Below are 70,757 nucleotides of genomic sequence, written 5' to 3'. Positions count from 1 at the left end.
GCTGCTAGGGGTCCTGCTTACACCATTGTTTCTCGGATGGAGTCATGCCTTGAGAAGGATCTGAAGGCCCATTGGGACCAGGGAGCCCAATCATGAATGTAATAACCTTATACCTGCATAAGATTGTTTTGTATAAATTTACTGCGTATGTTGCACACTATGTTAGTTTGATTGATATTTTTATTGTCGAAGGCGGCTGAGTGATCAGTTCAACCTGCTCTCTCGACGGCTTCGTTGAATTGTGCAATGTTATTGCGAAGCCTATATGTGGGTTTTGTACGGGCGTGACCCATTGACTTAGCTTCGTCACGCGGTGCACCGGTTTGAGCCTTATTTTGTGTTAATGTAACCATCGACTGCAGCACTCGCGTATGTTCTTCGAGGCTTGGATTGGTTGTTTTTTGTGTGTCACTAATCTTAGCTCCCGTTGAGAGTATTTAATTAATGACACTGCATGTTTTTTGGGCCAGTGCTCCCGATGGGAGTAAGAGCCGAATGTAAGGGCCGCAGTCGACCTGTTCGGGTGGTAGGGCCTGAATTGAGGAAAAAAGGCAAAAACATGATTAAAATTTTATTCATAACTCGAAAACAACCTTAAGGGCTTGTTTGAACAATAAAAAGCAATAATATCCTATGTATAGAACCGTCGCAAGTGTGCGATGTTCCATGGGTTCCCGACATCTTTTCCTGAAGCTGGATTTTTGAGCCTGTATGCTCCTCCTGGTATCACTTTAGTGACAATGTAAGGTCCTTCCCATGGAGACTCGAGTTTCGAGGGTCTCTTTTGCTTCAGCCGAAGTACCATGTCTCCAACATTAAAGCATCGGTTGCGTATTCGTCGGCTGTGATAATTCCTCAGCGCCTGCTGATACACCGTGGTTCTGGCCAAAGCGATGTCTCGCGCTTCGTCGAGGAGGTCTACAGCATCCTGCAATGCGATGTTGGAGGAAGATTCTGTGTATGCCGTCACTCTTGGTGCTTCGAATCGAACGTCGGCTGGCAGAACTGCTTCGCCTCCGTGTACCAGAAAGAATGGGGTGTATTGAGTCGACCTGTTGGGTGTAGTACGCAAGCTCCAAAGTACCAATGGTAATTCCTCGACCCAAGCTCCTTCCGCGCCCGTAAGACGTTTCTTGAGGCCATTCCCTATTAGACCGTTGATCCTTTCCACCTGACCGTTGGTCTGTGGGTGGGCCACTGATGCAAATTTCAGCTTAATTCCCCCGCCATCACAGAATTCTCGGAATTCTTTGGAGTCGAAGTTAGTTCTATTATCTGTGACGATACTGTGAGGCATGCCAAATCGACATGTTATTTCCTTGAAGAATTGGACGGCTGTTTTTGCTTTCTCGGTTTCGTACCGGTATCGCCTCGATCCACTTTGTGAACTTGTCGACTGCGACTAGTAAGTACGTGTGTCCTCCAGGCGATGATCTCGGCAGCGGTCCAACTTGGTCGAGTCCCCATTGAGCGAACGGCCAAGCCAAAGGTATTGTCATCAGGTCTGTTGCAGGGGCGTGCGGTTTTGGTGAAAATCGCTGGCAAGGATCGCACTTCAGGACCAGATCTCTAGCGTCTGATGCCACCGTTGGCCAGTAAAATCCTGCCCTGAAGGCTTTTGCTACAAGAGCCCTACTTCCTGCGTGATGTCCACAAGTCCCCTCGTGTATCTCGCGTAGCAGTGCTCTTCCATCGTCAATGGCAATGCACCTTTGGAGAATACCTGAAATGCTGCGCTTGTAAAGTTCGCCGTTTACTATGGTGAAGGCTTTTGACCGTCTTACGATTCGTTTTGCCTCTACTGGGTCCGCCGGTAATTCCTGCTTCGTTAGATATGCTAGGAACGGCTTGGTCCATAGTGGCTCAAGGAGGAGGATTTGTTCAGCAGGGGGGGTTGGTTTTTCTTCGGCAGCTTGCCGCGAGCTCGCCTTTAATTCGTCAGCCGACGGTTCTGGAGGTGCCGACGCTTTCTCCTTTATTGATCGCTGAGTGATCACTTCGTAAAACACTCCGTCCGGAATAGGGGAACACATGGACCCGATGTTTGCCAAGGTGTCGGCTTCCTCGTTGCTGGCCCTACGATATGCTTGAGCTCACATCCTTCGAATTTAGCTTCCATGTTTTGATACAGCTGCCGATAGGCGATCATGTTGTCGCTAACCGCGTCGCACAAGTTCATCGACTGCTGCACCACCAGGTTTGAATCGCCATAGATTTCCAGACGAGCCGCCCCGCATGCTTTTGCCATCTTCATTCCGTGCAGTAGTGCTTCGTATTCTGCTTCATTGTTTGTCGGCAGCGGGAAATTCATACGCAGTATGTACTTCATCTTATCTCCTTGTGGTGATATCAACACCACTCCTCGCTCCCGCACTCGTGCTCGTTTCGACCCGTCGAAGTACATTATCCATGACTCCGACATGTCGGGTGCTACTGGTGTTTGCGATTGGATCCAATCCGCCACGAAATCTGGGAGGATTTGGGATTTTATCGCCGTTCGATTGACGTAAGTTATGTCGTGTGGTGCTATCTCGATGGCCCATTGTGACACTCGACCCGTGGCTTCTGGGTTAGTCATTATGCTCTTCAATGGTGCTTCGCTCACGACGACAATCGGGTGCTCTATAAAGTAGTGCCGCAGCTCGCGCGCTGACCTCCATACTGCATATGCCAGCTTCTGATGATGGGGATACCTCTGTCTTGCTGGTGTGAGCACTTCACTAAGATAATAGACAGGCCTTTGAACGCCATGAACTTTCCCTGCTTCTTCCGGTTCAACGACCAAGACGCTGCTGAAGACTTGGGCTGTTGCGGCTATATACATGAGCAGTGTTTCTTTCTCACGGGGGGTCACAAGGACTGGGGATGTCGATAAAATTTTCTTCAGATTGTCGAAGGATTCCTGCGCTTCCTTTGTCCACTCGAATTTTCCTGACTTTTTCATCAAATTATAGAAGGGTAAAGCTTTTTCCCCTAGCTTGGCGATGAATCTGCTGAGCGCCGCCAGCCGTCCTGCCAACTACTGCACTTAGTGCAGATTCTTTGGCGGTTCCATGTCGAGGATAGCCTTGATCTTCAGAGGGTTAGCTTCTATTCCCCTTGCTGAGATGAAGTAGCCGAGCACTTGTCCCCCTGGCACCCCGAAGAAGCATTTCTTCGGGTTCAACTTGATCTTGTATTTGTCTAGATTGTCGAAGGTCTCGCGCAAATCATCGATGAGGGTGGCCGCGTGCTTTGTTTTTACCACGATGTCGTCGATGTAGACCTCGATGTTTCTTCCGATCTGCTCCCCAAGGCAAGCCTGCATGCAACGTTGATAAGTTGCTCCCGCGTTTTTCAACCCAAAAGTCATGACGTTGTAACAGAAAACGCCGTGTGGGGTGATGAACGCGGTTAGCTCCTGGTCTTCTTTCTTCAGCTTGATCTGGTTATACCCGGAGTATGCATCAAGGAAGGAGAGGCGATCGCATCCAGCCGTAGAGTCGACTATCTGATCAATGCGAGGTAGCGGGAAGTGATCCTTTGGACAGTGCTTGTTGAGGCCGGTGTAATCGATACACATGCGCAGAGCAGTGGTGTCCTTTTTGGGCACCATAACAGGGTTGGCTACCCATTCGGCTTCCTTGAGCTCCCGAATGAATCCCGCTTTACGGAGCCGATTGACTTCCTCGCCAATTGCTTTCCTCTTTGGTTCGGAGAACCGGCGCATTGACTGTTGCACTGGTTTAGCTGTCGGGTCAACATTAAGGGCGTGCTCAGCGAGTTCCCTGGGGATACCTGGCATGTCGGATGGTTCCCATGCAAATATCTCCCAGCGCTCACGGAGGAACTCGATGAGTGCGCTCTTCCTATGCGACCGTGAGGTCGGCCGATGTATTGACCGTTTTCTTCGGATCGCTGGGATGCACCTGCAGCTTCTTGGCTTCCTTTGCAGCGTCGAACTCATCGGATCTTACGTTTTGATTATCGGCTGGTGGCTGCGTATGATCTGTGGTGGCGTCGATCGCGTTGAGTTCCTCCTTGGCTCCGAACTTCGAGGCAATCTTCTGGAACTCCCTGTCGCAAGTGTCTGATCGAGCAAAGCTCCCGTGGACAGTTATTGGGGTCCCGTTGTTGCCAGGCATCTTCAATTTTAGGTACGCATAATGAGGTACGGCCATAAATTTGGCAAAGGCGGGTCTGCCGAGTATTGCATGGTATTGAGATTCCCAGTCGACTACTTCAAACTCGATTTTCTCCCTCCTGAAATTGCTGGGTGTGCCGAAAACTACGTCCAGCGTTGTTTTGCCTAGGGAGTAGGCGGGCCGAGTCGGTATGATGCCGTGGAATCCTGTATCGGACTCTCTCATCATGTCGACCGTTAAGCCCATCGCCTTCATCGTGTTTGCAAACAGCAAGTTTAAGCCACTTCCTCCATCCATGAATACCTTGCTCATGTTGTATCCTCCGATTTGAGCCTCGAGAACAAGGGCTGCATGACCTGGTCTAGGGACGGCCTTTGGGTGATCTGCCCTGTCGAATGAAATGCCTTGCTCTGACCAGTCGATTAATTCGGGAGTGTCAACCATGGCGACTTCTGCATATTTCACCTCCCGCGAGAATTTCTTGATTTCCCTCTTTGAAAACCTGGTTTTATGGATCATGTTGACCTGCCCACATGGCTCTGGGAATGTTTCGGATGGTACATACTTTTCCATTGGTTCATATGGCTCGGTACATATGGTTCTCGGCGGATAGCTGTAAGACCCCGTTCTCTTCTCCATTATGTGAACCCTTGATAAGGCTTCGGCTCTAAGATCGTCGCAGAACTGTCGAATCTCCAAGAAATGTCGGCAATTTTTTAGCAGATGGCTGGATTTCTCTCGCCCGTCCTTCGGATCAATGTAGGAGTGAAAGTAGCATGGTGCCTCGAGTTGCTCTGTAGCCGATAAATACGGTGAACGGGCGCGGCCATGGATCGGTCGCATGTCTTCATGCTCTCGTTCGGACCGGCGAAGGTGAGATGTCGTACATTCTTCCTCTCCATGATGCGCGTCCCTTCGCCTTTTCTTTCGCCCTGTCGTGATGTTGAAGCTTCCTCGGCTGCCTCCTTGCGCACTACCGGGCAGGATTTCTGAAGTTGCTGCCGGCGCGTCGTCTGTCGAAGCCGAGGTTCTCGAAATAGATGTACCTGTCCTAGGGAGGCGAAGGAAGCCTCCGGAATCGATGATGAAGTGAACGCCTCCAAAAGTGGTGGTCATGCCGTCGCGCGATTCTCCCGGAGTCGAGTATGGCGGCTCAAGATGTGGCATGAACTCGAAGGATCCGCAGCGGATCGGGTCTCTCGGATCTGACGGTGTCGGCGACTCGAGTACGAACGCTGCAGATGTGACCGGAACTGCCGATGTCCTGCCTTGTGCCGACAGGGTTCCCACAGACGACGCCAATTGTCGAGGGAGCTCCTCGGCAATGCCCTCCGTTAGGGGCTTAGGGTTGATGGAATCCTGCAAGCTGACACGAGACATCGGTTCACAGACAAACGGGGGGAGCGATTTACCTGTGTTCGGGGCCCTCGATGAGGTAAAACCCTTACGTCCTGCTTGTCTGTTCTTGATTATGATGAAAAATAGGTTACAATGGGGTGCCGAATAGTTCGACTAAGATCTCGTCGAGAGGCTAAGCTTAACGATGACCTAGCTCTAAGCTTTTGGTGGCTAAGACTGTTAAGATTGATTGTGTCCCTCAAGCATCCCCTCTCCCGGCCCTTATAAAGGAGGCCGGGTCCCAAGAGATCCGCACGAGTACGACTAGGTTTACAAGAGTCCTAGTTCTAAATTTTCCTTGTTCGGTTCCTCTCCGTCTTGTTCTTCAAGGAATCTCCGTCGGCACCGACCTAGTGTCCCACCCTGCCATAGGCTGTCTTCATGGGCCTCCAGTTGGGCCGTATAGGATAGGGCAATAACAGTTACCCGAAGGGTAATGCCCACGTCAGTCTTCCTTGTTGTTCAAACACTTTTACCAGAAAATATCTAGACCATAGAGAGACCAATCATGCAAACCAAATTTCAACAAGCTCTATTGTAGTTCTTCATTAATAGATTTAAACTACATGATGCAAGAGCTTAAACATGATCTATGAGAGTTCAAAACAATTGCCAAGTATCAAATTATTCAAGACCATATGAAGCATTTTCTGATTCCAACCAAATAGCAATTAACGTAGCAGTTTTCAGCCTTCGCCATGAACATTAAAGCAAAACTAAGAACACAAGTATTCAAATGAAAAAGCAGAGCGTGTTTCTCTCCAATACAAGGATAGCTGGGATCCGAATTTATTCAAACCAAAATAAAAACAAAAGCAAACAGACGCTCCAAGTAAAGAACATAAGATGTGGCGGAATAAAAATATAGTTTCACTAGAAGTGACCTGATAAGTTGTCGATGAAGAAGGGGATGCCTTGGGCATCCCCAAGCTTAGATGCTTGAGTATTCTTAAAATATGCAGGGGTGAACCACGGGGGCATCCCCAAGCTTAGACTTTTCACTCTTCTTGATCATATTGTATCATCCTCTTCTCTTGACCCTTGAAAACTTCCTCCACACTAAACTTTAAGCAAACTCATTAGAGGATTAGTGCATAATCAAAATTCACATGTTCAGAAAGGACACAATCATTCTTAACACTTCTGAACATTACCCAAGGCTACTGAAAGTTAATGGAACAAAGAAATCCATTCAACATAGAAAAAGAGGCAATGCGAAATAAAAAGGCAGAATCTGTCAAAACAGAACAGTCCGTAAAGACGAATTTTTCTGAGGCACTTAACTTGCTCAGATGGAAAAACTCAAAACTAATGAAAGTTACGTACATATCTGAGGATCACGCACGTAAATTGGCATATTTTTTTGATTCTTCTACAGAGAGAAGGACGCGAATTCGTGACAGACAGCAAATATGTTTCTGCGCAGAAATCCAAATCTAGTATCAACCTTCTATCAGAGACTTTACTTGGCACAACAATACAAGAAAATAAAGATAAGTAGAGGTTGCTACAGTAGTAACAACTTCCAAGACACAACAAAGCAGTAGCAAAATAAAAACATGGGTTATCTCCCAAGAAGTGCTTTCTTTATAGCCATTAAGATGGGCTCAGTAATTTTAATGATGCTTTCGCAAGAAATAAGAGTTGAAGCAAAAGAGAGCATCAAAAAGCAAATTCAAAACACATTTAAGCCTAACCCACTTCCTATGAAAAGGAATCTTGTACACAAATAAATTCATGAAGAACAAAGTGACAAGCATAGGAAGATAAAACACGAGTAACTTCAAAATTTTCGGCATGTAGAGAGGTGTTTTAGTACCATGAAAATTTCTACAACCATATTTTCCTCTCTCATAATAATTTCCAGTAGCATCATGAACAAACTCAACAATATAACTATCACATAAAGCATTCTTATCCACATGCATAAAAGTATCATTACTCTCCACATAAGCATAATCAATTTTATTAGTAATAGTGGGAGTAAAACTATCACATCCATCATTATAATCATCATAAATTGGAGGCATAGAATAATCATAATGAATTTTATCCTCATTAGTAGATGGACTGAAAATATCATATTCATCATTGCAAACATCATATATAGGAGGCATATCATAATCAACATAAACTTTCTCTTCCATACCCGGAGGACTAAAGAGATCATTTTCATCAAAACCGACCTCCCAAGCTTAAATTCTTCCATAGCCTTAGCAATAATAGTGTTCAAAGAGTTCATGCTAAAAACATTGCTACAACTATTTTGCAAACAAAGTTCCATGGGTTTTTTAATTTTCTCTTCAAACACCTCATGTCCTAACTCAAGATAAATACTATAAAGATCTCTATTTTTTTCCATTAAGCCTAACTAGTGAAAAATAAAAACAAGAAACAAAAAGATATAATTGCAGAATCTAAAGGAGATACCTTCGAGCACTCACACACCGGCAACAGTGCTAGGAAATAGCTTAGTAGTCGGAGGATGTGAATACCTTTTACCTTACCTCCCCGAGCAACGGCGCCGTAAAAATAGCTTGATTTCTACGTGTGCTTCTATTCTTGTAGACGAGTGTTGGGCCTCCAAGAGCAGAGGTTTGTAGAACGAGCAGCAAGTTTCCCTTAAGTGAATCACCCAAGGTTTATCGAACTCAGGGAGGTAGAGGTCAAAGATATTCCTCTCAAGCAACCCTGCAATTAAGATACAAGAAGTCTCTTGTGTCCCCAACACACCTAATACACATGTCAGATGTATAGGCGCACTAGTTCGGCGAAGAGATAGTAAAACACAGGTGGTATAGATGGTGGTAATATTGCAGGAAGTAAAGATGCAGTAAAACAGTAAACAAGCGATGTTTGCGTATTTGGAAACAAGGCCTAGGGATCATACTTTCACTAGTGGACACTCTCAACATTGATCACATAATAAATAAATAACTTCTCCTCACTTGTGCTACATACACTCTCTTGTTGGATAACAAACACCATTCATTGTGTAGGGCTACAAGAGCTCCCTCAAGCCGGAGTAAACAAGCTCCACAACATTCGGAGTTCATATTTAAGTAACCTCTAGAGTGCATAATAGACCGTTGCAATTTAGACCGAGTACTAACATAGCATACACACTCGTCACCTTTAAGCTATGAAAGGGGGAATAGATCACATCAATACTATCATAGTAATAGTTAACTCCATAATCTACAAGAGATTACAATCATAACCTACGCCAAGTACTACATGATGCACACACCGTCTCCTTTACATCATGGAGGAGGAATAGACTACTTTAATATCATCACTTGAGTAGCACATAGATTAATAGTGATACAAAGCTCATCATATGGATCTCAATCATGTAAGGCAGCTCATGAGATCATTGTATTGAGGTACATGAGAGAGAGATTAACCACATAGCTACCGGTAGAGTCCTCAGCCTCGAGGGAGAACTACTCCCTCCTCATCATGGGAGACAACAACGACGATGAAGATGGCGGTGGTGTCGATGGAGATGGCTTCCGGGGGCAATTCCCCGGGGTCCCGGCGGCGTGCCGGAACAGAGACTTCTGTCCCCCGAACTTGACTTCGCGATGGCGGCGGCTGCGTAACTTTTCTCGTCCCGTGGCTTATTCATCTAGGGTTTTTGCCCCTGGAAGACTTTATAGGCGGAAGGGCAGCCTCGGAGGGGGCACGGGGGCCCCACACCATAGGCCGGCGCGGGCCCCATGCTGGCCGCGCCGCCCTATGGGGTCCCCACCTCGTGGCCCCACTCCGTCTCCTCTTCGGTTTTCTGGAAGCTCCGTGGAAAAATAAGACCGTGGGATTTTATTTCGTCCAATTCCGAGAATATTTCCTGTGTAGGATTTCTGAAACCAAAAACAGCAGAAAACAGGAACTGGCGCTTCGGCATCTTGTTAATAGGTTAGTGCCGGAAAATGCATCAAAACATCATAAAGTGTGAGCAAAACATGTAGGTATTCTCATAAAACTAGCATGGAACATCAAAAATTATAGATACGTTGGAGACGTATCAGTGTACCTGATGATCCATAAGTTAAGACAATCATACTCAAGGAAGCTCACGAGACACCTTATTCGATACATCCGGGAAGTACCAAGATGTATATGGATCTTAGAAATGTTCTGGTGGAACAACATGAAAAGAGACATAGCCAAGTATGTTTCGGTTGCCACACATGTCAAAGAGTGAAGGCAGGACATCAGAGTCCTGCTGGACTACTTAAACCCTTGGATATTCCAGAATGGAAATGGGATGAGATTGGGATGGATTTTGTTACCGGTCTACCAATGACCAGTAAAAGAAAGGATATGATATGGGTGATCGTTGATAGACTTACCAAAAGTGCACATTTCTTAGCAGTGAATCAGAAGGATACTTCAGAAAAGCTGTGGATATCTATATTAAGGAAATAGTTAGCAAAAATGGAGTACCAAAGAAGATCGTCTCAGATAGAGGTTCAATCTTCACATCAGCATTTTGGAAACAACTCCAAGAAGCACTAGGATCTAAGTTGGATTTTAGTACGGCGTATCATCCACAAACCGGAGGTCAGACGGGGAGGACAAATCAAATACTTGAAGATATTCTTAGAGCTTCTGCTCTAGACTTCGGAGGTTCATGTGAAGATCATTTACCACTTGCAGAGTTTTCATATAATAATAGTTATCAAAGTAGTATTTAAATGTCACCATATGAAGCACTCTATGAAAAGAAAGTGCAGATCCCTAATCTGTTGGTTTGAGACAGGAGAAAATAAAGAGTTCGCACCGGATTATATCAAGGAAAGACAAGGAGTCATAGAGGTTATCAGGGATAGACTGAAAATAGCTCAGAGTCGACATAAGAGGTATGCCGACCAGAAAAGAAGGTTGTGGGAACCTAAGGTTGGAGACATGGTTTAGTTGAAGGTTAGTTCGATGAAAGGATTAAAGAGGTTCGGGGTGAAAGGAAAATTAAGTCCCCGGTATATAAGACCATTCAAGATACTCAGTCCGAACAGAGAGACAACTTTTGAGTTAGAGTTACCAGAGAAGTTGAGTTTGGTTCACAATGTATTTCATGTATCTCAACTCAGGAAGTGTTTAAAAGCACCAGATGACCCAGTTTCACATGAAGAGCTAGAGCTGCAGTCAGATTTGACTTATGTTGAAAGACCAGCTAAGATAGTGGAGGAAAATTGGAAGAAACTTAAGAATCGAGCAATCAAATATTGTAAAGTACAATGGAAGCATAATCCCGAGCAAGAAGCAACTTGGGAAAAGGAAGAAGATCTTAGAAAATCCTACCTCGAGCTGTTCAGGTACCTCAACCACAACTTCATGACGAAGTTTATGTTAAGGGGGAGGGGCTGTAACATCCCAGAACTTAGGACAAACGAGGTTTAGATTTAGAAATGGGTTGTGCATTTCATCGCAAAACAGGGGAAATTTTCGCGCTTAATTGCATAAAACCTAAGAGTGATCGAGGTTTCTCTCTCGTTGCTATTAGGGTTAGAGTAATGTGAGTGCTATAAACTTCGACATGACCTCTTTAGAAAGTTAGGGTTTTGGAGGAGAATTTGAATTGGCATTTCAAATTTGAATTTCAAACAAAAAATATAATAAGTGAAAAATATTCAAATGAATTTGCAATACACAATCCAAATTCATATAACACTTATACAAAATAATCCACAAATGAATTTCAAATAAAAATAAAAAGCTCTTAAGGAAAACCTTGAGCTTTATTGATCATAACACACACATACATTGTCTTTACTATATCTTTTATATACAAGGATTGGCAATATAATAAAAGAAGTAAAAGAAGATTACAATTTTGATCTATAACTAAAATCCTAAACTATTAATGGATCTTCTTGTCCCTGGAACATTTGAAGCCTTGAACCTGCATACATCAAAGAAACAAACCATAATTTGATAAAAACAAGTGGCAATGCCACAGGTCAGTTTCCAAACCAATGCCCAAAGGGAGATAAGCATCAACCAGACCATGGTGGAGCCAATGATGGGCTCAAGTTTCAACCCAAGCACACACACATCTCATAAGGAGCTCTGCATGCTCAACAACCACACATCACAGGCTTAGTCACCAAGGTGGCACATGCTTGTGTGTCAAGCATTGGCAGCAACACAAGCTGCTACAAATAGGCAGAGCCAGCTTGAGAGGCCACACAAATCGACCAGACCACATTCAACGAGAAGCAGAGGAGTAACAGTTGCTGTTCATAGCTGTTATACATCAAGAACACAGCCAAATCACTGAAACCACCAGTTTATCCAAACAAAACCAAGCCAAACCAACCAGTGACCATGGCAACATAAGCAAGAATCTCCAGGAGCTAGGAGGAGAAGGACAAGGCAATCAAATCCATCAAGCAAAGCTCAACACCAACCAAAAATTATCATCTAGGAGCTGGAGCAAGGTATAACTTGTACCTGGAGTGGATCCAGAGGATCCAATCCATCCTCAAGCATGCTCACACAACATATTCCCGAGTAGATGCTCATGAGAGGGTTAACATCACTTGGTGTTGACCAAGAGGTGCTGCCAGAAAGAGAGCAACTATAGCAATATACTATCCAGAGGCTACTCATATGCAAATAGAAGATTATAGATGCACAGAGAGCAAACCAATAGATTAGTACATAGTCACTAGGAGCTATAGAGACCACCTAGCTATCCTAGCCAATTAAACCATCAGTTCATATATAGTGTATGGGAAGGGAAATAGTGGGATACCCTGGTGTATAGCTGTGCACCCCCTTCTAACCATTAGATCAACCTATAGTGTATTTTTGACCCTAGATCTAACTAACGCCGTTAAGAGGCCACTGTCCACCCACCGAACCGAACTCCCATCACTTTGATCCTTTTCTCTCTCCCAGTCCCAGCACGCGTCCACCTACCCCACACCTCAAATCCTCTCTCGAGCTCCACCGGCGCTGCTCCTATGGCACCGCGCGCCTCCGCGAATCCTGCTCCGGAGAACCACCGCGTGTGGCCCCCGCCAAGCTTCTCCCTGCCGCCGCATGGTGTCCGGTAACCAAGCCATCCCTGCGCAGGCCCACCCGCATCATGGCGAGCTCCCGCGTCGTCGGCGCACTCCGCGCCCGCCCCATCTCCGCCCGCCAAGGGCCTCCATCGCCGCTGCCCCAGGGAAGATGGTGGATGCAGAGCGGCTCGTGGTGCATGGAGCGGACACGGGACAGCCTTTTTATATTTTTTGCATCACGGGCGAATTGGGCAATTGCTCCACTGACCGACGCTCGCCGCCCTTCCTTTTTCTAGACGAGTTCTTTTTCTAATTAGATTTCCTTCTCTGCAATTTCTGTTCTCTCTCATTTTCGTGATTGGAGTAGAGAACGAGTTATTTCACATGAGCTCCAATCGTTCATTGTTTCAATATCTGTGATTTGGGGATGGCATTTTCAAGATCTAGATTTGTTTCAGCGGAAGTTTTTTCTCTTTCTCTCTCTTGGATAAGTTTCCCTGAAGGCGGATCGAGCGGGTTGGGCGCGAAGATCTCTATGGCCATGGTCGCGTCCAGTCCCCGTGCGTCCTGTCGACGGCCATTCGGCGCTGCCCCTACCCCTCCACGGTGTGGCTGCCCTGGTTCCCATCCCGCGCAGCCCGGGCTGCGTCGCTCGGCCTCGGCCGTCGGGCGCCCAAGCTCGATGGAGGACCAGCAGCGAGCGCAGGCATAGGCTCGGTTGCCTAGAGGCTGCCCAAAGGTCTATGCGGATGAGCGAGCTGGCAATGCAGAATCCATATTGATTCTTACTTTTTTTTTTCTTGAGTCTCTTGTTTTACCAAGATCAGATCCTTTTCCCAATGATTTGATTTTGTACGAATCAATCATCCAGATCCGTGCTTGTTTTTTCCCCTTGAGTCTCTTGATTTGTTTTGTTGGAATCAAGATTTTCCAATATGCTGATCCTTTTCCGAAGGATTTATTTGTAGGGATCCCTTATTTGTACGAGTACAACATGCAGATTCTAATTGTTCTGGCTTTAAATTTGTAGTGATATAGATCCATTTTTTTAGTGTGATTAACAGTAGTGCCGGATGCATGGATAAATTTAGCGTGACTTCTTTTGCTATGCTTAGCTTGGGGCGGCCTCAGGAAGATTTCTCTATCATATCCAATCTTGACGATGCCGTTCCTCCCCCATCCCTCCCTCCTCTGTAACGATGCAAATCGCTAGTTTTTTTTTTCGTTGATTCATGTGGGGGTTAGTATTTGTTTATTTCTTGATTAGCGTGAATGGTTGTCGTGCGGGTCTCAGGCCGGGGCGCGAGGTCGTCCGTGTTTTTTTTCTTGATTTGGATTTGCATCACCCTTTTCTCCGATCTTGATTTTTCTGTGTTCCTGATCCAGAGTCCAAGAGATTTTTTGTACACGGTGTTTACGGATTCACATCCCATGGTCACTGAAGTAAATGGTAGAAATTTTGATCAGTATGTGTGATTTTGATTTTGTTTGTGCAGAGTGTGTTTTCAATCCAGATCCCATCTTACGAAGAAAAAGTTATGTTAATTATCTTCTAATTTTTTCGATCCAGATCCCACGTTAATCTAAGTTTTTCTTAGAAAAAAACATGAGGAGCCGCTTTTGTGATCGGTTGATTTTCTAGGTTGCTGGTAAAACTTAGAAAGTATTTTTGGCATCATTTTGTTTTACAGACCAACAATCATTTTTGCAAACCATTTTTTTTGGCATCAGCTTGAGTCAAACATGGTGGAGACTATGAGCATCTGGAGAGTAGTGCTGTAAAATTAGCATCCAAAGAGTGAGGGACCCACGCCTAGTTTCAAAAAGTGGCAAAGACATTTCTTTGTCAGAGGCTCACAGAGGTACCGTGAAGTGCCCGTCTATCAAAACGTTAACATAGGGAGAATCCAACGGCTGTAACCCTGTGCGTAGCTATCACCCTAGTTAGAAATTAATTTACTAATAAATTCGAAATTAAAATAGGCTGATTAAAAATTATTAAATTTTAAGATTATTTTATGGATTTTTGCAGGATCTTGGAGGCTGGCGAGGCCGACGGTACTTTCAGCGGTGTGCGCAGTGGTGTATAAGTCCTACTCAGTACTCCCCGTATTTATCATTGTATTGCTTCAGAAGCAGCTAAGTTTCTTTCCCTAGATGTTTTTAGTCAAGTTTATATGGGTTGATTTTTATCGTCTTCCCAGGCAGTTCCACCGAAGGAAACACTTCTCTACGGTTACAGTTCTCGTTCTAACGCCACATGCAGGGCTTAACAGAGAAACACACGCAGAGATTTCTCCTATAGGATCCTTAGCATAAAAACCTATCCCATATAAATATGATAAAAAGATCAAGGGAAACGCACAGAACTACTTTATTTCCACAATATAATTTACATACGGGTTTCCCTTTCGGGAACCCCTGAAGGGTTTACACACAGATGGAGGAATTACCTTACAACTTTCCCAGATATATCTTACAAGCGCCTTCTTCTATGGAGGCTTCTTATTTTAGGGAAGAACTACTACTACTAATACGTGCTCTCCAGTAGCACCAATAATATGGCCGGTACTGTACCGCACAGTATCACCAATTATATGGCTGGTACTGTATTACACAGTATCACCAATTATATGGCCAATACTGTATCACACAGTATGACCAATAATATGACGAGTACTGTGACACCAACCGTGTCCACGTGGTGCCACGAAGAGAAGCGTCGAGAAGGGCCACGAAGGGGTGCTGGAGGCCTCTCTCCTCCCTATAAAAGGGGAGCCATGCCTCAGAAGATGGACACGAACCAGAGGAGCAAGCATCCAGAGCACATCCAGAGCACACTCTCCGCTCAGTAATAGTAGTAGTAGTTCTTCCCTAAAATAAGAAGCCTCCATAGAAGAAGGCGCTTGTAAGATATATCTGGGGAAGTTGTAAGGTAATTCCTCCATCTGTGTGTAAACCCTTCAGGGTTCCCGAAAGGGAAACCCGTATGTAAATTATATTGTGGAAATGAAGTAGTTCATATGCGTTTCCTTGATCTTTTTATCATATTTATATGGGATAGGTTTTTATGCTAAGGATCCTATAGGAGAAATCTCTGCGTGTGTTTCTCTGTTAAGCTCCGCATGTGGCGTTAGAACGAGAACCGTAACCGTAGAGAAGTGTTCCCTTCGGTGGAACCGCCCGGGAAGACGATAAAAATCAACCCATATAAACTTGACTAAAAACATCTAGGGAAAGAAACTTAGCACGTTCGAAGCAATACAATGATAAATACGGGGAGTACTGAGTAGGACTTATACACCACTACGCACACCGCTGAAAGTACCGTCGGCCTCGCCAGCCTCCAAGATCCTGCAAAAATCCATAAAATAATCTTAAAATTTAATAATTTTTAATCAGCCTATTTTAATTTCGAATTTATTAGTAAATTAATTTCTAAGCATATCACGTAAATTTGTGTAATATCGTAATCTGTGTAATATGAAGGACATGACCCCCCCAATTAATATAAGGTATATTGATAACGTGTTATCAATAAATTGGGCGGGGAAGACCCCCCTTTTAAATAAAAATAAAAAATAAAAATAAAATGATAAATGCTACTGTAGCAACAGTAAAAATTTCCACTGTAGTTAAAAAAAAAAAATCCTGCTGTGCCTGCTTAGAAGAACAAGCATGAAGACTTCAAGCATGCAAGGCGTGCCCGAGAAGATTACCACGAATACGTGCTCTCCAGTAGCACCAATAATATGGCCGGTACTGTACCGCACAGTATCACCAATTATATGGCTGGTACTGTATTACACAGTATCACCAATTATATGGCCAATACTGTATCACACAGTATGACCAATAATATGACGAGTACTGTGACACCAACCGTGTCCACGTGGTGCCACGAAGAGAAGCGTCGAGAAGGGCCACGAAGGGGTGCTGGAGGCCTCTCTCCTCCCTATAAAAGGGGATCCATGCCTCAGAAGATGGACACGAACCAGAGGAGCAAGCATCCAGAGCACATCCAGAGCACACTCTCCGCTCAGTAATAGTAGTAGTAGTTCTTCCCTAAAATAAGAAGCCTCCATAGAAGAAGGCGCTTGTAAGATATATCTGGGGAAGTTGTAAGGTAATTCCTCCATCTGTGTGTAAACCCTTCAGGGGTTCCCGAAAGGGAAACCCGTATGTAAATTATATTGTGGAAATGAAGTAGTTCTGTGCGTTTCCCTTGATCTTTTTATCATATTTATATGGGATAGGTTTTTATGCTAAGGATCCTATAGGAGAAATCTCTGCGTGTGTTTCTCTGTTAAGCCCTGCATGTGGCGTTAGAACGAGAACTGTAACCGTAGAGAAGTGTTCCCTTCGGGTGGAACTGCCTGGGAAGACGATAAAAATCAACCCATATAAACTTGACTAAAAACATCTAGGGAAAGAAACTTAGCTGCTTCTGAAGCAATACAATGATAAATACGGGGGTACCGAGTAGGACTTATACACCACTGCGCACACCGCTGAAAGTACCGTCGGCCTCGCCAGCCTCCAAGATCCTGCAAAAATCCATAAAATAATCTTAAAATTTAATAATTTTTAATCAGCCTATTTTAATTTCGAATTTATTAGTAAATTAATTTCTAAGCATATCACGTAAATTTGTGTAATATCGTAATCTGTGTAATATGAAGGACATGACCCCCCCAATTAATATAAGGTATATTGATAACGTGTTATCAATAAATTGGGCGGGAAGACCCCCTTTTAAATAAAAATAAAAAATAAAAATAAAATGATAAATGCTACTGTAGCAACAGTAAAAATTTCCACTCGTAGTTAAAAAAAAAAATCCTGCTGTGCTTGCCAAGAAGAACAAGCATGAAGACTTCAAGCATGCAAGGCGTGCCCGAGAAGATTACCACGAATACGTGCTCTCCGAGTAGCACCAATAATATGGCCGGTGCTTGTACCGCACGGTATCACCAATTATATGGCTGGTAGTGTATTACACGAGTATCACCAATTATATGGCCAATACTGTATCACACGGTATGACCAATAATATGACGAGTATCGTGACACCAACCGTGTCCACGTGGTGCCACGAAGAGAAGCGTCGAGAAGGGCCACGAAGGAGTGCGTCGGAGGCCTCTCTCCTCCCTATAAAAGGGGAGCCATGCCTCGGAAGATGGACACGAACCAGAGGAGCAAGCATCCGGAGCACATCCAGAGCACACTCTCCGCTCAGTAATAGTAGTAGTAGTTCTTCCCTAAAATAAGAAGCCTCCATAGAAGAAGGCGCTTGTAAGATATATCTGGGGAAGTTGTAAGGTAATTCCTCCATCTGTGTGTAAACCCTTCAGGGGTTCCCGAAAGGGAACCCGTATGTAAATTATATTGTGGAAATGAAGTAGTTACAGTGCGTTTCCCTTGATCTTTTTATCATATTTATATGGGATAGGTTTTTATGCTAAGGATCCTATAGGAGAAATCTCTGCGTGTGTTTCTCTCGTTAAGCCCCGCATGTGGCGTTAGAACGAGAACTGTAACCGTAGAGAAGTGTTCCCTTCGGGTGGAACCGCCTCGGGAAGACGATAAAAATCAACCCATATAAACTTGACTAAAAACATCTAGGGAAAGAAACTTAGTCGCTTACGAAGCAATACAATGATAAATACGGGAGTACCGAGTAGGACTTATACACCACTGCGCACACCGCTGAAAGTATCGTCGGCCTCGCCTGACCTCCAAGATCCTGCAAAAATCCATAAAATAATCTTAAAATTTAATAATTTTTAATCAGCCTATTTTAATTTCGAATTTATTAGTAAATTAATTTCTAAGCATATCACGTAAATTTTTGTAATATTATCAATAAATTGGGCGGGGAAGACCCCCCTTTTAAATAAAAATAAAAAATAAAATGATAAATGCTACTGTAGCAACAGTAAAAATTTCCACTGTAGTAAAAAAAAAAAAAAAAATTCCTGCTGTGCCTGCCAAGAAGAACAAGCATGAAGACTTCAAGCATGCAAGGCGTGCCCGAGAAGATTACCACGAATACGTGCTCTCCAGTAGCACCAATAATATGGCCGTATCGTACCGCACAGGTATCACCAATTATATGGCTGGTACTCGTATTACACGGTATCACCAATTATATGGCCAATACCGTATCACACGGCATGACCAATAATATGACGAGTATCGTGACACCAACCGTGTCCACGTGGTGCCACGAAGAGAAGCGTCGAGAAGGGCCACGAAGGGGTGCTGGAGGCCCTCTCCTCCCTATAAAAGGGGAGCCATGCCTCGGAAGATGGACACGAACCGCGAGGAGCAAGCATCCAGAGCACATCCGGAGCACACTCTCCGCTCGGTAATAGTAGTAGTAGTTCTTCCCTAAAATAAGAAGCCTCCATAGAAGAAGGCGCTTGTAAGATATATCCGGGGAAGTTGTAAGGTAATTCCTCCATCCGTGTGTAAACCCTTCGGGGGTTCCCGAAAGGGAAACCCGTATGTAAATTATATTGTGGAAATGAAGTAGTTCTGTGCGTTTCCCTTGATCTTTTTATCATATTTATATGGGATAGGTTTTTATGCTAAGGATCCTATAGGAGAAATCTCTGCGTGTGTTTCTCTGTTAAGCCCTGCATGTGGCGTTAGAACGAGAACTGTAACCGTAGAGAAGTGTTCCCTTCGGGTGGAACTGCCTGGGAAGACGATAAAAATCAACCCATATAAACTTGACTAAAAACATCTAGGGAAAGAAACTTAGTCGCTTACGAAGCAATACAATGATAAATACGGGGAGTACTGAGTAGGACTTATACACCACTGCGCACACCGCTAAAAGTACCGTCGGCCTCGCCAGCCTCCAAGATCCTGCAAAAATCCATAAAATAATCTTAAAATTTAATAATTTTTAATCAGCCTATTTTAATTTCGAATTTATTAGTAAATTAATTTCTAAGCATATCATCCAACAGTGAGAGCAACCTAAGCTGTCGCAAGTGCTACTGTGGTCACATCAACCACAAGACATCCAGTATCAATAAATCATAAGTCATCATTACCCAAGAGGGGTTCAGACTATTTTTATCTTCCAATTGATCTTGGAGATATCACACAACACAAATTAATGCATATAGTCAATACTGCATAAGCAGTTCATATACATATAAGTGACCACTGCATGAATTAATTCAATTTAATTCATTGCTCAATAAGCAACAAGCAACACAGTGAGGCAACCAGTAGGATACCCAAAGGCATCCTAGCCATTGATTCATGATCAATGTGCTATGAGAGGCAACAACGGTTAACCAGTACATGGTAAGCAGCTATAGCAAGCTAAGATAATTGCAGTAGCCTAGGAAAAGCATCAAGATCATCTAAGCAAGGAGCCACTAACCTAGCCACTAGCATAGAATGATCCAAATGGAGCATTTGTATCAAATACAAACCATAGGAGAGCATCATAGTCACCACAAGCATCGGACAATTAGCCACTGCTAACTTAAATGCAACCAATAAGCAATCATTTGATCAAGCACATAAGCATGGGCAAGTAGAGCAAGGCTAGCACAGCAATCCAACAAGCATAAGCAAGCAATTAGAATAACAACAGTAGGATTAGAGGCAGAATCAGCACATCATAGCATGCGTAATAGGCGGCAACAACACAAGCTATAGATCGACCAGTAGCCAGAGCTCAGGGTAGATGGAGTAGAGAGGAGAGAAAAAGAGGATAACCGTGCGTACCTGGTGGAGTTCCTGGCAGCACGGTGGCACAGGCCAGCCACGGCGGCGCCAAACCGCGGCCAGGCCGGTGCCAGCCACGCACCACCACCAGAGAGGGTGACGAGCAGCACCAGCATGTCCGGGGAGTCCAGATCGATGGAGATCGACGCTGAACCTGCAAACCCTAGGCACGGTACGGCTTGTGCACGAGCAGGAGAGGCGAGGAGCTTCAGATTGACGTGGACAGATCGACGCGTCATCGAGTTCCGCTTTGAACGCGACCTACGGCGATCTCTAGGACCGCCGAAGTTGGCCGGAGCATGGCGGCGACCGTGGCGGCGACGCCATCGCCACGGGAATCACCAGAGAGATTAGGGTTAGGGTTCGGAGTGGGTGAGAGAGAGGGGAAATGAGGCCGGTGGGCCGACCGACCTGGGCCGGTCCGGTTCAACCCGTGGGTTGAGCTGGCAGGTGGGCAATTGATAGGATCTGAGATCCTACCAGGCCGGTTACGTAGATTGTAGGGGTGGAAGTGTGCTGGACGAGGGAGAGGAAGGCGGCGCCGGCGGCTGGCCGCCGTCGCGAGGTTGGAGGAAGGCGGCGCAAGGGAAGGAGCGGCGGCTAGGGCAGGGAAGACCGACTCCTCAAGGAGTCGGCAATAACGATCTATAAGATCTGTTTATTGCTTGATCGATATGGTCTATTACAACTTGTATTTATAAGAGAATCGCGAAACCCCGATCCGCTAACTTGGGCTAAGCCCCTAACTTAGGCCTGGCCGGTTGGGCCACCGGGCCGGTCATAACATCTCTCCCCGCCTTCTCAAACAGCTCGTCCTCGAGCTCGGATAGGCTGAAGCTCGTCGGTGGAACTCATCCGGGAACGGTGTCGGCACGGGAGACGGCCGCGTCGGCCCAGCCCAGTCTGCGACGACATCAGCCGCAATGTCGTCTACGGTCTCCAAGTAGAACAGGCGTGGACAAACGTGGCCCGGTACATAGAGCTCGTCGCAGTTGAAGCACAACCCTTTACGACAGCACTCGAGCTGTTCAGCCGTGGTCAGCCGACGGAAAGGCCGCGTCGCGGCTGGATCGGAGTGCCCCGCATGAGTCACGGCCGTGAGCGCCTGGCCTGGTGGTGTCGGGGGAGGGCGGTCGGCTGGCCGAACGTCGCTGGCCGGGAAGGCCTGCTGCATGGCCCGCGCGCGCTGCTCGAAGGCGCGAGCGTAGTACATGGCCGACTGCAGGTCCTGGGGATCCCGCATCTCCACGTCGACGCGAATGTGGTCCGGCAGTCCGCCAATGAAGAGTAATTTTGTCTTTTCACAAATTCAAATAACCCTTCCACTTTAAAAATTCCAAATAAATTATGAACAACTCCAAAAATTCAAGAAAATTGGAATAATACATTAAAAATATTTCTCAACCAGAATAAAATAAGAAAGGAAATAAACAATACAAGTTCAAATTTTGGAAATTTTGAAATGAATTCCAAACTTGGAATTTAAAATTTGCAATTTTCCTTTGATATAAAAATCAAGGAAAATTCCAAATGATTTTAAATATTTGTTAATCAAATATTTTCAAAAGAAAATTCTATTATTCCAAGTCTTTTCTTTTAAAGCAAATATTATCCCAAAAGGAAAATTCTAATATTCCAAATCCTTTCTTTTGGGATAAATATTTTTAAAAAGGAAAATTCTATTATTTCAAATCTTTTCCTTTAAAACAAATATTTTCCGAAGGGAAATATTCTAATATCCCGAATCCTTTCTTTAGGGATAAATATTTCAAAAAGAGAAATTCTATTATTTCAAATCCTTTTATTTGAAATAAATATTCTCCAAAGGAAAATTCTATTAGTCCTAAATCTTTTCCTTTTCAAGAAAAACCATATCAAAATAATCTTAAGATTATAAATTAGTGCCTAAGGCATAAATATCCAAAATAAAGATTTAATCCCACAAATCTTAATAAATACTCCGGGGAAAGGGATTCAACATAAAATAAATCACTCATGTATATATCATTTGGATTTTATAACATTGTCCTTATCGGACAATGATGCTTCTTTTCAGAACCCGAGGTCCAGGTTCCATCCAAACCTCCGAACTGCACTATCTCATAGTTTCCAGGCAAGTTCACTCTTGCTCATGCCATATTGATTATTTTCTATCAATTTATTCGCAAAGCAATATACTACTTATCACTCCTGCATTGAAAATACAATGTTACTTTTCCAATTATGAACATGACTATGTGGTGGGCAATGGAACCATGTTGGTGTTGGAGGTTCCATTGCAAGGGTTCTACTCATCTAGGATTAATCACCAATGCCGTCTAGTGATTCTAGCGCCATACATTTTGCGTTAGCCATGAGATCTATAATGGCTATGGGGAAGTCAGTTGTATCTTCTTCCTTTCGCATATCAACGGATGCCTATTTGCCGACGCTGTGGTGTGCTGCTGATCCCACAGTAAGGTTGAGAGGCCATAAAGCTCTCTGGTACCAGGTGGACGTCATTGTACAATAGGGTCTATGATGGATTGTATCATGGCCGAGGATCAAGCGCTCTATATAAGTAACCGATCGAGGGCCCTCTGAATACAAAAGGGTGGGTATGCGGGGTCGCGGAGAAGGCAGTGATTGGCTTGGTTCTTATACTGGGTGTAGGGGTACATTGCCCCTATGTGTGGTTTTGGTAATTAATGACAACCCCTATGGACTAATGTTTTCATTGAGTTTATATGAAGGAATATTCCATAGGAACTACTTGTAGTCCATGTGTTGGATTCAAGTATGGATGTCATGAAGATAAAGATATACCTTGAGTATTGGCATCAAGATCATCGATTTGAAGACATATATGCACTGGCGGACCCTCTTGGGGACCAAACCAGGCTATGGCCCGGTCTTTCCAAACTGAAAAACGGTAGTATTAGCAAGGTATTTTCAGCTATCAGCTTAATTAAGTATTGATTTGTCAACAACATTTGGTCCAGTGGCTTAACTTGGCCCAATCTACCTCAACCGGCCATGCCTTAAGTGGCAGCCACGGTCCGCCAGTGCATATATGTGATATGATCAAGAAGAAGAAATGAAGATGGAGTTCCTATGTGGAACTCAATATTAGCCATGCTCTAGCTTATGTGATAAGCAATGGATGATCAAGATCTTGAGTGATTGATTCCAAGTGAAGAATTCAAGTTATGGCTCTAAGTCGGTGTCATGATAGTCTCATAAGTTGAGCTATGGTTGACTAAGATTTAGAGCATGCAAACAAATGAAGAATTCTTTATACACCTCAAGATAGTATTATAGAGCATGAGAAGATACAAGGTTGACCAATACAAAGAGTGAAGAATAGATTCAAGTTTGGTCAACACATGAAGCATGAAGAATGTGCCACGTGAAGTCATGTGGTATGGTAAGCCTTGTCAATTATGCTTTATGAAGTAACCCATCATATATGTGCCCTTGTGTTGTCTATGTGGGTTAGGTATCTTTCCATGGGCATGCATCAAACGGGAGATCTCATATAGCCCATGAGAGGATGACATCAAGTGGTGATCGTCATCAAGGTTGAGTTGGGCAAGTTCAAGTTGAGCATCTCAAGAGGATCATATGCTTGAAGCTTGCCGTCCATTTGGTGATAATGGACATGTGAAGATGTGCATCAATGGAGCTTTCCCATCATGGTGTATGGGGGAGCATTTGTGAGTCTTCACGAAGCAACAATGATCAAGTGAGGCATTCCGGATTGAGTGGGGCTTGAAGAGTTATCATCAAGATCAAGCGGGATGCGCAAGGCAAAGGTATGGCCTTGATAGGTTTTCCTTTTAACGGTCTCAAGGTGGATGTTGGGAGACTGGATTATAGGATAGATAGGCGCACTATCAAGAGGGGTTTTCGGTTGGGTAACTTGATCGCGTCGTCTTAGGGAGCTCAATCCTTTGCATACTTTGCATATCCCTATTGCTTGTTGGTGTTTCTCTGTGAGAGGTTCTTGAGCTCGTTGCTAGCTTTACAACAAGCCCAAGTTCATCGAAAACGGAATCCACATCTATTGCGTTTTTGAGTTTGGACGTCTTCACCGTTTCTTGACGGTGGGAGACTCCCTCTCTAAAATCATCTAAAAATATCCTGTGAAGAGTCTCCATATTTCCAGTTTTTGTTGGGGTTCTATTCGTCGTTATCATCTAAAAATTGGTTTCATGTCAATCGGAGCCCGGACACAAAAGTTATCACAGTTTTTGTATCACATGTTTTCGTGCTGCCCCGGTGTCTCGCCCGGCGTGACCGGCCGTCCCACCGGATGGCCCGATTTCAACCGGCCCCTGGACCGGTGCCAACCGGGCACCATCCAGGGGGGTTTTCCCCTTAGCCCGGCGTGTGGCCCGGTTTGGACCGGCTGGTCCGGTCTGTGATCCGGTCTGACTGGCCCCCGCACTGGACAGCCCGGTCCCAGGCACGGTTGACTGGGCCCCTCGACGGTCGCTGAGTTGGACCTTCCCCAACGGTTAGATCTCGTCTTGGGCTATAAATAGCCCTTCTTCCACCTTGGGCTAAATAAGTTCTTCCACTCTCTCTCCTCTATTGTTGACTTTGAAGAACTTGCCCTATCTCTTGATTCCCCCCATGATTCTTGCTCATTCTTGAGGGATCTAAGAGAGGAGATCTAGATCTACAATCCCCACCAATCCATCTCTCCTCTAAGTGAGGGGAACTCTTTAGATCTAGATCTTGGAGTCATTTGTTGATTTCTTCTTTGTTCTTCCTCTCTAATCTCATCCTAGCATTTGTTGCTTTGGTGGGATTTGAGTGTGAAGGATTTGAACACCTCTAGTGTTCTTGCTTTGCATCATTGCATAGTGTTGAGCTCTCCACCACGATTAGTTTGAGTGAGAGACTATGAGCTTGTTACTCTTGGAGGGAGACCTCCTAGTTGGCTTGGCGGTTGGTGCTCCGGTGATCTCTTCAAGGAAGATTGTGAAGAGGCCCGGGCTTCTCCTTCGTGGAGCTTGTGAAGTGGTTTTGGAGCTAGCCATCTCCGGAGTGGAGGAAAAGCTAACCATAAGGAAAGGGCCATTATCCTTCGTGGGTTTGGCTCGGAGAATAGGGTGAGCCTTTGTGGCGTTGGGAAATCCTTCGTGGGACATCCACCCCTCCAAACGTGACGTACCTTCTTGCAAAGGAAGGGAACACGGGAATACATCCTCGTCTCCACGTGCCTCGGTTATTTCTATACCCGAGCTTACTTTCCTTGTGATAGCCATCGTGCTTGCAGTACATATATCTTGCTATCACTTGTGCTACATATATCTTGTGCCTATCTTGCTTAGCTCTAGTTGTTGTTGCTGCACTTAGGTGAGCCTAGCATATTTAGGATTTGTGCTTGTAAAATAAACGTTAGTTTAATTCCGCATTCTTACAAGCCAAATCCGTAAGAGTTTTCTAAACGCCTATTCACCCCCTCTAGGCGACATCTCGTCCTTTCACTGGGCCTCATACCAAGGAAGTGTGGATGGGAAAGTACGCCCGGTTGGCAACAAGGATAAGTTCTCTTATGGGAAAAGTAACGCACATCTGCAGAGTGTATCAAATTGTGGCTTGTCACTCCCAGTTCCGGGAAGGGAACTACGAACGCGGCAGGAAAAGAACTCCGTGAAGTTCTGGTCAACCTGTGAACACTGGCGGGCATAGTTTTTAGAATAAAATAAACCTTTGAAGAAACGTTTGCGAAACATGCATTGACCTGAGATTTGCTAATCAATGGTTGTAGCTAGTGCATCAAACACCTTTTCTCTTTTGAACTTGCTGAGTACCTCTGTACTCACTTTCTTTCGACACCCTTGCTAGACTGTGAACATGAAGAGGAGCCATGCACCGGAGCATACGAAGGCGACTATGAGGTGGTCTATGAAGAGCCAGACCTTTCAGGAGGAGTTGAAGGTGTGGACTATGGGATAGTCTGCGGAGTTGATGATGCAGAGGCGGAGGAGTAGAGTCTTACCCTAGACATCTCGGAGCCGAGCAGCGTAGTGACTTACCTAAATAAGTTGCTGAGCTCGTCATGTCTGTTTACTTTGAGTTGTAATGATACTTAAGTAATATCGTAGGGTGTTCTCATCGGACCTGTGAGAATACCAACTTGTTAAGACCATGCTTGTAATATAATCTGGAGTGTTATGACCTGCAATGTTTCTGTTGTACCACTATGAGTGATGTGATATTTGTGAAGAAGTCCCTTCATGAATGTCATATCAACGACTTACACCATCCCTGAATGTTAATATCTGTTTAGACCAACAAAGTATGAGGCATATGCTATCTAGTTGATACTACTTGGCTCTTATTTGAGTTGGCATTCTTCATTAACTTTGGTCTTTCTTCTATTTTATTGTCGATGATTAAAATGCTTGGTCACTCATACACTGTGGGGTGGAGCCGGTGAGTCTGGTGTGATGGCACAGATATCAATCTCTTGTGTATCCTACCTGGCATCACTGGCTCCATCCCTGAATGTTAATATTTGTTTCGACCAACAATGTATGAGGCATTTATTTATTCGATCCTAGTTGGCCTTCTTCATTTATTTTGGTCTTTCTCCGAGATAGGGTCGATGATTAGAATGTTTGGTCACCGTACACTCCGGGGTGGCGTAAGTGAGCCTGGTAAGATGACACAAATATCAAACTCTTGTGTATCGGATTTGGCCTCACTTATGCCATCCTTGAATGTTAATATTTGTTTTGATCAACAATTATGAGGCATTTAATTATTCGATCATAGTTGGCTCTTATTTGTGTTGACCTTCTTCGTTTATTTTGGTCTTTCTTCCATTTTAGTCACTACACACTCGTGGGCGGTGCAAGCGAGCCTGTCGGGAGAGAGGAGGGAGCAGAGGAGGAACCAGATGAAGACCACTTTCACCGCGATGATGCTCGTAGTGACTCTCATCTATTTTTATCTCGAGATGATGAACTTTGTATGAATTAAGACTTGTATGTAAAAATTTGTATAAATCGAGACTATATGTGTATCTCGATCAGGTTCTTAGTAATGTGATGATGATGTTTATATTATATATGTGTAATGTACATGCTACTTATATTATATATGTTTACTGTTGTATATAACCACATGTGTAATATCTGTATATAACATGTATGTGTATAACAAGGAGTATAAAATCGTGTATACATGTAACTAATTCTGTGGCACACCTAGAACTCATTTTGTGGCACACCTATTTTTGTGGCGCACCGAGACAACAGTGCGCCACAGTTGCGCATGAGCGGTGCGCCACAGAAATCCAAATTTTATGGCAAGGATTATGTGCGCACTACCCGTGCGCCACAGAATAGGCATTTAGGTGCGCCACAGATGAGCCTTTCCCTACTAGTGATACCCGTGACACGGGCCACGACAACGTCGTGCGCGAGGACGGCGGTCGCCACGACCATCAAACTCCACGTGCAGCGGTGCAGGGTGTTGAGATGTATAAGTGGATTGCTTAGCCTTTTCATCAGTTTGGACTTTTGGTTGCGTTGGCTAGTGCAAGAAGCTTGACATGATATCAGAGCGCAAGGTCTCAAGTTCGATTCTTTTCACGTGTTGACCTTCTCTTTTCTTCTTCCTCTCACACGTGGGAGGGATGTTGAGATGACTAGTGCAAGAAGCTTGACACAGGGGACATTGGGGATCACGGGGAAGCTCTCCATGTGCATCGTGAATCTCCTCGCTGCCACCGTTCTTGCCGATCTGGTAGCTGCTGGAAGCTCACTCGCGCCTTTTCTCATGCAAACAAAGTCCAAGCACAAAGCTGAGACAAACAAAACGGTAGAAGCAATGTAGGGCCCGCGACAACAACATGCAAAGCGCCCACAGAGGTAGATCTCTTTAGAGATAGAAAAAAACGCAGACAAAGCAGCAAACTACTCTAGTAGACATTTTCATCCTCTTCGGTCTCAAGCCTCAACGAATCTGATGGGCAGAGAAAAGGAATTACAGCGGATTCCTGCTACTGTCTCGGTGCTCGGCCACCCCACGCCCGACCTGCGCGACCTGTACGCGCTGGGCCGCAAGCTCGGGCAGGGCCAGTTCGGCACCACCTACCTCTGCACCGACCTCGCCACGGGCGCCAACTACGCCTGCAAGTCCATCTCCAAGCGCAAGCTCATCACCCAGGAGGATATCGACGACGTGCGCCGCGAGATCGAGATCATGCACCACCTCTCCGGCCACAAGAACATCGTCACCATCAAAGGCGCCTACGAGGACCAGCTCTACGTGCACATCGTCATGGAGCTCTGCGCGGGCGGCGAGCTCTTCGACCAAATCATACAGCGCGGACACTACGGGGAGCGCAAGGCCGCCGAGCTCACCCGGATCATCGTCGGGGTCGTGGAGGCCTGCCACTCGCTCGGGGTCATGCACCGCGACCTCAAGCCCGAGAACTTCCTCCTCGCCAACAAGGACGACGACCTCTCGATTAAGGCCATCGATTTCGGGCTCTCCGTCTTCTTCAAGCCCGGTGAGCTGCTGCTGCCGCTTACATTAATCATGCTTGGTCAACGGTTGCGACTCGGGTGTTTAATTAATAGACCTTAACTAATTGCTACTCCAGCGAAACTAGTACTAACTAATTCCAGCATAATTGTGCTTGCATCGGTTCTGTTTTGTTCTTGTAGTTCTGTTTTTATCCGCCCTCGTGGGATTGCATAGTACTAGGTGCTTGAACAGAACCTTTTCTGGAATCATGGGACTCAACTATGCCAGGAATGGTAAACACTCAGTAGCAACTCCTACGTGATGACACATTCCCCTAATTGGCAGGGGTGAAGTGAAACTAATGCTTGCCTAATTGTGCTTGTTTTTGCGTTAGTCTGTTTTATTCGCGGGTGTACGATTGAATAGCATATGGATGGTCACTACTCACTAGACAACCTTGCCCTAGTGTAATTTCACATTAGACTTCCCCTAATGCATGCAGTGTTAAGTCACCTGAGAGTCTGAAACTGACGGAAGCTGGTTCATATTCTCTAGTACCAAGTATCAGTCATCTGCTATTGCTGTATTTTGGGAAAGAATATTCCATGGCAGTCTATTCTAGAGTCTACATCGGCCTTTTTTCGTTTCATATGGTTACCGCAGACATTTCTGATGCTCTCTGCACTCATGCCCCCATTTCTCATTCTTTTTATTCTATTCCTTTCAGGTCAAATTTTCACCGATGTTGTCGGAAGCCCATATTATGTTGCCCCAGAAGTGCTGTGCGAGAAATATGGACCAGAAGCTGATGTATGGACCGCTGGTGTAATTCTCTACATTCTACTGAGTGGTGTACCCCCATTTTGGGCAGGTAATTGTTTTGCTTAGCCTTCAGTTACCTTGGGAGACTGTCTTCTAACGAATGCAGGCTGATCTTTTAAATGTATGTAATGCAGAGACACAGCAAGGAATATTTGATGCTGTATTGAAAGGTGTCATTGATTTTGACTCTGAGCCATGGCCTGTGATTTCTGATAGCGCAAAAGATCTGATAACAAGAATGCTCAATCCTTGCCCTGCGGAACGCTTGTCAGCACATGAAGCTCTATGTTAGTTTCTTTCACTACTGTATATTCCTGGTTTCAATGCATTCAATTCACTTGACATATTCGCAAAAATTGGGCAAAAAATAACACTTGAGCTTCCATTCAGGCCATCCATGGATTCGTGATCATGGAGTTGCTCCTGACCACCCTCTTGACACAGCTGAGCTGGAGAAGATGGCCTTGCGGGTGAGTTTCACTCTTTAGGCTAAGTTCTTAATTGCCAGTTTTGGATCCATGATCTCACGAGAGGCTATTTTTTTAAACCTTTTGCTCTTAAAGAGCCGCTTGCCTGCTGTCAGAGTTGATTTACACATGCTTTCACTTCCAGTTGGTTCTGTTTATTTTACACATGCTGCCTGATCTTCTCGATAATCTTTATTCATTCTACGCAAAATAGTACTCATTGTTTTATTGGTTCTGTTTGGGCTATCCAATGATTTTTATTGAGATTTGACATATTCATTAAAGTGCTTATCTGACCGGATTCTCATTATCTAGTTTTAATAGGAGTGATATGCTTGAGCTTATGCTTTCAATCTTCCCTTGTATGAGATATCAAAATGAACTGTATAGAGCCCGCAAAAGAAAAAAAACTGTATAGAGTTCTGAAATATGTCTTTGTGTGAAGCATTCCTTGTGGAGTTATGCATTAATTGACATCTGGTGCTAATTGTTCCAGATAATAGCTGAGAGCCTGTCAGAGGAGGAAACTGAAGGGTTGAAGGAAATGTTCCAGACTATGGACGCTGATAACAGTGGTGCAATTACGTATGACGAGCTCAAAGAAGGCTTGCGAAAATACGGCTCCACACTGAAGGATACCGAGATACGTGATCTTATGGAAGCGGTGAGTTAGTTGAACATAATACTGGGTTGGATTTCTGTATCTTACATCAAGTCGCCCTAGGCTTTAATCTCTCTGAAGAAAATGCCTGTTGGTTCAGTCTTACAAAACCTTAAGTCTCTGAGAAACTTGGGCTGCCTCTCTCTATCTCATAGACTACAAGATTTTATGGAACAATTGAAACTAGGTCTCTTAAAATGAATTCCGTTCATGTTCCTGTTGCAATTTTTGCTGGTGGTGTACTTTAAAGAAGTACAGAATTTTACATTTCTGGTTTGCAAGGCACACATGATTAGGAAGCATGCAATAGAAGTACAGAACTGTACATTTCTTATACGCAGAACTGCATTATCGAGAGTAGCTAGCTAAAGCACCTATCTGTTGACGTCTCATACTTCCATGGATCTGTGCTTATGCACCAGCAAATCCGTATCTGTCAAAGTAATTTTTTTGAGTGATTGGTGTACCAAGTCTACAGAAATTTACTTTATTGTTTGATAAATTCAACTTGGTTTTATGCTGGACAGCTGGAGGCTTTGAGAACATTTTATAACATGGTAAACAAAGAAGCTTACATGTTCCTTTTCTATTATTGATTCATAGGCGGATGTGGACAACAGCGGAACGATTGACTATATAGAGCACGAGGAACATCTAAAGGCAGCCTTTTCATATTTTGACAAAGATGGAAGTGGCTACATCACAGTGGATGAACTGCAGAAGGCTTGCCTGCAGCATAACATGCCAGATGCTTTTCTTGACGACGTCATTAAAGAAGCCGGCCAGGACAATGTAAGTCTCATGTTAAACTTAATTCTACATATTTGAACTCTAAATATTGTACGTATCTTGGTTACCTGTTGTCTATTACTGTCTCCATAGCTGGGATATGTACAATCAATGCTGGTGGGATGCAATTAAGCTTCCAAGACAACAAAATCAGTTGTATTAAGGTTTCCAGTATTTGGAAAAGGAACATACTATCTCAACCACATTACCACATAGGTTTAACCTCTCAAGACTTATAATTATGATAAAATACTTTTTGGGACTGGGAGATATATATTGTCTGAAACACTTGCCTAATGAATTTTCCTTGAAGCTACACACTTATTTAAGCAAGGTTAGGAATTCATTTTTGGAAATTACAGTGGACATGCCATAAACTGCTGCTCCAAAAGAAAATTTGGCCCAGAGAGGCTGTCTTTATTAACTAACATACTAGCTCATTTGCTTCACTCATTGATGAATGCTTATGGTTCTGTTAGTAACAAAAATAAGTTAGTTGCATGATTTACTTGTCCTGATTTCACCCTCTTTTATCAGGATGGCCGCATAGACTATGGAGAATTTGTTGCCATGATGACCAAAGGCAATATGGGGGTGGGGCGAAGAACAATGAGAAACAGCCCGAATATCAGCATGAGGGACGCACCTGGTGCAATCTAGACTTCCACGATGTACAGCCTTTAGCTTCTTCCTGCCTTCCGGCTCTGTGTGGATGTGTGTTTCTGGGGATTCTGATTTAGCTCGTCAATTGATTGGATGAAATGCATACTAAGCTGGGTTGATACGATCTCACACGTTGCTGCTGCTTAATCCCTGCAATTGTTCAGTGAATTACCTTGCACTATACATCTACCTGGAATCGTTAACTCTTGAAATGCCTTATCCCAATGCAATGTGTCCATTTGATTAGCCGTCCTGGACGTGATATTACTCCCTTTTTTCTCTATTGCTTTTGCTGTGATATTCTCTGGTATCCCTGCTGCATTCTTTACACTTAGTTAACTTTCACATCGGTTTTAACTTTTAACTCAGCGCTTTCAAGGTTCCAGGAAACGAAGTGTGGTGAACCTCAGGGACATAGTAGAGAGAAATAAAAAGCAGAGCAAGCAAACTACTGTAGTAAACATACTATTCCTCTTTGGTCTCAATGATTCTGATGGGCTACAGAGAAAAAAAAAACTGCTTTCACATGAGTTTTAACTCAGCTTTCAAGGTTCCAGGAAACGAAGTGCGGTGAACCTCCGGGTCAGGGAGAATGGGAGATAGCAGAGAGAGAAAAATGCAGACCAAGCCAATTAGTAGACATTTTTATTCCTCTTCGGTCTGAATGAATCTGATGGGCAGAGAAAAAGAATTACAGGTGATTCCTGCCGTCTCACCAGTAGTCCCCACAAGAGCAGGAACCACCTTTGAAGTGGTGAAATCGGGCAGCATCTCGAATCACAAACTCCCGACCAGTCACCGTTGATATCAACTTGATCACCGTGTGGCAGTCACTGCAAATGCGCAGGTTTTTCATGATGTGGATAGGCATCCAAGCAGGCAAGTTCATGATCCCAAAAGCCACAGCCAGCTTCTCGCTGTGATGAATCTCAGACCTCAGGGACTCGGTCCTCACATATCCAAGGCGTGTGATCTTCTCCATCAGCTCTTCCAGCTTCTCCCGAATCGCGATCACTTGAGGGTGGCTCACATCTTCTGCTTTGAAGACATGAACTTTGTTATTAACTTCCATCCAGCTATAGCCGGGATTTTTCTTTATCCCTTTATCACGCATTAGTTTCCTGACTTGTGCGGAATCATCTGATTTCCCAGCGTCAGCATAGATCTTCGCCAGAAGCATGTAACCTCCAGAATCAGGCGAGTTCAGGTCGAACAAGTTCTTAGCTGCCAATTCTGCGAGGTCGTTGTTGCCATGCGTCTTGCAGGCACTAAGAAGAGCCCCCCACACTTCAGCGGTTGGTTTCATGGGCATCTCGTCGATGAGATTCTTGGCTTCTATCAAAAGCCCTGCACGGGCAAGAAGGTCCACCATGCACGAGAAATGCTCCAACCCTGGACATACGTTCTGGTCTCTCTTCAGCATATCGAAATAAAATTTCCCCTCCTGCACGAGTCCAGAGTGACTACAGCTTGACAGAACTGCAACGTAGCTTATGTAGTCAGGTCTTGCCCCTTTCTTCAGCATATCATCAAAGATCTCTATAGCTTGCTTCCCCATGCCATGCTGCGAATAACCGGTGACCATAGCATTCCAAGAAACCAAATCCTTCCTAGTTAGGACCTCAAATATTTTTCGAGCTTCTGATATCCTCCCGCATTTGGAGTACATTGTGATAACCGCATTCACAACTGAGGTGTCTAAGATGAGTCCAACCTTTACAGTATGGCCAACAATCTGATCTCCAAGTTTATTTGCACCTATATCTGCACACCCTCTGAACAATGTAACATAAGTAACCCAGTCAGGTTTGACATCCTTCTCGGTTAGCATAGCACTATACATCTTGAGACCATCTTCCTCAGCTCCATGTTGTATATATGCCCCCAACATTGCATTCCATGTAATGACATTCCTTGTGGACATACCATCAAAGAACTGGCGAGCCTTCTCTATATTCCCCGCTTGAGAATATGCAGTAAGCATGCCAGTCCATGATACAATGTCCTTTTCGGCCATCCAACTGAATACAGATTCAGCGTTCTGGACATTGCCACACTTTGCATACATGGAGATAAGGGAATTGGAGATTACAACAGCTCGAGTGTGCGCACTTTTAAGGCAAAGAGCATGCAGCTGCCTCCCAAGGCACATATCCATCCTGTTAGAGCAGCCACTTATTATAGTTGCCAGTGCAAACTGATCAACTTTCATCAGCTCAGCTCTCATCTGATTGAACAACTCTACAGATTCACTGAAACAGCCATACTGCAAGAATCCCCCAATAAGAACTGTCCAGGCCACATTGTTCCGGTCGGGTAACGAACTGAACACGCTCTTAGCTTCGTTAAAACAGCCACATTTCGCATACAGTTCAACCATAGCACTGGCGACATATGGGTCAATACGTGGCAGGCTCCGAATCACCTGAGCATGGAGTTGCTTACCCCATCCCAGTGAAGACAATTTCGCACATGCAGTGAGAGAACTAGTGTATGTTGTCGAATCAAGACGCACACCTTTACTGTGCATCTCCACAGCCATACGGAGCGCTTCTCTGGCTCGCCCACTCTGAGACAATGCGGATACCATCATGTTCCACGAAACCACGTCCCTTTCAGGCATGCTGTCGAAAAGCTCAAGAGCATGATCAACACCGTATGACTTGGCATACCCAGCTAGCATACTGTTCCGGCAGAAAATAGTAGGGTTTTTGATTCGGCTGAACAGCTTCGAAGCGAAACCCACATCCCCACACCTCACAAACATGTCAACGAGGGCGGTCGCAACCTCAGGGTCATCCTGGAAATCAAACTGGGTAAACAAGCCAAGCAGCTGCCGTGCCACTCCATGGCACCCGAGAGCGCCGCAGGACTTCATGACGCAGCCGAAAGTGAACGCGTTCGGCAAGGAGTCCCCACTTCTGCGCATGGACAGGAACGTATCCAGAGCGTTTGAGAACTGGCTGCTCTGGTAGTAGCCGGACATGAGGGTGTTCCAGGAGGCGACATCCCTCCTAGGCATTCTACCGAACAGCTCCGCCGCGTCGCTCAGGCTGCCCAGCTTCGCGTACCCGTTCATCATGATGTTGTGGGTGATGACGTTGGGCTGCGCGATCTCGTCGCGCAGGAGGCTTCGGGCGTCGGCGAGGGACCCGCAGGAGAGGTAGGCGTGGAGGAGCGTGTTCTGGAGGAAGAGCGCGGACGCGAGGCCGACGCTGACGAGGCGGCCGTGCAGCGCGCGCGCGCCGGCCAGCCCGCCGCGGCCGCCGCACGAGCGCAGCGCGTCCGCGAGCGCCTGCGTGATGGCCATGTGGGAGGCGGCGGCGGGAGGAGGAGACGGCGGTGGCGGCCATGGGGGCGCCACCATTCAAACGCAGGCGGGCCGCAGTGGAAGTGTGAGGAAGACGATGACAGGTGGGACCGAAGCTGTGCAAGCCTGGCCAAAAGGTTCTTGTTTCAACTTGGACTACGTCTCCTAGAGGGGAAAGCGTAAAGTGTTCGTTTCGTTGCCTGCTTACCGCCTTCTTCTCCGTCTTCCTCCGCTCTGACTCTCTCCTTGCTTCCTGGTCGCCCAGCGAGGAAGAGCAGCGTTAGGGTACAGGGTTCGGTGCTAGGTAGGGGCATGGAGGAGAGCGGAGCCGGATCTCTGGAGGCGCGTCCCGGCGTCCTCCTCGTCGGCGCCCCAGGCGTGGGCAAGCGGACTATCCTCTCACGTGAGATCTCTCTCCCTCTCGCGGTTCTGTGTCTTGCTCTTGATTAGGATATGAGATATCGAGCCTGTAGAGTAGCAGACGTTGTTTAGGGTTCGAATCTGCCGTTTTCCTATTGTATTGTGCTGTTAAAGAGGAGAGACTCCGTGATCTGCTGGTGACTATGGATTTCAAAGGGAGGAGTTAATTTGGAGTTGATGGGGAAGGAGGGAATATAGTGCTGTAGCTGATAAATTAGAACTGTCATTTCCAGTTTCATCAATGGCTCGACAATTTCCTTGTCCTGTTGAGATTTAGGTTTATATGCCCCGACACATGGTGTATGTTCTACTATTCTGTGATCGGTTGTGCACCTTTTGAACTCTGATAATTTTGTATCTTCATGATCCGCAGGGCTGCTTGCGGCTGAGGTACCGGACACACATGACTTGTCGTCAGGTGTGCTGTGCCAGGGGTATGTGACAGAACGCCTGAATGGCGAAATAACTTGTGTATGAGTGACGCAGTGTGTATATAGAACCTAGTTCTCACTTAATCCGATACCTGACAGAGTTTCGCTTGCTGTTGATTGGTATCCAGGTGGAAAATTGACACCAAGTATTACTCTGCTGATCTTTCCGTTTGGACAGCGCATCTTGAGGAAGGGTTTTCTGTTAGCTCGCTCCCTCATCTGGACCAGTTGGCTGCACTTATCATGGTCTTTGATATGAATGATGTAAGAACAGTGACCCCATCACACTTTCTTTGATTCTTACTGCCATTTCTAGTTCCATTTTCAATTTCTAATTAATTAACCCTTTTAAAACTTGTAATTGACAGTGTTCAATTATTTGATCCTCAATTCTGTAGTACCGCTTATCATCTTAGCAATTATGCAGGAATCTTCCTTTCTTGCCCTCCGAAACTGGGTTGAGAGTATTGATATTCAGAGGTTTGAAGTTCTCCTGTGCGTAGGAAACAAAGCAGATCTTGTACCTGGCCATGCTGCGCATGTAGAGTATAGGAGGCGTATGCAAAGGATTGGCGAATCGAGTGCTGACCCCCATCCTGAATATTTTGATTTTGGGATAAATGAAAATGAAGGTTGTGGCTTGTTATCAGAGGAAGAACCGCGCATAGAGATCAGAGACTCCACTTCGCAATGGTGCATTGAGCAGAATATTGAGTATATCGAAGCTTGTGCTTCCAACGCTGACTTTGACAAATGTAAGTGTGGGCTGCAATTCTCCGGCGTAACCGCATTATTTTTACAAGCATCTCATTCACATCAATGTGACCGTCACCGGCTTCTCTTTTCCCCCCAGATATCAGTATACTACCGTGAGCTTTTAATTGAGGATCAGTTAATTACTTGTGTACTTAGTCGATAATAATAAAGCTCATCCTCATGCCAATTTGTTCTTCTTATGACAATTTGAGTGTGTCTTTTTGTGATACTTACTATACTTTTGCATACTGTTTTGGATTACATTTTAGGATGCCATCCACCTGCTTTTCATTATACTCCCTCCGATCCATAATAAGTGTCGTGGTTTATTATGGATCAGAGGGAGTAGTACTTTTATCATTTGACAATTTCCTGTGGTGATTTGAATCCTTCTTGGAGGGCCTAACTTCTGTTAGCGGCATTATTAGCTGTGCTTCTTAGTAAAGCTGTGGCCATGGAGCTTCTTAACACAAAAGGACATCTTAGATAAACTTCTCTGGGAAAATGCATCTATCCGAATCATTTTTTGGAAAGATTTAAGCCTTTTGTAAGCCTAAGATTAAGCATGACCAGATTGGGCCTTTGTAGATTTCTATTTATTTTTGAACATTTTAAGGTCCTTTCTTGAGTAAGCGCTAAGCACTATTCTGGAGGTTGAAGTAGCACCCAATTAACTATCAGTCATTTTCTTTATCATGTATATTGGTATTGGTCTTATTTTTGGAAATGAATATGTTGGTATTGGCCACTTGGTCAAATTGCATTTTTATTTTATTTTATGCGGGAACCTGCAAATTTGAGAAGGCAATTCAGGTGCATATATTGTTTTATACTCTATTACCGTTGAGTGGCTGATTCACATGTGTGGCATCCATGGTTGTTTCTATTATGTGTGTTTTATGGAATCTTATTCTAATTGTTTGATGGAGTCTGATGAAGGGGGGCTGTATTCTATCCAAAGTTGAATATTGGGTTCATTTAACTAGATCTTGGATTCTTAACTGACATCTGTTCATAATTACCGACAGGCCTATCAGTGGATGGTGATAGCCAAGGCGTAGAGCGACTCTTTGGAGCCCTTTCTGCACACATGTGGCCTGGAATGATTCTAAAATCTGGAAATAAAGTAACTACTCCATCCTTGATCGAAAAAGAAGGTGAGTTAAATCAGGAAAATAATGTACTTGCAGTTTGTACCATGTATCAAAATCAGCATCACAGTTTTGTGATACTCTAATGAGCCATTCTTGCTCTAACAAACAACCATACAATGGCATTAAAAGCCAGAGTAATTTAGGTTATTAGGATATCTTGCCCTCTACGGAACATGTGCTCTCGAATATTCACAAAGTGTGGTACTTTGCATTATAGAGTGTAGAACCCTGTATTTGCCCTTAATTATTCAGTTTTCTTTGCACAGAATCTACAGACGACGAACTGAATTATGAATTTGATTACGAGGTCCTGTCCCATGCATCTGATGAGCAATGGGAATTTGTTGGTGAATCCAGTACATCAAGAAGCTTGGAAGGATTAAATGAAGCTAAAGATATGCAGGAAAGCACACATCAAGATGTGAATGGCAGTGCTGATTCTTCGTCGTCCAACCCTCTTCCAAATGACAGATCTACAGAATCTGCTGAAGAAAACCCTGTAACTAAGGTCCACACAGCTGAGGATAGTAATCATGCGGATAGTACTTCCGAGGACCAGCGAGCTGCCACCCTTGAGGTTAACAAGCTACTTGAGGACGATCATTATGGCCTAGATGATCTGGAGCGACTAATGTCAGAGATTGGCAACATGCGCTCGAACCTGAGGCTTGTTCCTGATTTCCAAAGGAGGGAAATGGCTGCCAAACTAGCCATGAAAATGGCAACAATGTTCGGTGATAGTGATGACGAGGGCTTTCATGCTACCTAAGTTAACTTCTTATCTTCGTGGAATTGCAGCCTATGATAATATTGTGTGTAAAGGGAGATTGGCATCATGCCACACAGGGCATTTTTTGAATCATGATGCCATTTCCCACCCAGGAAATTTTGTAACTCTTCTTCTATATATTTAGTTATTTGTCTTCTTTGTAGTGTTCGGCTTTTATAGGATATGTTCTGGATAATTATGATTCTAATTATTTTCTTGAATCAACTGGCAAATGCATATGTAACTTATCAGCCATTATCTTACTTCTGAGTTGCGCAAAAACAAAAGGTTCATCTGGAGATCTGTCCACAAAGAAAACATTAACGTGCACATGTAGACTTTCTCACTAAGAAAACATCTACTCCCGCTATCCCAAATTAATTAACTCAACTTTGTCTAGAAACACATGCCTATCTAGAAAAAATGAGTCAATTAATTTGGGACAGAGGGAATATTTACAACAACACATTGCTAGTCACTACGTAAGCCTACTGTTCCAAAATTCGTCTATCTACAGCTAAAGCCTGCGAAAGGAAAAACGCATGAGAGTTTACACATTTATAGTTCCTCCAAACTTTTTGATTGTGAATTGTTGTCAGAGCTTTGCTTCTCAGGCTCTAAGATTGATTGGCCGTGTTGGTTATCCACCATGTCAGATTCAGAGTGTTGCAGATCCCCAGTCGGCTGGTCTGATAACCTTAATGATCTCTCATTACTTTGCACATTCCTTGGACCAGAAGAGAATGGTGTTACCTGCAAAACATGGGCAAGATCATGGAGGGTTATTCTGGAAGACTGGTGGTAAAACAAAACTAGACTGACATCGATTCAATTATAAGATTGAGCTTCAAACTTCTAAAAACAAGCCATTTATCCTGACCACAGAGATCGGCAAAAAACATACATGTGCCTACATTTAAAACTAAGATGGTAGTTTTTTTTCTATTCTTTCTTGACTGTGACATTAGGCAAGTTAAGAACATCATGATTATTGGTTAGCAAATACTCACATCATTTGAAGCCTCCAGCCTTAACCGCAAAGCTTCATGTTCGGCTTTAACGCGGGATGGGACACCATCCTTTTGATAAACATTCTTTTTGGCAGTCTCCTCATCTACTTCAACTGAGCCAGCTGCAAATGGGTGGTTTACTGGAATCCATCTGACTGTATCTGGATCGACATCTGGTGGTAAGGGATCCCCTTCTTTAAGATACACAGTGGGCCTTTTCCACTGATATGCATGTGATCTCCTTTTCTGATGCATTGCCTGTTGTTCATTTGTAAGACGAACAGGAGCCAGGCGGTACTCCTTGCCAAACACTTCAGCAGTAGAAGTACCTTCATCGATCTTGACTAACGGATTATTGAAAGGATCATTGTATAGTTGTGGTTTTGCACTGCAGGAGTTACCTTGGTCAAAATTATTGCACAATTTAAAAGGAGAATCTTAGACCATTGCAATAAAAGGGCTAAAAATAAGCTTGGAAACCAGCATACGGTTTTCGTTTATCACTAAAGTTTTATGGAACATGAACACTATCATTAGTGGCTTGGAGTAATATTCCAATTGCCGTAGCACTCAACAAGTGTGAGGTGTGGATTTACAATGGCATAAAGCAAGTTACTAGACACACAAAACACATGGTGATATCAAGCCATCAATGGTCGAATGGTGGTGGTTCACATGAACACGTTATATCAGTTATCAATGTTCTGTAAACATGGTTCAGAACACAAATAAAATTCTCAGAAAAACTACCAATTCCAAAGTATAACGTCCAAAGTGCATCGACTACAAATTCATTTTAATTTAGACCAAGTAAAATGCAGTTGAATCACATATTCGAATATAAGAAGGTTTGTATGCTGTTGTCAGAAATAAGTCCCTAGTAACATATGGAAAACTATTGTGGATACTGCAGAAGATAATCAAAACTGAAGTTACACAAGATGGAAAGACCTACATCCCTCGTGGCCCTGATTTTAGATGCCCGCGCCTTACTAGATCAGAAACAGAACCACTGTTATCCTGTTGCCGAGTTCTTATGATGACCTGTCTTCCAACAGCAGCCAAAAATGCAACGCCGAAACAGAAACCGGCAACAGAATTTAGTCCAACGTTTTTCCTGATCTGCATGAAGATATAAAATAAGAGTGTTTGTTATACAAAGATGGAACTACACACGATATGACAATGAGATGGTAAAATACTGGGTACCAGCGAAGTGATACCTTGCAGGCCTTATGCTGTAAAGAAAGAAAGGCCATGCAGAATACCTCAAGCTACCCAGAATGCCTAAAACCGCAAAAGCCATGCCACAGCTTAGCATGCCGCCTTTCCCATTACTTCTTTGCATTTCAACAAACCGTCAATTAGACCAGTTTGTATTGGGCATCGATCCAGGCTAATTCCAGTCTACAACTTGAGCATTTTCATACATAATCACAAGCAAAGAAACTAAGAATATATGCTACACATCTAAGCAAAGTTAACTTCTTCTATACTAGGCTAACATAATTTCAGGAAAGAGAGTTCTATAAAGTTTATATTGCTCACTCAAGCGTGGCAATTCCTGCACAACGACCACTATAACCTAACACCAGCCACAGCTCAGACCTCACATGAGCCAACCCCTACAGCCGAAATGTGCTGCAATAACAAGCAAAGGAAATGCGGCGTTACCGAAACAACAGCAGGAGGCACTGAAGCGATGAGCGCCCTCAAATCCCCCACCCTCCTCTCCAGAGCCCCGGCCCTCAGCCTCCGGTCCCCGTCCGGAGCGCCAGTCATGTCGCTCGAAGCCCTGACCGGCCTGGACCACCTCGGCCTGACGAGGGAGGGACGGGGCGGGACTAAGCGGAAGGAGAGGGAGACGGAGACGGCGACGGAGGCGGGCGCCATTGCCGTCCTCGCATGGACAGGGCCGGCCGGAGCCTGGAGGTAGGGGATGGAGACCGAGGAAGCAAGAGTGTCACTTGTGTCGGGCCTGGGCCTGGGCCTCGGCCCAAACGAAACCAACGGCCCACGGTCCGATCGAGTTTGGAGGCTTGGACGGTTCCATCGGAGGATATGGTGATGCTGGACCAAGCGATACCGGAAAAAACGTACCACGCCATCCGGGATCGGATCCAACCCCGTCCCCCACCCACTCCTACCCTACCCAGCCGGCGAGCGGAGTCCGCCGGCCGCTGTTCGCCGGCCGGCAGGCAGGCGAATCCCACCTCCCCTTACCCGTGCAACAAGGAGCCCGGCGGCGAACGGCGCGCTGGTGTCCAGCAAGTTATTTTTCCCCTTACCCGACGCCTCGTTTTCGTCCTCTCTCTCTCTCTCTCTCGCCTTGGGTGTAGGCATTTGCTCTTATGAAGGTTCGTGACACCAAATCACACGATTGCAGCTCATTTCATCGATTTTGTGATTGGGCTTGTGGTAATTGTTAGTAGTAGATATGGGTGCTTACATGCATATTTTGCCTTAGGGTTTCCCCTCCATACATTTTCCTTTAACTCCCAAATGCTGCTGTGTGTCGGTACATCTTAATGCTTGGAGGTTTAGGCATGTTGCTGCAAGAAGTTCAGTTAATTTTTCTGTAACCTTCCTGACGCTTGCACAATCCTAGTCATGGTTTGCTGAATTCTCTGCATAATTTTAGATAGTGCTACTCCTAGGTTCCATATTTCAGTGACTTGCAGTTGGTTTTGCTGCATGATTTAGAAATCTCTGCTCTTATTTATAAATTTCTGCATGACAGTCTTATATAAACAGTTTCGGCTTGGTCTAATCTACGGAAACTTGCATGTTATGTAGCTTGAAATTTCAAATCCTTGCTGTATTGCACTTCTCGGCTTTTGTCGTGCATTTGTCATACACAGACTATAGATGGATATAAGAGGAAGCTTATAACGAGAAGGATGCCGATTACTAGGGTGGCTGCGTTCGTGGGTGCTTGTGTGGTGTGGTGGCCTTGTTTGCCTAGTCTAGACTACCAAAGGGTACAGATGCTGTTACATACTTACATATGATCCAGTTCAGGAAATGGACAAAAAAAAATTGACTGTGTAAATGATAAGATTTAAATGAATGCTTTGGAAAATGCTATGGCTTACGACGGATCATTTCTTCCAGTGGTTTCAAGTGTTCATGCAGGCTCAGTGCCCTGTCATACTATACATGTATGTGTTGAGGAGCAAATCGTCGTGTTTTGTTAAACAGTTAGACTCAACTTTCAGAATAAGTTTGCCGGGGGTTGGTGAGCCAGTTGGTCAGCACCGCCTTGGCTATTGTTTAGCTTTTGCGTCATTTCGACGTTCTCTTCGAGTACAGACATGTTTTGACGCATGTTTGAGGGAAAGGGGGGTTGGTGTGCTAGGGAAGGACATAACCAGGCCATCATTTCACTGCACACTGCAACAAACACTGCAAGCAACTCAAGATGGGATTCATACCTCAAGGCATGGCAGCCAAATACTATATGGTATTAGTTCTAGGATGGAAATATTGTTATTTCTTGTGATGATCTGCATCAAACTGGACTGTTTAACACTGGGTTCTGCCTCAAGGGTTCAACAGTTTCATTGCACTGGAGAGTACTTATTTTTCTATTGGAGAGTAGTTGGACCCCCCATAGGTCGCAAAGAGGGTGAGTAAAATATGGAAAGACTTTGAGAACCACTATGGCCATTAATTTATAATACCTTTGTGTAATGCTGTAAAATCGTACTATAATGTTGTCACGGTATTTTACTAGACATGATGTATCATTTAACTATCATTTTCATGCTACTGTTACATTTTAACTTTGCTGATATTTTGACTTACATGGTAAAATAGTTTTGTGAACGAATTTCTTGCTTTATTAACTAGATCTGTTGTTATTATGGTAGGGGATGGACTTAGCACAACATGTGGCTAACATGTCTGATAGAAACAGTAGCGGCAAGCAAGCTGTTTGGACAAGTGCCATGTCATCCTTTGTGCTTAAGTTCATGGCTAACCTAGTGGCTGGTGGCACGAGAACCACCAAGGGTTTCAAGGAAGTTCATCATATAAGTTGTGCCAAGGCTTTGAATGAGTTTTTCAGAATAAATTTAACTGCCATTCAAGTTTCTAACCACATTAGAAAGTGGAAAAAGAAATGGGGAAGGATTAACAAACTGAAGAGCTTAAGTGGTGCTGTTTGGGATGAGCATACGTGCACCATTGTGCTTGATCAAGAGCATTACACGGGTTACATTAAGGTAAGATTGCACCATATGCTTTCTTCACTTGGTGGTGGCATTGTTGTATCTATTTTATCGACTTTGCCTCATATTTAGTGTATTATATTACTTGGCAGGACCACCTTAGTGATGCTGACTTCTTGAACATTCCAATTGAACACTATCATGAGATGGCCACAATTTGTGGCAGTGGTACTTCAGGTGTATATGCTAAGAGAAACAGTGAACCTATTGCTACAGATGTGACTGAGAATGAATCTGAAAATGGAAAAAGCAATGGAGAGAGTGACTCTCTTGCTACAGATGAAACTGAGGATGAAACAGAAAATGGAAAAACCAATGGAAGGAGTGACCCTCTTGCTACAGATGTGACTGAGAGTGAAAAAACCAATGAAGAAGCCACAAAATGTTTCACTAACACGGAGGTAGGGAACTTTGGTGATCCCACTGGCAGTGTACCATCACCAAAGAAGGCCAAGGTAAACAATGATAACGGCATTCTCGAATAAGAATTGATTTTAGTTGTATATTTTCAGCTATAGCTGGTTAAGTTTTAACAGGTTATTCGACAAATGGAGTAGTTGCTAATTGAAATGTGCTAGGTTACGAACCTTCACAGTTAGTACCACTTGTTAAACTTGTTGCCCTGCAACTAGCATCTGAACCAACTTGTGATCTACCGCTGATCACGAATTTGTTTCTAAATTATGCTTAGTAGTCAATCACTTGGAGAAACGAGAAAACGGATGGTGCCAAGAAATGGTGACGATTTGGCAACTTGCTAATATTAGACTTGACCCTTGATGGAACAGTTCTTTGTCATGTTTGCTTCATCATGGTACATACAACACATACCTCCAAATCTCTGAAGATAATGCCTGCTGGATGTCTTGATTTTTCTGTTTGAAATTTGAATGCTTCAGGGCTACTATATTAAACTTCTATTATGAACCTACTTTCTCAAATAACATCTTATTTTTCCCAGATGTCTCATTGATTTTATCTCTACCATATGGTACTCCAGCTACACAGCCAGACATGACTAGATCGCATATAAGTCTTCTGCTAAATTCTTTCATGCACAAGGAGTTGCAGCACACTGTCACAACAGAACAAATAGAATACAGATTGCTGCAGTCAGCATTTTGGTTTTTGTTTATTAGATCTCTCATAAGGGACACCACTTATCTACTTAGAGGTCCTCGCCATTGACTGTCCAGGGTTAGCGTTCTGAAAGGGATATTAACGTCCTATAGCCACTGATGTAAAAAATGGAGTGACAATTCAAAATCCTGGATGATGCAACCCCATTCTCCCCGTTCACTACTCAAGTGGATATTGTCATAGTTGCATCACAATGGGGTTCATTTGCACAGTAAGGACTAATGAACCACCGCTTTATCCTACGGGAAGGTGGTTGGGCACCTCAGACATGTAGGTCTTGGGGAAACATCTGGTGGAAAGCAAGGAGCAGTGGAAACTCCATACCACCTATAATAGTTTATTTTCTTACCAAAAAATAGGTTGTTTCCAGGGTTGATGCTCTATACTCGTGTGCAGTTTCAATTGCAGACTCTTAATCATGTCGGAGATAATGTAAAAAAACAAATTCAGCATACGTCCCAAATGAAGTTGAATTCGAACTTGAAATTTCTACATGTTTATAGAACATGACCTCTTCAACATGGTTTCCTTTTCCACCGGACATTTTCCCGTAGATTACAAAGGAGAGCAAGCACATGATCATGGACACATACTCAAATTTTGACAATTCTTGCCATGAAAACATTGGAAGAGTGTCAGATTATGTTGCTATTTGGTTAGGGGAATGCACTTGGAACAGATCATGTTGCAATTCTGGACAATTCTTGCCTGTATGTAAATTGTTGTTATTAACATTTTTTTATTTTCTGTTTGCACAGTTTATATGATATTGTTAGCAGATTATGTTCATTACCATATTATTGTTTTCTAACCAGATCATGTTGCTATTTGGTTAGGGAATGCACTTGGAACAGCATGCAGATAACATGGGAGGTAACGATGATGGTGGTGGGGTAGTTGTTTGGGCAAATGCCACGTCGTCCTTTGTGCTTCAGTTCTTGGCTAACCTAGTGGCTGGTGGAATTAGACCCCCTCATGTTTTCAAGCAAGTTCATCTTAAATGCTGTGCGCGGGCTTTGAGTGAGCATTTCAGGGTTCAAGTGAATGTCACACAGATTTCTAACCATCTTAGGAAGTGGAAGAAAATATGGGCAAAGGTTAACACGCTGAAGAGTGTAAGTGGCGCTCTTTGGGATGAGAGTACTTGCACCATTGTCCTTGATCTTGAGCATTACACAGCTCACGTTAAGGTAAGATTGTGGTGAGGTGAAAGCTTATGTTGTTTTCTTGTTTTGGTGACATTGTTGCATATAAATATCTTATATAATTCTTGGCAGGACCACCATCATGATGCTGACTTCTTGAACACTCCAATTAAGCACTATCGTGAGATGGCGACAATCTTTGTCAAGGATACGACTTCATCCAGGCCTGCTAAGAGTAGCAGTAAGCGTCTTGTTAGAAGCTTGACTGAGAATCTAATTGAAAAGGAAAACATGGATGGAGAGAATGACCTTATTGCCAAATGCGTTGAAGAGGCCACAATGTCTTTTACTGACTCGGATGAAGGGAATGGTGATTCCTCTGGCAGTTTACCACCACCGCCAAAGAAGGCCAAGGTAAAAAATGATGAAAGCATGCTATGTACAATGACCCGTACTCTTGATCGGCTCGCACAGGCTATAGAGAAGTGCAGCAAGGTGGATACTGATGTCCCTGAAGACCTTTGGGCTAACATGAAGGATCTCCCCGGATTTGAACAGGAACATCTTGCCCACTACTATGCTTATCTGTGCGAGAATCCTGTAATTGCTAGAGCATTCTACAAGCTTAGCTGGTCCCCAAAAATGATTTGGGTTGCTAGGTACATCAGGAACCACCTTTCAGCATAGTACCTACTACTTTACCAAGAGTGGGTTATCGTAGTACTTTCTTTGTGTAGTTTTGGCATGAACCAAAGCATAGAACTGTGGCTGATGCTAGAAAATCTCATGGTTAGTTATGATATACTGTACCTGGAGTTGGAGGATGTCACATGCCGATTGCTTGTACTAGATCAAGCAGGCATGGTAAGATTAGCCAGGAAGGCGCAGTAACTCTTCTCTGATGTTTTAACTGTTAGTCTTTGTCAGCTCAATTGCTCATTGTTGCCATATTATTGGTATGCTTGTTGGGCGTGATTAAGCTGCTACATGTACTTGTGCATTCAGACTTAATAATTAACAAAGACACATTTTGTAAGCAAAGGAGAGTTTTAATCTTGCAAGCACTACGTAATATTTTCAGATGCGATCACGGATCAAATCTGAACAGGAACTGACAAATAATATACTCCTTGTCAACGTTCAGATGCAGCTGATGTCCTGTTCGATTTTTTTTTTTTTCTTTTGAGAAGAAACTTAGAAAATTAACAGTAGAGCACGTGGTAAATAATAAACGTGATAGGTTACGAAGCTTCGCAGTTAGTAGGTAGAACTTGTATTACTGGAGACCAACTTGTGGCTATGTGCAGCGGCTGATCTGCCCATTGATCTCTGAAGTGAGAACCATGTTTACACTACACCGTGGGACCGATCACTCCCAACGAGGCCAGATCAGCCTTTGTGGTTGGTGTATGTCCTAGTTAACGATGACAATTTTACTCGACTACCCGCAGATATAGTACCCGTATGGGTAGGGTATGAGCATACTTTTATGTCCGTGTTTACGGGTAATACCTATACCCTACCCGTCAAGTTATGGGTAGGGTATAGGTATAGTTTCGTCCCCATGGGTATACCCATATCCTGCTTGTTTATTGTCGATTTCTTACGTGATATGTCTACTTTTGTTGACTTATGAGAACATGTATTTTTATATTTTGTTACTTGTTATGTACTCAACTATCTATTATTGAGTTGAGATGATTTAATTTTTAATAAAAATTTGTTATTCATAAATGTAAAATTGTGAGTAGCTTGTGTATAATTTAACCTACCCATCGAGTATCCAATGGGTACGGGTATCCGCCTGCTATAGGTATGGTTAAAGTTTCAAACCCATGGGTACGGATATAGGTAGAAGTTTGCACCCATTGACTCTACGAGTATGGGTATGGTATTGCTCTACTTTGTCCATACCCTACTCATTGCCATCTTTGGTCCCAGTCAATATAGTAGAGGGTTTGGCTTCGAATCATAGGGACAAGCTCGAAAAATATCTTATTAGAGGCGAGGGCAATGAGAGATACACAAAAGACTATCAGACAACTCTAAAACTCATCTAGGGTTTCGTCCCTCTCACCGCGACGCTGCCGGTCCGCTCCGCTTCCGGTGGTCTTGGGGCTTTGGAGATGTGGCAGACCGCCTCTCGCCGGTGGGAAGGTTTCATTTCTTCGTTTAGTTTGTTTTGAGTGTCTTCTTCATAATGGTGAGACGGCGGCTACATCCTGAAGTCAGAAGAAGGTCTTCCCTGCCCTACCCTCGCTCCGCTCGTGCGTCTAGCACCGACAGAGGGCACGTCGAGCCGTGTGTCCGGCGGATCTCCTGGGATCCGGTTGGTTTTCATGTTCGCTGGTGTGGTTTCAGATCAGTATTTTCCAATCTACGGTTGTCATCATTGGCGATGGTTGCTACTCTGGTGCGTTTGTCCTTTGGGGCCTTAGCACGACGACTTCTCGTCTATCTACTACAACAAGCTCTACTATATACGACAAGCTTTGCCTAGCTCCGGTGATGGAGAGGCGAGGACAGTGGCGCGCCTTGGGCTCGCGCTAGTTTTTGTAGTCATCGCTAGGTGGTCCAATGATCTATTTGTATTTTTATTACTTTTGGACATTTTTTTTTACCGTTGTTGGTGATTATTAATTTCCCCAAAAAAAAAAGAACGCCAGCGTATTCCCCGCGGCCGCACTCGAGGTCCCGGTCTCTGATGAGGCCGTCATTGGAGTCAACCTTGTCACCCGTGCTCGGCAGCTGACCGGCGATGGAGCTCTGAGAGCTTTTGCCAAATCAAAGTCGCTTGCTGTACCAAGCTTTTCGATCTGGTTCGCAGCCCAATGCTCTTGCGTGAACTAATCACACAGCGAGGGGCTTCCGCGATAGGGGTAGGGGTGGAGGAACGTCGACCATGGCAGGCAGAGGAGATGAAAAATAGGTTTTTGGCGGTGATGAGAGTGAAGTGGAGTGGGAAGTTAACGCGGAACATTATTCCGTTTTCCGCGCTTCCCACCGAGCTAGCGCGCCAATATTTAAGTTGTTTTAAATCTCGTGTGGTGCAGGAAAATAGTGCGAGTGGACCAAGCAAATGAGCCGAAAAAACAACTTGGCAGGCAATCAAACAGCCCCTCAAAGAATAGCTCTAGCTCCGCTTCGGCGCGGCCAGCGGGGCCGACTTCATCTTCACCCCTGGCTCATCCATCTCAAACGGCTCCCTGCAGATGACTCCAACGCCGCCGGCAACCTGACCCAGATCAACCTTTGGTTGGTGTATGTCTGTGTCAATCGTACAGTTGCGGAGCTGCGAGTCCGGCTTCGGATCGACACGTCTGACCAGATCAGAGGAACAGACACGGAAAATATCTTATTGGAGGCGAGGGCAACGAGGCGCCGCAAGTGTCGCGTGCGTGTGGAGGGAAACTCGGATAGATAGAGCGAGAATGCCATCCTCCATTATTCCGATGCCGCCAGATTTCCTAGTTAGCTAGCCCACCGTTTGGCAGCGAACCAGTCAAGAAATCGGTACTACTCCCCGATCGAGAGCGAGCGAGCCAGGTTGGTGGAGAGCGAGATGGCGCCAATGACGGACGCCGAGGCCCCCTTCCTCGCCGGCGCGGACGCGGATGACGATCAGGCGCCGCTCGCCGGCGTCTCCGACTTCCGCGGCCGCCCCGTCCACCGCCCCACCTCCGGCGGCTGGCGCTCCGCCCTCTTCGTCGTCGGTACGTCCTCTTTGCGCTCTCCCCCAATCGCTACTCGGCCAATCTCAGTTACTAATTCGTCCTCTGGCTGTCTGGCTGGCTGCAGTGGTGGAGATCGCCGGCAGCTTCGCCTTCTTCGGCGTCTCGGCCAACCTGATCACCTACCTCACCGGCCCTCTCGGCCACTCCAACGCCGCGGCCGCCTCCGCCGTCAACGCCTGGTCGGGGACGGCCAGCCTCATGCCGCTGCTCGGCGCCTTCGTCGCCGACTCCTGGCTCGGCCGCTACCGCTCCATCATCCTCGCCTGCACGCTCTACGTCCTGGTAAATCTCCCTCAGCCTGTCTCGCTCGTTTTTTTCTACCCCGGTTTTCTACGCTTCGGCCTGTCGTCAACACCGTGCACGTGCAACACGCGCGCGGTAGGATGGAAGATGCTCTTCAGCTGCGTCTGCGATCGGTTATTATTTAGTGACAGGTCCATCTCGGAGAAATAGTCAATGATGATCCCTGATCCGGTCGTCGACTGAACAGTACAGGAGTATCTCGGTTTTTTAAATGCCACTGTGACTTGATTTGATTTGTAAAATGTCATTCCGTACGTTCTGGTTGAATTTAGGACAAGCCAACGTTCTACAACACGATCTCGTAAAAATCGGGTAAATGCATATACTCCCTCCGTCCACAAATAAGTGTACCTGTGGGGTTTTCAAGATAAATTATGAGGTGAAGTGAAATAGGATCGGCCAGAACAATTAATGAAAAGGGGTGACTAAGCCGACAACCATCAAATCTTAGCTGCAACTTATAGATTACGAAATAAATCTAATGGTCTGGAGCACTTTTTAGTTGCATCCTCAATTGCAACCCCACATAATTTTTAGCTAAAGTGCAAAGAGAAAAAAACCACTCTTTCTTCTTCTTTTCTCTTTACTCTTCTTTTTACCAGCATCTTCTATAAAGCGCCTTGGCTTGATCCCCAGTCTTGATCGCCGTCGCCGTGCCCATGCTCCACCCCCACCGCCTCGTGCTGGCCCTCGACGCCCGAGCACTTCCTCTGCGCTCCTCCCACCCATTTGCACCACTTCAGAAGCTCCTGCTCCGTCGTCGGTACCCATGGTCTTGCTCCCCAACAACAAGGCCCGCGCCGAGGCGAGGAAAGGTTTGCGACATCGTCGGCCAAACCATGTGAATCGACGCCGAGGAGCCCTAGGCACGAAGTTTGCCCCAATGGTGAGGACTAGATTTGCACCATCACCATCGCCAACCAGGCCACAACAGAGACGAGCGAGTGCGACCAGGGCCTACGCGGACGAGCTCTAGGGTGTGAATTGATGCGAATTTGGGAGAAATTTGGGCCATCGCGACCGAAGTTGACCGGATTTCAACGAAAACCCAGCAAGTTCTAGGGCGGAAGGGCACCAGCGGGAGCTGAAACTTCTGAGGGCATTTCGTCGTTCCTAAAAAAACCAACATTATCTCACCACTTAAACGTCAGATTTCAGACACTTTTTGATTTTTTTAATAGATTTTCAGACTTAATCGGTTTTGTTTTACCAAACAGAGCCAAATTTTTGATAAAAATTAGTATTCTCGCTCATAATTTTTGTATTGATCCATGCCTGTTACAACTTTAACTTTTGTAGATTTACTGTAATGTTCTGAAAAGACTGACGAGTTCGCAATTGTCCATGCAGGGGTACGGTATGATCACTCTAGCGGCCACGTTCTCGGTACAATACCAGTCGCCCGTCGGCGACATCGATTCCTCTATCGGCCCTTCGTCGGTGCAGGTGGCCTTCTTCTACGCCTCGCTGTACCTCGTCGCCATCGCGCAGGGCGCAGACAAGCCTTGCGGTCTTGCCTTCGCCGCCGACCAGTTCGACCCTGACCACCCCAAGGAGCGTGCGTCCCGCAGCTCCCTCTTCAACTGGTGGTTCTTCTCGATGGCTGTTGGCGTCGCCGTCGCCGTGGCCGTTGTCAGCTACGTCCAGGAGAACGTCGGCTGGGGGTTCGGCTTCGGCATGCTCTGCGCCATCATGCTCTGCAGCTTCGCCGTCTTCCTCGTCGGCACTCCCACCTACCGCCTGTACGCGCCCACCCCCGGAGCCGAGAGCCCATTCGTGCGCCTGGCGCGCAGCCTCGGCGCGCTCGTCAGGACCTCGAACTTTGCGAAGAGACACCACCGGCACGACGAAGTGGACGAGGATGCTGCGGCCAAGTCAGAGGAGGCGCGTGGCGTCCTGAGGCTGGTGCCGATCTGGGCGGCGTGCCTAGCTTACGGCGTGGTGTATGCTCAGGTCATGACTCTCTTCAACAAGCAGGGCCGCACCCTGGACCGGCGCATCTTCGGCGGCATAGAGCTGCCGCCGGCGGCCCTGCAGACGCTCGGGCCAGCGAGCATCCTATTGTTCGTGCCCATCTACGATCGCTTGTTGGTTCCCGCGCTGCGGTGCGCGACAGGCAACCCTTCGGGGCTGACACTTCTGCAGCGCGTGGGCACCGGCATGGCCGTCTCCTTGGCAACGGTGTTGACTGCCGCGCTGGTGGAGGCCCGGCGGCTAGAGACGGCACGGGAGCACGGCCTGGTGGACGACCCGGATGCCACTGTGCCGATGAGCTGGGCGTGGCTAGTGCCGCAGTACGGGATGATAGGGGTGGCGGACGTGTTCGCCATGGTCGGCATGCAGGAGTTCTTCTACGACCAGATGCCCGGTGAGCTGCGCAGCCTGGGGCTGGCGTTGTACCTGAGCGTCACCGGCATCGGCGGGTTCATCAGCAGCGCCCTCATCTCCTTCATCGACCGTGTCACCAGCAGCGGCGGCGGCGACAGCTGGTTCGCGGACAACCTCAACCGTGCTCACCTTGACTACTTCTACTGGCTGCTCGCCGGCATCAGCGCCGCAGAGCTCGTGCTCTACCTCTGGTTTGCTAGGTCGTACACATACAACAACCGCAAGAGGATCATGTGAGTGCTCGGATGATCACCTGAGGTCATACACGACACACAATTGTTACACATGAACACGGCGATTGTCCTGTGCACGGGACGTCCCAAGCACGAAAGCATTAGGTTTTGTCGAGAATCATTAAGTTTCAGATATTTGAAACATAACGAAGCTTGATGTTATTTGTAGCTCAGATCTCAAAGCAAGAAACAAAGCATATCGGACGGCAACCATGTGCACGGGATGTCCCGTGCACGGTAAAATGACATTTCTGTGTAGGTAGGAGAAACAAGGAAACATAACGAAGCTTGATGTTATTTGTAGCTCAGATCTCAAAGCAAGAAACAAAGCATATCGGACGGCAACCATGTGCACGGGATGTCCCGTGCACGGTAAAATTTTCTTTTGAATCAAATTCTGTAGTAAGTTGGGATGATGCTCCACCTAGTTTTATTATTCCTTTTGTACTGGATGATGTAACTATGTTGGCTTCTAAATAAAATGCGCCGTATGGCTTTCCCCTCAAAAAAAAAAAAAAACAAGGAATCTGCTATTTTTTTCTTTGAAACGGATGCAAAAAGTTAGTCCCACTTGATTAATTAAGGAGAAGCTTGATAAGTTACAACCACGCTGGATTCTCTCCAGGCAAAATTTCACTCAACTTCTTCGCACCCAGGGTTACCCAAAGTGTTGCCTCTTTTTTTTTTTTTTCTCTAACATCCTCATCTTTGGTCCTTGCTTGTTGTGAAAGACCCGCACGGTCCTAAATCTTCCATGAAATGAGCAAAGTAAGAGAGCTCATAGCTCTACGGTTGTGGTGGGATGATCCGGCCATTTTAAGTCACAAAAAATTGAGTGACTGTCGGTCAAGTTTGCAAATCAGTCACGTGGATTCCTAGACACCTTTTGACGAGGCCCCAAAGCCGATTAGTGCATCAATAGATCCACAGAGTCATATATTAAAAAAATATTAAAAATTCAAAGTTTACAAATCACGGATCCGTGAGGGTCAATACAAAATCAACCATCGAAAAAGAAACCAAGTAATGCTATACCTAAACATCTTGCAACTTACTAATAGACTGCCAGGTAGCCCGGTAAAAAATATCCTACGCAACCATCAATAGGCGGTTGCACCTAGTAACCATACATTCATGTTGTTCCTCCGAAAAAAGGAAACTCCATAGCTGAATGCTTATTAAATCCAATGCGCAGTCATATGGATAACCTGCAAAAAAATTATAGACTCCTTCCTATTAAACACAATATCAATTTTGCAATTTTAAATCGATCTACATAAAGCTGAAACACCAATTGGTGGTGTAACGGAAACGCGTGAATATATGGACGGCTGACTCTATGATCCTTTTGCAAAGTGGGCAAAGGGGAGTGGTGTTTTGGAACATGGGTGCATATGCTCCCTATATTTTAAAATGCATGTTATGAACATTTTAAATTTCAAAAAAATTGAAAGAAAAAATTTGTACGTATATCTTCACGTGCTACGCGCTCACAAAGTCGTTTCATAAAAAATCGACTTATCATGTGACGTGTGTAAAAAAGACAAAATTCAGTGCTAAAAATAATGCTTTTCACAAGATAAAGTTTCTCCTTTTTACATAGACCACAAAAAATATTGGTTTTTCGTGAAACTTAGCGAATGCACATACATTATGGAGATGTACATGTAGAATTTTTTATCCAAATTTTTTGACATTTCGAAATATGTTTTTTTAGTAGAGGGAGCATATGCACCCGGGAGCCGAATTGAATTTCCCTGGGCAAAGGCCATAAGTTCTTCACTTGACTTGCTCTATATGATGTCTACCATATTAACATGGTAATTAGTCTAGCTGTGCTGCGTGTGCTGACCATTTTTGTACGCTTAGGTCCAGAAAGTGACAGTATTCCTTCAACAGCATGTTGGTTTATTTTAGTTGCACTAGTTAAATGCCCGACAACAAAGGTGAAATGCGAGTCCTATCTTTCGGGGTGAAAACCCAAGGTCTGGTCTTAACTGGTTGTGTCTGATAATGGTCTTGGTGGAGGCATTGTTTTGAGAGCGGGGACTATCTTCAGGGTGAAAACTTAAGATCTTTGATCGGGGCGACGACGGTGTTTGAGCACTGTTACCTTCTTGGAGGCGTCATTTTTTGAAGAGTCTGTAATTCAGGTGTTGTCTTGGCGGTGGATGTATTGTTGTTGTTAGGCCTGAGATACTGTAGCGGGACTTTTGTTTCTTAGTTTTTTTCCTTTTTTTGGCTGTGTGCATCCGTAGTGCCATTAGGGTGGTGCGTTGTTGCGGCAGACGGGTGTAATTGGTATCTTCTTGATATTAATATATTCCCTTCATCGAAAAAAAGAGTTAAATGCCCGACAAGAGAGCGAAACTTGGCGACACCTCCTCGTGAAGCCACAACGGCTAAAGATAAGGACGAGTAGAACCAGATCAATTCTGATCTAGATATCTACTAATGTCATGTGCTAATCAACGAAAATATCCAAGAGGAAAACCGAAACTCGTCGATGTTCAGATTGAGGCGGCCAACATGCAATAGATCGAAGACTTGGCCAAGGCCGAACCACCTTTATTTAGAACTAGCCGCCCCCTATGCCGCAGATCAGAGCAGCAGAGGAGAAACCGGCGGCATCACTTCCACACCAACAACCCTCCACGAGCGAGACATGGCTGGCCCAGATTGGGCCTTGAGGCCTGGATCTGACCTGCCGATTGTGTCGCCGAAGAACACGTCGAAGGAGCGGCGTGCCGCCCGTCTCCACCTTTTCGCTCGGGCATCAAGCCCAAGCTCCCAAAGACCACGCCACCTAGCATCGCTGCCACCGCCCTGCCATCGCTCGCAAAGCGCCCTAATAACCCACAAGTATATAGAATCGCAACGAGTCTTCCGGGGAAGTAAAACCCAAATTTATTGATTCGGCACAAGGAAGGTAAAAAATACTTATAAGCCTTAAAAACGGAGTTGTCAATTCAGCTGCACTTGGAAAAGCACTAGTAACTGGGATGATGTGAAAGCATCAATAATATGATAGCAATGGCAATAGTAACATAGAAGAGATGGCACCGGAAAATATTCTAGTGCGTAGTTAAGTGTAGAGCAATGATGATGACAGAAGGACCTGGGTTCCCAACTATCTACACTAGTGGTAACTCTCCAAATAACATGTGTTGTGTGAACAAATTACAGTTGGGCAATTGATAATTGTGAGGGCATGACAATGCATGCTATGACAAGATAAATGTTACTGTAGTATTTAATTGGGCATTACAACATAATACATAGACCATAATCCATTGCGTCTATGACTAATAATCCACCTTTAGGTTATTGTCCGAACCCCTTCCAGTATTAAGTTGCAAGCAACAGATTATCGCATTAAGCAATGTGTGTAAAGTAAACAATAGAATTATCCTTAGACAAAACATTGTTGTTTTCTCCCTAGTAGCAACAGCACATCTACAATCTTAGAAGTTATTGTCACTCTTCCAGAAAACTAGAGGCATGAACCCATTATCGAGAATAAATACTCCCTCTTGGAGATATAGGCAACTACTTGATCAAGGTAACAACAAGTACCGGAGAGCATGCAAGATCTTAAATAACAGCAGTATGATAATATGATGAACAATCTGATCATAATTCCACAATTTATCGGATCCCAACAAACATAATACCGATTACATCATATGGATCTCAATCATGTATGGCAGCTCATGAGATCATTCTATTGAAGTACATGGGAGAGAGAGTACCAACTAGCTACGGCCGAGAACACTGTAGTCCGGGGGGAACTACTCACAAACCATCATGGAGTCGAAGTGGAGTCGATGGAGATGGCTCCCGGGGTCAATCCCCGTCCCGGCAGGGTGCCGGAACAGAACTTCGACCCCCGAAACTTGTCCGGCCGATGGCGGCGGCGATGGAAATTTTCGTGGACGGAGGTCTGGTTGATTTGGGGTTTTTTGCATCGAATGGAATTTATAGGCGGAAGTGCGAGGTCGGTGGCCGCACGGGTGGCCCACAGCATGCCATGGCGCGGGCCCACCCTTGGTCGCGCCATGGGGTGGTGTGGCCGCCCTATGGCGCCACTTCGTCTCTCCTCCGAACTTTGTCTTTGTTACGGAAAAATAAGATCTTCGGGTTTTGTTTCGTCCAATTCCGAGAATATTTCCTTCTGAAATACAAAAATAGCAAAAAATAGGAACTGACAATATGGCATCTACTCAATAGGTTAGTTCCAGAAAATGCATAAAAGTGTCACGAAGTGTAGACAAAACATATAGAAATCAGTGTAAAACAAGCATGGGGCATCAAAAAATATAGATACGTTTGCAACGTATCGGTATCCCCAAGCTTAACTCATGCTCGTCCTTGAGTAGGTAAATAATAACAAAAATAATTTTTGAGGTGACATGAAGCCAACACAATCTTGATCAAGTTATTGTAAAGCATTGTGAGCTAGGGATCAAAGTACTCTAAACATAGGCATGATAGACATAATTCTAACAATAGAACTTAGCAACTATGTTACAAAATGAAGAGTAACTCAAACAAAGGATCATGAATAATTGTGCATTGAAAGCAAGCTGTTTGTTTATGAGCATAGAGAAAACATAGCAAAGTGGTACTCGGCATGTCCTTTATGAAGTAGCAAAACATAAATGCTAGGACACCTTAAAGTTCAAAGGGTGACTAGATACAAGTAATTTAAGAACAACCACTAGCATAATCATGAATCAATCAATAATAATTTTGGGACTATGCACATTATACTAAGAATGACAACTATGCTCTCTTAATTGGTGCATAAAGCAAGAAGATGAAGACTCAATGTAAAAGTAAAAGAAAGACTCTTTGTAGAGGAAGCAAGATTAAAATGTTTTATAAACCTTCCAAAAAGTATGGTACTCATTAGCTTTGAGCTCTTATTACCCCTATCATAAGCATCTTGAATGGTTAAAGTTAATGTGAGGGTAAATATGAGTTATATGCTTGGCAAATCACAAGTTGAAAGTCTCTTGCCCCTTGAATACGAGTACCTAAACCTCGTGCTACTCAACTTAGGTCACAAATAATTTCTTGTCATTGTAAGTATACATGTATCATCGAGAACGCCGACGGGGTACCACCCGCCCCATGATATGGAAGTACTCCTGCCTAGGAGCAATCCCATGCCAAATGACAAGACAAACCGACAATGAGCATCTCAGTAATTCTTTTATTTACTATGGACATAGCTTTTTTTTTATTGAAGATGCTTCATAGAATGCTCACTATGGTTTGCTCTGTAAATTTCCACCATGAATGATGCATCGCTTAAATTGGCCGCCCAAGCGTTTCTCTAACACATATACAAACTCCATGGACTTACATGTTTTCATTTTATTTCGCACCGCTAGGCATCCATAAACAAAAGAACATGATATCAACTAAATAGGAATAAGTGCAATGTTAAAAGCGTGCCCCATAAAGCATGGTTGTGCTAACTCCCAACTCGTAATTTGCAAGCATGTAATATTCATAAGATAGTCACAATGACTCAAGTTTATTAATTGCAAGAAAGTAAATGTGCCATCAAGTTCATGCGAGCTTTACTAACTAATTTTCTCATGACAAAATTTAATTTGAAAGATAAATATAAACATGATGAATATACTTGGAATAACAATAATGATAATAGGTACATATGGTGGACACAATTGGCAAACTTTGGTTTTTAGGAATTGGATGCACAAGTAGAGCTCATACTCGGTACAGGCGAAGGCTAGCAAAAGACTAGGAGCGACCAACTAAGAGAGCGATAATGGCCATAATCATGCATAGCGACAAAACATTATCAATCAAAGCATAAAGTGATATAACAAGTCAAAAACTTAATGATCATAGAGGCTTTAGTTGGCTGGTTGTAGTCATAACATGATGTAAACATGCGTCAAGTCAACCCAATAAAGCATCAAAGGAGAATATCACAATATTATGTTTTATTGATGAAACAAAACATGATTCTTTCAATGGCACATTATGCATTCTCAGCTATTTGAGATAAGTCATGTTACAACAATAAATACTAAGAATATAATCAGAATAACATCCAACATGACATGCCAAAGTCTATACCACAGTCTAGACAAGCTTCCTTTTGCATCACTATAGGCATGAAACATTTTACTCGTATCCAACACCAATCAACTTATTTGAACAACTACGATAGATGAAAATCAATACGGACCAGAGAGCTAATCATACATAAATAAAGAAAATTAATAAGCTGCGAACAAAATAACGAGCGGAAAACCAAGAGCTAAACGCAGTACTAGCAAACTAGAACACTCGTAGAACAAGAAGAGCGAAAACTAGAGCGTTCTATGCAATCAAAACGGAGTGTGTCATTCTCTAAAACAAATATATTGGGATCCAACCATATGCACAGCAAACAAAACTAAACTAAACTAAAAACAAAAAATAAAGACGCTCCAAGAACAACACATAGAGTATGAATCAATAAAAATATAGCACATAGAAAGATGACTCGATGCTTTGTTGATGAAGAGGGGATGCCCAAGCTTTGACACTTGTACCTCTTGGATATTTCTTGGGGTGACATGGGCATCTCCAAGCTTGATCTTTTGTCCATACTTCATCTTCTTACATCATTCCTCTCTCCCTACACCTGAAAACTTCTTTCATACAAAACTTTACATAATTATTATTAGCAGCATTAGTGTAATCAAAATAACAAATCTACTTGGGTTCGAGTTCTAACATATATCAAACACCTATTAACGCATTAGCTACTGTGTCAACTTCTTCAAAAAGCTCTTTGCTAAAAAAAACTCAAAAAGAAAGAGATTAATAGGCAAATGCAAATAGTGGCGATCTGTCAAAAACGGAACAACGGGTAAAGATTAATTTTTTTCGAAAATTTTACATTTGCACGGATCGAAAAGTTTTCAACTATCGAAAGTTAGATAATAACCTAGGGCATATGCTCAAAAATTGGCAGCTCAAATTACGTTCTGCCTGGGAATACAAATTTTTATGGTGACAGCGCATAATCTGTTTCAGGAAAACAACTTCCCCAAATCTTACTTTCTTCCTATTAGAGGTTATTATTGGCACAAAAACGAAATAAAAATGATAAGGAGAGGTTACTACGGAGGTAACAACTTCCAAGACTCAACATAAAAGAAAAATTACATAAATAAAACAATGGGTTGTCTCCCATAAGCGCTTTTCTTTAATACCTTTTAGCTAGGCACAGTAGTTTGAGAAGATGCTCACATAAGAAATATGAATTGAAGTAAAAGAGAGCATCAAGAGGCAAATTCAAAACACATTTAAGTATAATCCACTTCCTATGCATAGTAATCTTGTACACAAATAAATTCATAAAGAACAAAGTGAGAAGCATAGGAAGATAAAACAAGAGTAAATTCAAAACTTTCGGCATATAGAGAGGTGTTTTAGTACCATGAAAACTTCTACAACCATATTTTCCTCTCTCATAATAATTTTCAGTAACATCATGAATAAACCCAACAATATAACTATCACATAAAGCATGCTTTTCATGATCTACAAACACAGAATTTCTATCAAGCTCAAAAATAGTGAGATTAAAACATTCAAACCCACTTTAAAAAAAATTATAACAAGATGATTGATCATTCTCAAGAGGTATGGGGCTCCAAGATAAAGTCAAGACCCCTTCAATCCCATTTTCAATAGTAGTACAATTAATATTATCAACCAATATAGGACCATCATCTAGAGCTTTATCATAAACATTTTCTAAGAAACACTCTTTAGTACCATGCATTTCGAAATTAGGCACAAATAATAGATAACTGGAGCATAATTATTATCACAAGCTTTACTCATAGGAGATATTTCAAGAGAATCCACAGGAACATAACATTCATCCTCCTTTAGCAAACATGGAGGATAATTAAATAGTGTAAGGGATAAATAGTTACTCTCATTACAAGGTAGGCATGGGTAGCTACTCCATTCTTCCTCCTTTTTTTCATCACTCTCCTCCTCTTTTTCATCTATGACCTTTCAGAGTTCATTAATTTATTCTTCCACGAGTTCCTGCAAATTGTGGATACATTCTTGTGCATGACTGAGTCTCTCTTTATAATCAATGATATAACAATTGCTGCGGAAATTTTCTATGCAATAATCAAGGATAGAAGAGACCATATCTTTAAGGTCTTTACAAGCAACACATGTTTCATAATTTTTAGACATGAAGGATTCTATTTCGAAGCTCCCATAAATAAGACAAATTGTTCTACTTCTTCAAACCCAAGATGAATATAGTTATTACAATGATAGTTCACAATTAAAACTTCTTTACTAAAGCCACATTGGAATTTAAGATGTTTAGTATCCTGTTCGGAAGCAACAATTTATATCATGGCGTTTAAGCAAAATTTTAGCAATTTGATCCAACCTTTTTAACACGCCTCTCATGACTTTACCCTTATATGATTCTCTATACTTTATAAAATGTTCCATAGAGGTTCTAGCGGGTTCTTTCATAACAACAATTTAGGCACGGATAAACTAGACAAGATAAAATAAAAACGAGAGAGAAGGGTAAGGTGTCTTGCCAAGGTGAACTTATGAGTAGAGCTATGCCTCCCCGGCAACGACGCTGAGAAAATAGTCTTGATAACCCACAAGTATGGGCGATCGCAACGAGTCTTCGAGGGAAGTAAAACCCACATTTATTGATTGGACACAAGGGGAGGTAAAGAATACTTATAGGCCTTAACAGCGGAGTTGTCAATTCAACTGCACCTGGAAAAGTACTAGTAACAGGGGTGATGTGAAAGCATCAGTAATATGAGAGCAATGGAAATAGTAACACAGAGGAGATGGCACCGTAAAATATTCCAGTGCATAGTTGACTGTAGAGCAATGATGATGACAGACGGACCGGTGTTCCCAGCTATCTACACTAGTGGTAAATCTCCAAATAACATGTGTTGTATGAACAAATTACAGTTGGGCAATTGATAATTGTTAGGGCATGACAATGCATGCTATGATAATATAAAGGTTAACTTGTAGTATTTAATTAGGCATTACAACTTAATACATAGACCGTAATCCAACTGCGTCTATGACTAATAATCCATCTTCAGGTTATTATCCGAACCCCTTCTAGTATTAAGTTGCAAGCAACCGATTATCTAATTAAGCAATGTGTGTAAAGTAAACAATAGAATTATCCTTAGACAAAACATTTTTGTTTTCTCTCTAGTAGTAAAAACACATCTATAATCTTAGAAGTTATTGTCACTCTTCCAGAAAACTAGAGGCATGAATCCACTATCAAGCATAAATACTCCCTCTTGGAGATACATGCAACTACTTCATCAAGGTAACTACAAGTACCGAAGAGCATGCAAGATCTTAAATAACAATAGTATGATAATATGATGAACAATCTGATCACAATTCCACAATTTATCGGATCCCAACAAACACAACACCGATTACATCATATGGATCTCAATCATGTAAGGCAGCTCATGAGATCATTGTATTGAAGTACATGGGAGAGAGAGTACCAACTAGCTACGGCAGAGAACTCGTAGTATAGGGGGGAACTCCTCACGAACCATCATGGGTCGAAGTGGAGTGATATGTCTCAAACGTATCTATAATTTCTTATGTTCCATGCTACTTTTATGATGATACTCACATGATTTATACACATTATATGTCATAGTTATGCGTTTTCCGGAACTAACCTATTGACGAGATGCTGAAGGGCCGGTTGCTGTTTTTGCTGTTTTTGGTTTCAGAAATCCTAGTAAGGAAATATTCTCGGAATCGGACGAAATCAACGCCCGACATCCTATTTTTCCACGAAGCTTCCAGAACACCCGAGAGCCACCAGAGGGGAGCCCTGGTGGGCCCAGATGATAGGGCGGCGCGGCCAGGCTAGGGCCCGCGCCCCCCTATTGTGTCATCGCCCCGTCAGCCTTCCGACTCCGCCTCTTCGCCTATTTAAAGGTCCCTGACCTAAAACCTCGATACGGAAAAGCCACGGTACGAGAAACCTTCAAGAGCCGCCGCCATCGCGAAGCCAAGATGCGGGGGACGGGAGTCTACGTTCCGGCACGCCGTCGGGACGGGGAAGTGCCCCGGAAGGCTCCTCCATCGACACCACCGCCATCTTCATCAACGGCTGTTGTCTCCCATGAGGAGGGAGTAGTTCTCCATCGAGGCTAAGGGCTGTCACCGGTAGCTATGTGGTTAATCTCTCTCCTATGTACTTCAATACAATGATCTCATGAGCTGCCTTACATGATTGAGATTCATATGAGTTTTGTATCACTATTCATCTATGTGTTATTCTAGTGATGTTATTAAAGTACTCTATTCCTCCTCCATGGTGTAACGGTGATAGTGTGTGCATCATGTAGTACTTGGCGTAGGTTATGATTGTAATCACTTGTAGATTATGAAGTTAATTATTTCTATGATAGTATTGATGTGATCTATTCCTCCTTCATAGTGTGATGGTGATAGTGTGCATGCTATGTTAGTACTTGGTGTAATTGCAATGATCTATCATGCACTCGAAGGTTATTTAAATATGAACATTGAATGTTGTGGAGCTTGTTAACTCCGGCATTGAGGTGCTCTTGTAGCCCTACGCAATTAGTGGTGTTCATCATCCAACAAGAGAGTGTAGAGTGGTTTTATTATGTGATCGAGTGTCCACTAGTGAAAGTATGATCCCTAGGCCTTGTTTCTAAGCATCGAATCTCCGTTTATTTACTGTTCTGTTGCATGTTTACTCGCTGCCATATTTTATTCAGATTGCTATTACCACTCATATACATCCATACTACTTGTATTTCACTATCTCTTCGCCGAACTAGTGCACCTATACATCCGACAAGTGTATTAGGTGTGTTGGGGACACAAGAGACTTCTTGTATCGTGATTGCGGGGTTGCTTGAGAGGGATATCTTTGACCTCTTCCTCCACGAGTTCGATAAACCTTGGGTGATCCACTTAAGGGAAACTTGTTGCTTGTTCTACAAACCTCTCGCTCTTGGAGGCCCAACACTTGTCTACAAGAATAGAAGCACCCGTAGACATCAAGCACTTTTACGGCGCCGTTGCCGGGGAGGAAAGGTAAAAGGCACTCATACTCCGGTCCCGGGTAACTAAGTACTTTTCTACATTGCCGTTGTGTGTGTGCTCGAAGCTATTTCCTTTAGATCCTGCAATTGCATCTTTTTGTTTCTTGTTAAACACTAGTAAGGCATAATGGAAAACATCCGTGAGCTTTTTGTACTATTTCTGAGTCAAGACATGAATGGTTTAATGCGAAAATTAAAAAACCTATGGAACCTTATTTGCATGCTAGTAGTAATATTAGTATGAACGCTTTGAACACCATTGTTGATAATGATATAGAAAATTCTAAGCTTGGGGAGGTCAGTTTTGATGAAAATGATCTCTTTAGCCCTCCGGGTATTGAGGAGAAAGTTTATGTTGATTATGATATGCCTCCTATTTATGATGATTATAATGATAGTGGTCTTTTGGTGCCGCCTACTATGGAGGATAAGTTTAATTATGATTACAATATGCCTCCTATATTTGATGATGAGAATAATAATGATAGCTACTTTGTTGAATTTGCTCCCGCTACAATTAATAAGAATGACTATGCTTATGTTGGGAGTAGTAATAATTTTATGCATGAGACTCATGATAAGAATGCTTTATGTGATAGTTATATTGTTGAGTTTGCTCATGATGCTACTGGATATTATTATGAGAGAGGAAAATATGGTTGTAGAAATTTTCATGTTACTAAAACACCTCTCTATATGCTAATTTTTTTGAAGTTACACTTGTTTTATCTTCCTATGCTTGTAACTTTGCTCTTCATGAACTTGTTTATTTACAAGATTCCTTTCCATAGGAAGTGGGTTAGGCTTAAATTTGTTTTGAATTTGCTTCTTGATGCTCTCTTTTGCTTCAACTACTATTTCTTACGAGTGCATCATTAAAGCTATTTGAGCCCATCTTAATGGCTATAAAGAAAGAACTTCTTGGGAGATAACCCATGTGTTTATTTTACTACAGAAATTTTGTTTTATATTTGTGTCTTGGAAGTTGTTACTACTGTAGCAACCTCTTCTTATCTTACTTTATTGCATTGTTGTGCCAAGTAAAGTCTTTGATAGTAAAGTCAATACTAGATTTGGATTACTGCGCAGAAACAGATTTCTGTCTGTCACGAATTTGGGCAGTGTTCTCTGTAGGTAACTCAGAAAAATCTGCCAATTTACGTGCGTGATCCTCAGATATGTACGCAACTTTCATTCAATTTGGGAATTTTCATCTGAGCAAGTCTGGTGCCTCTTTAAAATTCGTCTTTACGGACTGATTCTGTTTTGACAGATTCTGCATTTTATTTCGCATTGCCTCTTTTGCTTGTGTTGGATGGATTTCTTTGTTCCAATACCTTCCGGTAGCTTTGAGCAATGTCCGGAAGTATTAAGAATAATTACGTCACCTCCGAACATGTGAATTTTTAATTATGCACTAACCCTCTAATGAGTTTGTTTCGAGTTTGGTGTGGAGGAAGTTTTCAAGGGTCAAGAGAGGAGGATGATACAATATGATCAAGAAGAGTGAAAAGTCTAAGCTTGGGGATGCCCCGTGGTTCATACCTGCATATTTCAAGAAGACTCAAGCATCTAAGCTTGGGGATGCCCAAGGCATCCCCTTCTTCATCGACAAATTATCAGGTTTCTTCTCTTGAAACTATATTTTTATTCCGTCACATCTTATGTGCTTTACTTGGAGCGTCTGTGTGCTTTTATTTTTTGTTTTGTTATTTTCATTCTCTGAATAAATGCTTGTGTGGGAGGGAGACACGCTCCGTTTGGTTCATATGAACACATGTGTTCTTAGCTTTATTCTTAATGTTCATGGTGAAGGTTGAAGCTGCTTCGTTAATTGTTATATGGTTGGAAACAGAAAATGCTGCATGTGGTAATTGGTATAATGTCTTGAATAATTTGATACTTGGAAATTGTTGTGCTCATATAGATCATGTTTAAGCTCTTGCATCATGTACTTTGCACTTATTAATGAAGAACTACATAGAGCTTGTTAAATTTTGGTTTGCATGATTGATCTCTAGAGTCTAGATATTTTCTGGTTAAGGTGTTTGAACAACAAGGAGATGATGTAAAGTCTTATAATGCTTACAATATGTTCATATGTGAGTCTTGCTGCACCGTTTCATACTTGAGTTTGCTTCAAACAACCTTGCTAGCCTAGCCTTGTATTGAGAGGAATTCTTCTCGTGCATCCAAATCCTTGAGCCAAATACTATGCCATTTGTGTCCACCATACCTACCTACCACATGGTATTTCTCTGCCATTCCAAAGTAAATTACTTCATGTGCTACCTTTAAACAATTCAAAACTTTATTACTTCTTATTTGTGTCAATGTTTTATAGCTCATGAGGAAGTATGTGGTATTTTATCTTTCAATCTTGTTGGGCAGCTTTCACCAATGGACTAGTGGCTTCATCCGCTTATCCAATAATTTTGCAAAAAGAGGCTAGCGCGGGGTTCCCGAGCCCCCAATTAATCAACCTTCATTAATAATTCTCTTCACATGTTTTGCTGCGATTCATCGGTAAGCAACTTAATTTTGCAAACAGACACTCCTTCATGGTATGTGAATGTTGGAAGGCACCCGAGGATTCGGTTAGCCATGGCTTGTGTAAGCAAAAGGTTGAGAGGAGTGTCAACCATAAATAAAACTAAAGTACATGTGTAAACAAAGAGAAGAGGGATGATCTACCTTCATGGTAGAGATAACGTCCTTCATGGGAGCCGCTCTTTGAAAGTCTGTTTGGCAAGGGGGTTAGAGTGCCCACTACCATTCGTTGACAACAACAAACACCTCTCAAAACTTTACTTTTATGCTCTCTATATGATTTCAAAACTTAAAAAGCTCTAGCACATGATTTAATCCATGCTTCCCTCTGCGAAGGGCCTATCTTCTACTTTATTGTTGAGTCAGTTTGCCTATTCTTTCTATCTTAGAAGCAAACACTTGTATCAACTGTGTGCATGCATTGATTCTTACATGTTTACCTATTGCACTTGTTATATTGCTTTGTGTGGACAATTATCCATGAGATATACATGTTAAAGTTGAAAGCAACCGCTGAAACTTATATCTCCTTTGTGTTGCTTCAATATCTTTACTTTGAATCTATTGCTTTATGAGTAACTCTTATGCAAGTCTTATTGATGCTGTTCTTGAAAGTATTATTCATGAAAAGTCTTTGTTATATGGTTCAATTGTTTACTCATTGTCTTTACCATTGCTTTGAATCGCTGCATTCATCTCATATGCTTTACAATAGTATGATCAAGATTATGATAGCATGTCACTTCAGAAATTATCCTTGTTATCGTTTACCTACTCGAGGGCGAGTAGAAACTAAGCTTGGGGATGCTTGATACGTCTCAAACTTATCTATAATTTCTTATGTTCCATGCTACTTTTATGATGATACTCACATGTTTTATACACATTATATGTCATAATTATGCGTTTTCCGGAACTAACCTATTGACGAGATGCCGAAGGGCCGGTTCTTTGTTTTCTGCTGTTTTTGGTTTCGAAATCCTAGTAAGGAAATATTCTCGGAATCGGACGAAATCAACGCCCGGCATCCTATTTTTCCACGAAGCTTCCGGAACACCCGAGAGCCACCGGAGGGGAGCCACGGTGGGCCCGGATGATAGGGCGGCGCGGCCGAGCTGGGGCCCGCGCCCCCTGTTGTGTCATCGCCCCATCGGCCTTCAGACTCCGCCTCTTCGCCTATTTAAAGATCCACGACCTAAAACCTCGATACGGAAAAGCCACGGTACGAGAAACCTTCCAGAGCCGCCGCCATCGCGAAGCCAAGATGCGGGGGACAGGAGTCTACGGTCCGGCACGCCGCCGGGACGGGGAAGTGCCCCCGGAAGGCTCCTCCATCGACACCACCGCCATCTTCATCAACGCTACTGTCTCCCATGAGGAGGGAGTAGTTCTCCATCGAGGCTAAGGGCTGTACAGGTAGCTATGTGGTTAATCTCTCTCCTATGTACTTCAATACAATGATCTCATGAGCTGCCTTACATGATTGAGATTCATATGAGTTTTGTATCACTATTCATCTATGTGTTACTCTAGTGATGTTATTAAAGTACTCTATTCCTCCTCCATGGTGTAACGGTGACGAGTGTGTGCATCATGTAGTACTTGGCGTAGGTTATGATTGTAATCTCTTGTAGATTATGAAGTTAATTATTGCTATGATAGTATTGATGTGATCTATTCCTCCTTCATAGTGTGATGGTGACAGTGTGCATGCTATGTTAGTACTTGGTGTAATTGCAATGATCTATCATGCACTCTAAGGTTATTTAAATATGAACATTGAATGTTGTGGAGCTTGTTAACTCCGGCATTGAGGTGCTCTTGTAGCCCTACGCAATTAGTGGTGTTCATCATCCAACAAGAGAGTGTAGAGTGGTTTTATTATGTGATCAATGTTGAGAGTGTCCACTAGTGAAAGTATGATCCCTAGGCCTTGTTTCTAAGCATCGAATCTCCGTTTATTTACTGTTACTGTTGCATGTTTACTCGCTGCCATATTTTATTCAGATTGCTATTACCACTCATATACATCCATACTACTTGTATTTCACTATCTCTTCGCCGAACTAGTGCACCTATACATCTGACAAGTGTATTAGGTGTGTTGGGGACACAAGAGACTTCTTGTATCGTGATTACAGGGTTGCTTGAGAGGGATATCTTTGACCTCTTCCTCCCTGAGTTCGATAAACCTTGGGTGATCCATGATACGTCTCCAACGTATCGATAATTTCTTGTGTTCCATGCCACATTATTGATGTTATCTACATGTTTTATGCACACTTTATGTCATATTCGTGCATTTTCTGGAACTAACCTATTAACAAGATGCCGAAGTGCCGGTTCTCGTTTTACTGCTGTTTTTGGTTTCAGAAATCCTAGTAACGAAATATTCTCGGAATCGGACGAAATCAACGCCAAAGATCTTAGAATCCCGGAAGCATCCGGAACACACGAGAGGGACCGAGAGGGGGGCACGGACCCACCACACCATACCACTGGCGCGGCCTAGGGGGGCCCGCGCCCCCTAGGGTTTGGCCAGCCCTTCGACCCCACGGCGCCGCCTCTTCGCCTATAGAAGCCCACTGGATCAGAAAACCCGATACCAATTGACGAAACCCACGAAACCTGCCGGAGCCGCCGCCATCGCGAAGCCAAGATGCGGGGGACAGGAGTCTGCGTTCCGGCACCCTGCCGGAGCGGGGAAGTGCCCCCGGAAGGCTTCTCCATCGACACCGCTGCCATCTCCACCGCCATCTTCATCACCGCTGCTTGCTCCCATGAGGAGGGAGTAGTTCTCCATCGAGGCTCGGGGCTGTACCGGTAGCTATGTGGTTCATCTCTCTCCTATGTAGTTCAATACAATAATCTCATGAGCTGCCCTACATGATTGAGATTCATATGATGATGCTTGTAATCTAGATGTCATTATGCTAGTCAAGTGAGTTTTACCTATGTGATCTCCAGGAGACTCCTAGTCCCACGTGTGTAAAGGTGACGAGTGTGTGCACCGTGTGGGTCTCTTAGGCCATATTTCACGAGAATACTTACTCATTGAATGGCATAGTGAGGTGCTTATTTATATCTCTTTATGATTGCAGCATGTTGTATCACAATTTATCTATGTGCTACTCTAGTGATGTGTTATTAAAGTAGTTTATTCCTCCTGCACGTGTGTAAAGGTGACGGTGCGTGCACCGTGTTAGTACTTGGTTTATGCTATGATCATGATCTCTTGTAGATTATGGAGTTAACTATTGCTATGATAATATTGATGTGATCTATTCCTCCTACATATGCATGAAGGTGACGGTGTGCATGCTATGCTAGTACTTGGTTTAGTCACGTTGATCTATCTTACACTAAAGGTTACTTAAACATGAGCATTATTGTGGAGCTTGTTAACTCCGGCATTGAGGGTTCGTGTAATCCTACGCAATGTGTTCATCATCCAACAAAAGTGTAGAGTATGCATTTATCTGTTGCATTATGTGATCGATGTTGAGAGTGTCCACTAGTGAAAGTCTATTCCCTAGGCCTTGTTCCTAAATGCTGCTTGAGTTACTACTGCTTGTTTACTACTGTCTGCGTTACTACTGCTGAGTTACTACTGCTTGTTTCTTGTTTCTTTGCGTTACTACTGCTTGCAATACCACCACCATCAACTACACGCCAAGCACTTTTACGGCACCGTTGCTACTGCTCATACTTATTTATACCACCTGTATTTCACTATCTCTTCGCCGAACTAGTGCACCTATTTGGTGTGTTGGGGACACAAGAGACTTCTTGCTTTGTGGTTGCGGGGTTGCATGAGAGGGATATCTTTGACCTCTTCCTCCAC

The 70,757-nt window shown here is 43.9% G+C and overlaps 6 protein-coding genes across 6 annotated transcripts; 4 read left to right on the top strand and 2 right to left on the bottom strand.

The window, feature by feature from the left end:
• The first annotated feature begins 28,258 nt into the window (after window positions 1–28,258).
• LOC124671440 (calcium-dependent protein kinase 13-like) lies at window positions 28,259–32,376 on the top strand. The gene is made up of 7 exons (XM_047207811.1): window positions 28,259–28,805; window positions 29,490–29,633; window positions 29,719–29,871; window positions 29,975–30,054; window positions 30,548–30,715; window positions 31,316–31,504; window positions 32,039–32,376. Exons 1-7 carry the CDS (start codon window positions 28,259–28,261, stop codon window positions 32,159–32,161), a joined length of 1,404 nt encoding a protein of 467 aa, XP_047063767.1. The 3' UTR covers window positions 32,162–32,376.
• A 500-nt stretch (window positions 32,377–32,876) lies between these two features.
• Window positions 32,877–35,531, bottom strand: LOC124676964 (pentatricopeptide repeat-containing protein At3g26782, mitochondrial-like). Its single transcript, XM_047212975.1, has one exon. The coding sequence runs from the start codon at window positions 35,529–35,531 to the stop codon at window positions 32,877–32,879; it is 2,655 nt and encodes an 884-aa protein (XP_047068931.1).
• A 136-nt stretch (window positions 35,532–35,667) lies between these two features.
• On the top strand, window positions 35,668–39,116 carry LOC124676966. The gene is made up of 6 exons (XM_047212978.1): window positions 35,668–35,877; window positions 36,268–36,328; window positions 36,454–36,589; window positions 36,753–37,080; window positions 38,110–38,238; window positions 38,502–39,116. The coding sequence occupies exons 1-6, from the start codon at window positions 35,787–35,789 to the stop codon at window positions 39,002–39,004; spliced, it is 1,248 nt and encodes a 415-aa protein (XP_047068934.1). The 5' UTR covers window positions 35,668–35,786; the 3' UTR covers window positions 39,005–39,116.
• A 155-nt stretch (window positions 39,117–39,271) lies between these two features.
• Window positions 39,272–41,907, bottom strand: LOC124676967 (protein MULTIPLE CHLOROPLAST DIVISION SITE 1-like). The gene is made up of 4 exons (XM_047212979.1): window positions 41,689–41,907; window positions 40,970–41,136; window positions 40,015–40,402; window positions 39,272–39,757 (listed from the first exon to the last, which is right to left on the bottom strand). Exons 1-4 carry the CDS (start codon window positions 41,905–41,907, stop codon window positions 39,563–39,565), a joined length of 969 nt encoding a protein of 322 aa, XP_047068935.1. The 3' UTR covers window positions 39,272–39,562.
• Window positions 41,908–42,327: 420 nt separating this feature from the next.
• LOC124676965 lies at window positions 42,328–47,447 on the top strand. The gene is made up of 5 exons (XM_047212976.1): window positions 42,328–42,371; window positions 43,887–44,240; window positions 44,339–44,701; window positions 46,223–46,576; window positions 46,664–47,447. The coding sequence occupies exons 1-5, from the start codon at window positions 42,366–42,368 to the stop codon at window positions 47,216–47,218; spliced, it is 1,632 nt and encodes a 543-aa protein (XP_047068932.1). The 5' UTR covers window positions 42,328–42,365; the 3' UTR covers window positions 47,219–47,447.
• Window positions 47,448–49,733: 2,286 nt separating this feature from the next.
• LOC124677407 (protein NRT1/ PTR FAMILY 5.10-like) lies at window positions 49,734–53,497 on the top strand. Its single transcript, XM_047213394.1, has 3 exons — window positions 49,734–50,244; window positions 50,330–50,547; window positions 51,919–53,497. The coding sequence occupies exons 1-3, from the start codon at window positions 50,094–50,096 to the stop codon at window positions 53,191–53,193; spliced, it is 1,644 nt and encodes a 547-aa protein (XP_047069350.1). The 5' UTR covers window positions 49,734–50,093; the 3' UTR covers window positions 53,194–53,497.
• The last annotated feature ends 17,260 nt before the right edge of the window (window positions 53,498–70,757 follow it).

The sequence above is a fragment of the Lolium rigidum genome, chromosome 7 (assembly GCF_022539505.1).
Source record: "Lolium rigidum isolate FL_2022 chromosome 7, APGP_CSIRO_Lrig_0.1, whole genome shotgun sequence".
Taxonomy (NCBI): Eukaryota; Viridiplantae; Streptophyta; class Magnoliopsida; order Poales; family Poaceae; genus Lolium; species Lolium rigidum.
This window is presented reverse-complemented; position numbering and strand designations above follow the sequence as displayed.

Bases quoted from the DNA above. Each gene is read 5' to 3' on its own strand.
- LOC124671440 (XM_047207811.1), top strand. From the start codon at position 28,259: ATGGGCAGAGAAAAGGAATTACAGCGGATTCCTGCTACTGTCTCGGTG. The intron at 29,634-29,718 runs GTAATTGTTTTG...TATGTAATGCAG, and splicing joins TGTACCCCCATTTTGGGCAG to AGACACAGCAAGGAATATTT. The intron at 30,716-31,315 runs GTGAGTTAGTTG...ATTGATTCATAG, and splicing joins TACGTGATCTTATGGAAGCG to GCGGATGTGGACAACAGCGG.
- LOC124676966 (XM_047212978.1), top strand. From the start codon at position 35,787: ATGGAGGAGAGCGGAGCCGGATCTCTGGAGGCGCGTCCCGGCGTCCTC. The intron at 35,878-36,267 runs GTGAGATCTCTC...CATGATCCGCAG, and splicing joins CAAGCGGACTATCCTCTCAC to GGCTGCTTGCGGCTGAGGTA. The intron at 38,239-38,501 runs GTGAGTTAAATC...TTCTTTGCACAG, and splicing joins ATCCTTGATCGAAAAAGAAG to AATCTACAGACGACGAACTG.
- LOC124676967 (XM_047212979.1), bottom strand. From the start codon at position 41,907: ATGGCGCCCGCCTCCGTCGCCGTCTCCGTCTCCCTCTCCTTCCGCTTA. The intron at 41,137-41,688 runs GTAACGCCGCAT...ATCTTCATGCAG, and splicing joins TGCCTCCTGCTGTTGTTTCG to ATCAGGAAAAACGTTGGACT. The intron at 40,403-40,969 runs GTAGGTCTTTCC...TAACTCCTGCAG, and splicing joins AAATCAGGGCCACGAGGGAT to TGCAAAACCACAACTATACA.
- LOC124676964 (XM_047212975.1), bottom strand. From the start codon at position 35,531: ATGGTGGCGCCCCCATGGCCGCCACCGCCGTCTCCTCCTCCCGCCGCC.
- LOC124676965 (XM_047212976.1), top strand. The intron at 44,241-44,338 runs GTAAGATTGCAC...ATTACTTGGCAG, and splicing joins ATTACACGGGTTACATTAAG to GACCACCTTAGTGATGCTGA. The intron at 46,577-46,663 runs GTAAGATTGTGG...AATTCTTGGCAG, and splicing joins ATTACACAGCTCACGTTAAG to GACCACCATCATGATGCTGA.
- LOC124677407 (XM_047213394.1), top strand. From the start codon at position 50,094: ATGGCGCCAATGACGGACGCCGAGGCCCCCTTCCTCGCCGGCGCGGAC. The intron at 50,245-50,329 runs GTACGTCCTCTT...GGCTGGCTGCAG, and splicing joins CTCCGCCCTCTTCGTCGTCG to TGGTGGAGATCGCCGGCAGC. The intron at 50,548-51,918 runs GTAAATCTCCCT...TTGTCCATGCAG, and splicing joins CCTGCACGCTCTACGTCCTG to GGGTACGGTATGATCACTCT.